Consider the following 72,089-nt stretch of genomic DNA (forward strand, 5'->3'; position numbering starts at 1 on the left):
CGATATCATAACTGCAATCAGGGTAGCCGAGTGGTTAGAGCGTTGGACTAGTAACCGGAAGGTTGCAAGTTCAAATCCCCGAGCTGACAAGGTACAAATCTGTCGTTCTGCCCCTGAACAGGCAGTTAACCCACTGTTCCTAGGCTGTCATTGAAAATAAGAATTTGTTCTTAACTGACTTGCCTAGTAAAATAAAAATAAAACAATGGTCGCGGATCATTTTAGAAAGAGAGGGTCCAGATTGTCTAGTCCAGCTGATTTGTACGGGTCCAGGTTTTGCAGCTCTTTCAGAACATCAGCTATCTGGATTTGGGTGAAGGAGCCGTCTTCATCAACCTGGCCAAGGATTTCGACTCTGTCAATCACCTTATTCTTATCGGCAGACTCAATAGCCTTGGATTCTCAAATGACTGCCTCGCCTAGTTCACCAACTACTTATCAGACAGAGTTCAGTGTGTCAAATCGGAGGGCCTGTTGTCCGGACCTCTGGCAGTCTCTATGGGGGTGCCACAGGGTTCAATTCTTGGGCCGACTCTTCTCTGTATACATCAAGGATGTCGCTCTTGCTCCGGGTGATTCCCTGATCCACTTCTATGCAGATGAGACCATTCTGTATAAATCTGGCCCTTCTTTGGACACTGTGTTAACTAACCTCCAAATGACCTTCAATGTCATACAACACTTCATCTATGACCTGCAACTGCTCTTAAATGCTAGTAAAACCAAATGCATACTTTTCAACCGTTCGCTGCCCGCACCCGCCCGCTCGACTAGCATCACTACTCTGGACGGTTCTGACTTAGAATATGTGGACAACTATAAATACCTAGGAGTCTGGCTAGACTGTAAACTCTCCTTCCAGACTCATATTAAACATCTCCAATCGGCTTCCTATTTCGCACCAAAGGCACACTTAACCAGCTAGGCTACCACAGCATTCTGTAGTGATACACCATCCCATCTGGTTTGCGCTTAGTGAGACTATCATTTGTTTTTCAACAGGACAATGACCCAACACACCTCCAGGCTGTGTAAGGGCTATTTGATGGAGTGCTGCATCAGATGACCTGGCCTCCACAATCACCTGACCTCAACCCAATTGAGATGGTTTGGGATGAGTTGGACCGCAGAGTGAAGGAAAAGCTGCCAACAAGTGCTCAGCATATGTGGGAAGTTCTTCAAGACTGTTGGAAAAGCATTCCAGGTGAAGCTGGTTGAGAGAATGCCAAGAGTGTGCAGAGCTGTCATCAAGGCAAAGGGTGGCAACTTTGAATAATCTAAAATATAACATGTATTTTGATTTGTTTAACACTTTGTTTACTAAAATGATTCCATATGTGTTATTTCATAGTTTTGATGTCCCACTATTATTCTACAATGTAGAAAATAGTAAAAATAAAGAAAAACCCTTGAATGAGTAGGTGTGTCCAAACTTTGAATTGGTACTATATATATATATATATATATATATATATATATATACACACATATATACAGTATATATTGTTTTTCTTTATTTTACCTTAACCCTGACATCCCTCCCATGATTGGAGTAAACTAATGGACTGTCATCTCAGATTTTCAAAATATGCTTTTCAACCATAGGAAAACAATCATTTGTGTAACAGTAGCTAGCTAGCGTAGCATTTAGCGTTAGCATTAGCGTTAGCATTAGCGTTAGCATTAGCGTTAGCATTTAGCAGGCAACTATCACAAAAACAAGTAAAGCCTTCAAATAAAATAACTTACCTTTGAAGAACTTCTGATGTTTTCAATGAGGAGACTCTTTAGATAGCAGATGCTCCGTTTTTCCAAAAAGATTCTTTGTGTATTAGAAATAGCTCCGTTTTGTACATCACATTTGGCTACCAAAAAAAAAAAAAAAAAAAAAAAAAAACGCTCAAAACGCGAACTTTTTTCCAAATTAACTCCATAATATCGACTGAAACATGGCAAACGTGGTTTAGAATCAATCCTCAAGGTGTTTTTCCACATATCTCTTCAATGATATATCCTTCGTGGAAGCCTGGTTTCTCCTTGCTCTCAAATGGAAAAATAATTGCACCTGGCTTTACGCTCCAATTTCGACGCAGGGACACCAGGCGGACACTTGGAAAATGTAGTCTCTTATGGTCAATCTTCCAATGATATGCCTACAAATACGTCACAATGCTGCTAACACTTTGGGGGAACGACAGAAAGTGTAGGCTCATTCCTTGCGCAATCACAGCCATATAAGGAGACAATGGAAAACAGAGCTTCAGAAATTCTGATCATTTCCTGGTTGATGCATCATCTTGGTTTCGCCTGTAGAATGAGTTCTGGGGCACTTACAGACAATATCTTTGCAGATTCTGAAACTTCAGAGTGTTTTCTTTCAAAAACTGTCAAGAATATGCATAGTCGAGCATCTTTTCGTGACAAAATATCGCGCTTAAAACGGGAACGTTTTTTATCCAAAAATGAAATAGCGCCCCTAGAGATCAAAGAGGTTAACCCTGACATCCCTCCCATGATTGGAGTAAACTAATGGACTCTTAGGCTTCTACTTCCAGCTTAAACATACCATATAGATTTTATGGACACAGTATATTTTACAATGCTATCTTTTGTTTGTTTTTAGTCCCATCATTCAGCTCCCTTCAACCCCTCCCATCTATCTCTGAACGCCATCCAGTTTTGATTTATTTTTGACATACTGTATATATTTTCAACTGTGCTGTGATGTTTCACAAAAGTTCTGAACCTTCTCATAGATTCTACATATTGTAAATTAAAAATAAGAGTATTATTAAGTCACCCAGCAGTGCTATTTGCAGAGTTAGCTCCAGGTAGATGTTGCAATTCTTCAGCCATTCCTGAACCTGCGACCAGTTACATATATAGATTGTACCAAAACAAATGATCTAATGATTATGTCTCTTTGCAGCAAAATCTGTAGCGCTGGGATGGTTGTATTCCACATATATATATATAGCGTTCTATTGGTTGCAAGAATATGTATAATTATTGTATAATTATTTAATTTGAAAAGTTCTGTTTTGAATCCATGTGCCATGGAATTGGTACATTGAATATCTCTTCACTCTCAACTATTTTGCGTCTATATGACACAAGTGTCCTTTTTTCGTCCTTAAATGAAACTGGTATATGTTTTTATCATAATTTTCTTTAGCCAATGTTGGTCTTTCTCCCCCTTTCACGTTCCTTTTCCATTTTTGCGGTAATGCTGCAATTAGTTGGTTGTAATTTTGAGTAGAGCAGACATTTCCATATATTTTTGTTAGTTACATGTGTGACACCTCCACCAGTCCTATTTATGATATCATGACCACCTCAAGCTCTAAACCCTCAGCGGTAGTAATCACACCAGTGGGGAGAGGGGCATTCTTCTTAACAAACTACATGACCCTTGCTTTGTTGTAGAGCATTTATCACAAAATCCGGGAGGGGCCAGCTGAGTATTACTTTATCATCTGCATATAAATGGATGAGAGAGCTTCCTACTGCCTGAGCTATGTTGTTGATGTAAAATGAGAAGCGCGTGGGGCCTAGGATTGAGCCTTGGGGTACTCCCTTGGTGACAGGCAGCGGCTGAGACAGCAGATGTTCTCACTTTATACACTGCAGTCTTTGAGAGAGGTAGTTAGCAAACCAGGCCAAAGTCCCCTCAGAGACACCAATACTACTTAGCAGGGCCACAAGAATGAAATGGTCTAACGTAACAAAAGCTTTAGCCAAGTCAATAAAAAGAGCAGCACAACATTGCTTAGAATCAAGGGCAATGGTGGCAATATTTAGGACCTTTAAGGTTGCAGTGACACATCCATAACCTTAGGGTAAACCAGATTGCATACCATAGAATACTATAGACACCAAGAAAGCCAGTCAGTTGATTATTGCCAAGTTTTTCCAACACTTTTGATAAACAGGGCAAAATAGAAATTAGCCTATAACAGTTAGGATCACCCTTTAAATAAAGGACGCACCTTGTCTGCCTTCCAAGCACTGGGAACCTCCCCAGGGGGATATACAGGTTAAAAAATGTCAGAGATAGGCATGGCAATAATAGGGGCAGCAACCTCAAGAAGAAAGGGTCTAAACCATCTGACCCAGATGTTTTTTTGGGGGGTAAAGTTTAAGGAGCTCCTTTAGCACCTCGGACTCAGTGACCGCCTGCAGGTAGAAACTTTGTAGCAGAGCAGGGGAAAAAGAGGGAGGTGCATCAACATTAAGGGACATGGGCAGCTGTGAGGAGGAGGGTAAATTCTCCAGGTCTTTAACTGTTTTCCAGAATTTCTGAAGCAGTGCTTAAAGCATCAGACATGTTCAGTACATACAGTTGATTTAATTAAAACACATAGGGTGTCTATATGGAAAAAATACACAAAAAAAAGACTACTATTGTTAGACCAATATTTTTTTCTTGTCAGGGACAGCCGTAGTAGAAATGCAGGAAATTAGCTTTAGCTGCCCCCCAAAAATTGTGAGGGAGGACCCCCTGCCAGGTTATGTCCCCCCACTTCTAAAACCAAAGTTGCGCCACTGGATTTTTACAAAACCGGACAGCAATCTCTATCCAGTGAAGTCCACAAAGCATATTGCATATACAGTAACATAGTTACATGACCATTAAACAACTATTGATTTAAAACCACAGAGAGAGTTACCACAAGTCGCAAAGAAAACAGGAGCTGCCTCCACTATTACAGCACCACTTGAACTTCAACATTTGAACATCATCAAATCACCTCTGCTTAGTCTAATAGTGACAACCAAAACAATTTAGTCCAAATATGATGTGGCTGTCCATGATTCTGATTTCTGTGTGTACGTGTGTGTGTGCATTCGTGCAAGTAGAAAAACATGTTGACTCACCCTACTTGTAGAGAAACGTCAATGTCATCCTCCTCTCTTTCATGTTGACGAAATGGCCTATCACTCTGTCATACAGTACACGCTTTTTTTTAGTTGCCCTATGCTACCTGGCTAAAATGCTTGCTTGCCTAACTTCCATTCATGGGCAACATTAGCTAGTTAACATTAGCCTTCTACATCTAGCTACATATTGAACTTCCATCCTCTCAGGCCAGGGGCACAACAATGTATGAATTAATGGTTGGATCAGAATTGTCGTTGCTTCCCTTGACAATTTTTTTTGGTGCGCCAGGACCATTCACAGTTGAGCTCGCTTAGTTTAGCTCAACGCTGATTGGCAAATTTTGTATACTTTTCTTGTCAAGGGAGGCCAGATGCTCGTTGGCTTCCCTTGCCTTCAATGCTACGGGCAGCAACAATGTCTTACTTGTTTGGACCAGACATCATCAGATAGATAGCATACACACAGTGTAAAGGTTCTGTAACAACAGATGCTGGGAGACGAGAAGCAAGTACAGGGTGTGGATTTAACAATAACTAGACATGAAACAAAACAAGAACAGTGTCTAGACAGGAGAAACATAACATCAATGCTGACTCGGAAATTAAACTGAGGAAGTGATAGATATAGGGGAGGTAAATGACATGATGGAGTCCAGGTAAGTCACATAATTAAGTGCAGGTGCGTGTAACGATGGTGGCAGGTGTGCGTAATGATGGGTGAACTGAACTGGTGAACAGGCTCTTGCTAATTGAAGGAACATTTTGAAACACTTAGAGATTAAATGATTGGTAAACATTTTTGGGAAGCCTGGCTTAAAATAAAATGCTATGGTAGTGCTAAACAAGAATACAGACGAGAAATACACAATCTGTTATTTACACGAGAAACTCAAATGGCTACAATATCTACAGTCGTGGCCAAAAGGTTTGAGAATGACACAAATATTAATTTCCACAAAGTTTGCTGCTTCAGTGTCTTTAGATATTTTTGTCAGATGTTACTATGGAATACTGAAGTATAATTACAAGCATTTCATAAGTGTCAAAGGCTTTTATTGACAAATACATGAATTTGATGCAAAGTGTTAATATTTGCAGTGTTGACCCCTCTTATTCAAGACCTCTGCAATCCGCCCTGGCATGCTGTCAATTAACTTCTGGGCCACATCCTGACTGATGGCAGCCCAGTCTTGCAAAGTGAATGCTTGGAGTGTGACAGAATTGGTGTTTTTTGTTTGTCCACCCGCCTCTTGAGGCAAGTTCTCAATGGGATTAAGGTCTAGGAAGTTTCCAGGCCATGGACCCAAAATATCGATGTTTTGTTCCCCGAGCCACTTAGTTATCACTTTTGCCTCATGGCAAGGTGCTCCATCATGCTGGAAAAGGCATTGTTCGTCACCAAACAGTTCCTGAATGGTTGGGAGAAGTTGCTCTCGGAGGATGTGTTGGTTACATTATTTATTCATGGCTGTGTTCTAGGCAAAATTTGAGTGAGCCCACTCCCTTGGCTGAGAAGCAACCACACACATGAATGCTCTCAAGGTGCTTTACTGTTGGCATGACACAGGACTGATGGTAGCGCTCACCTTGTCTTCTCCAGACAAGGTTTTTCCAGAAGCCACAAACAATCGGAAAGGGGATTCATCAGAGAAAATGACTTTACCCCAGTCCTCAGGAGTCCAATCCCTGTACCCTTTGCAGAATATAAGCCTGTCCCTGATGTTTTTCCTAGAAAGAAGTGGCTTCTTTGATGCCCTTCTTGACACCAGGCCATCCTCCAAAAGTCTTCGCCTCACTGTGTGTGCAGATGCACTTACCTGCCTGCTGCCATTCCTGAGCAAGCTCTGTACTGGTGGTGCCCCAATCCCGCAGCTGAATCAACTTTAGGAGACGTTCCTGGCGCTTGCTGGACTTTCTTGGGCTCCCTGAAGCCTTCTTCACAACAATTGAACCGCTCTCCTTGAAGTTCTTGATGATCCGATAAATGGTTGATTTAGGTGCAATCTTACTGGCAGCAATATCCTTGCCTGTGAAGCCCTTTTTGTGCAAAGCAATGATGACGGCACATGTTTCCTTGCAGGTTACCATGATTGACAGAGGAAGAACAATGATTCCAAGCATCACCCTCCTTTTGAAGTTTCCACTCTGTTATTCAAACTCAATCAGCATGACAGAGTGATCTCCAGCCTTGTCCTCGTCAACACTCACATCTGTGTTAACGAGAGAATCACTGACATGATGTCAGCTGGTCCTTTTGTGGCAGGGATGAAATGCAGTGGAAATTTTGGGGGGGGGGGATTCAGTTCATTTGCATGACAAAGAGGGACTTTGAAATTAATTGCTGTTCATCTGATCACTCTTCATAACATTCTGGAGTATATGCAAATGGCCATCATACAAGCTGAGGCAGCAAACTGTGAAAATAAATGTGTCGTTCTCAAAACTTTTGGCCATGACTGTACTTGCTAATGTCACACCATCCTTCACTTTGGCTCCCCCTCCTGTCCAGCCAGGCGTTCGGCGTCGTTGGCCTTCTATGTAGCTGCTGCTGAACCTGATACTGGCAAACACCCTTCCCTCATCAACCCCGGATTTATCTCGTTATCATTACACACACCTGGTTCCAATCCCACTCTATCACTGTATAGATACTCCCTCTGTCATTTGTCTTTGTCGGCCATTGTAAATGTTGCTTGAGAGGAATCTCCTAGTTCTTTATTATTTTGCACTTTGGGCTTCGTCCCGCCTTTATATATATATACATATATATATATATATATATATATATATATATATATATATATATATATATATATATATAGTGCTTTAATAAACTCAGTAGTTCTAAACCTGCGACTGCCTACTCCTCTCTACACATGTGCCAGCTAGGTTACTTGCTACTTGTCGATGAGAGTTTGCATGGAGAACTGTGTTTTTTCCCACCCTGCGCTTTGAGTGACAAAGTCAAAGCTTGTGTAGTTCTGTATTATAGCCACATTAGCGGCGAATTAGCATTTCATTTTTAGGGGATAATTACAGGCAAATATTGATAAGTTACCTTGTCCGAGAGAGATTTGCGCAATTATCAAACAGATCTTATATGAAGTAGTTCTAAAATCCCCTATGGAAAAATGAATGGTGGAAAACGATTGGAACAATTTCCGGATTTTACCGCTAGGTTTCATGAGTATTACGACTCATACTGTGATACTCAATTCACCAAGCATGGACTGATTCACTCACCCGTGAGGAGAACCATCCTACTGCAGTTTGAATTGGCCCTGCCATTATAATTTAGACATTGGGACCACATATTGTACGCATTTGCCTGTTGTCGTTTCTGAATTTTTGTCTTACAGTCTAATGCATTTTATAGTTGAAGAACACCCACTACAGATACATGTGCTTGTTTGAGCATTGTCTCTCACTTGTCTCCCATGATCTATTCACTAAGTCCTGCAGTTTGAACTAGCCCTGCCGTTCTATTTTGGACATTGAGACCCCAAATGCTTTTGTCTGTTGTCTTTTTCTTCTTCTTTTGAAGAGCGTTGGGCCAGTAACTTAAAGTTTGCTTGTTTGAATCCGGAGCCGACTAGTTTAAAAAATCTGTTGATGTATCCTTGAGGAAGGCCCTTAACGCTAGTTCTTCAACCCTAGTTTCTTCTGTAAGTCGCTCTGGATAAGAGCGTCTGCTAAATGACAAATGTACTGTAGATACTCCAAATATTGCCTGAAACACCTTTGCTATTTGTCTCTGTACTCAATAAACGGTGAAACTATTTGTGATGGTGTTTTTTATTCGTACATACAGTACATTCAGGAAACGTACATTCTGGAAAAAATGTCTCACACTGTCATAGTTTGTAGAATAATGAAGGCAGGATTTTGGCACCTAACTTTTAGAAGGTTTGGTAGGAAAGGGAATCGTTTAAACCACCTAAATATACTCACATTCACTGAACATTTTGTATTTGAAGCTCAAACATTCATTTCCCAACTGCTGTTTCCATAATCCTGCAGGCTCTATCATTCTCATACCTTATTTTCCAATGCATCCAACATTATGCATGTCCCCCATGGTATTGGGCAGCTGCTCTTTCATAACCAGAGTTTGATTTCTAAACCAGATTAGTTATCTTATTGCAGAGCACATTATACAACTGTTTTTAGAAAAACATTGTATTACAAGGTATGTCATATGTGTGGGCTATGTATTGGCTAATATGCATCTGCAGCTTTTAAACCTCTCCATTCTAGCACACGTGACACACACACACACATCTTTCCATCTGCATGTTTTTATTGGGTTTCTATGAAAAGTATATGATTGAATGTTTCTTTGAGCCTGCAGCTAGCGGATTTAAATGAGACGTATAATCATGCCGAAACATGAGTCGACATTTGAATTCACTGACAGAGGTAGCTAACGAAACACAAGCTGATATTTACAGAAGCTGGCTAGGCTAGTCTGTGACATTGGCTAGCTTTCAATAAATTGGGTAAATGGTCAATGGAGTTACCTCTTCATGTGATCAAGACAATTCGTATTGCATGATTTAAAGTGATATTTATTTAAATGTATTTGCATATTTAAAGTGAACTCGAAAACAGATATTTATCTAATTTCAGACTGCTATCTAGCCAGCTGTATCTGTTCCTCTTCGTCAGAGTGCAGCTGGGTGTTTTCATGAGGCTGTGTTTATATCGCAGATAGAAGCAGGCCATAGGCTGCCTTCATCATACCCACGAGGGGTATGTACTGGAGTTTGATTGGTTTCAAGTTTAGTAGTTCGGCAAATTTGCCTGAACAGCCGAGTGTTAAAATGCAATTTTAAAAAAAAGATGTGCAAGAATTGAAGGTGCCAACAAATTTTATACTAAGAATGTTTTACTGTCACATACAAAAAAATTGCTACTCCCTCGATGGGGAACGATCAACTTCACGTTTTAAGGCTTCGGCCCACCATCTATAGTTTAATGTATAAAAATGCGGAGTTGGCCATTATTTTTGGCTACCATGGGTAGGAGAAGAGATCTCAATGACTTTGAAAGGGGGCTCTCAAAGGGGCATCGAGGGTTTAAAGTGTGTGTGTGTTTATGTCTCAGTTGCCAGATCTCAACCAAATTGAACACTTATGGGAGATTCTGAAGCAGCGTTTTCCACCACCATCACCAAAACATCAAATTATGGAACTTCTCATGGAAGAATTGTGTCGCATCCCTCCAATATAGTTCCAGACACTTGTAGAATCTATGCCAAGGCGCATTGAAGCTGTTCTAGCCCATGATGGCTCAAGGCCCTATTAAGACACTTTATGCTGGTGTTTCCTTTATTTTGGCAGTTACCCGTAGTGTAGATTTACTGTATCAATATTGATACAATATTGGTTTACCCCAAAGGGGGGCAGTATAGTACGTAAAGCAACGAGGATGTATTCAAGACTTTGGGGTTTTCAGTCTTCATCCCTTAGCATAAGTGACTCATCAACAATACAGGCCAACTGGCCTTATAGTCTCAATCGTAATTGTCGTCAGATACATATGTGGACGATGTAATGTTGTCAGTCAGTTTCTTCAGTCAATGAGAGTACTCGCTGTGAGTAGGGCTAAGGCATCGACATTGAGGGCATTTAATGATCACAGACATTATGCTCTCTGTGATACTGTTTCTCAGCTTCAGTGGCGTGGATTCCCTATCGATGGATGGCCATTTCAAAATCAAAAGTGTGGCCTGTCAGTCACTTTCTGGCTTGACACATTTCCAAATATATATTTTGGAGTAATCGAGGCCTCCCTTTGAATGTTCCCTCTGGCCCCTACTGGTCTACCTCTCAGATCTGTAGCCATGAGAGAGAGAGACTGTTGTGCTCCAGAGATGGAAACCATGGATCAGTGTAGTCTCTGGGGGGAAGTCTCAGTGGGTTCATCTTAGGAGAGCTGGATGGAAGCCGCGAGCTCCACTGGATTTGGGGAGAGGCTTTGAATGGAGGACAGCAATGGGTAATTGGTAATAACAGTGTAAACCCTAATGTAGTGCACCGCTGTTGGAGTTGCTGCTGTGACTGAGCCTGTGACTAGCAGTGCAGTGGCCTCATGTGGCCACAACCCCCTGGTCACCCCCACTGATAGGGGGATGGGGGCGGCAGTGGCTCAGAAAAGCCCCCGGTCGCTTGCTTCAGTCTATGGGAACTAACCATGGCTCCGGGGCCTATTTTTTCAGTGAATGATGAAAATGACAACAGGAAGGATTCCCATCTCTATTATTTGCAGGGGGTTGGTTTGGCAAGCAGGGCCTAATAGGGGTGACAGGTACAGTACAAACAAGGAAAAGTGAGCAAGCACAGACGTGGCGATGAGGTTTCACACACATAGAGACTGTGTCCTAAAAGCTAAGCAAAAGTAATGAGATCAAGTGTTTATGATCCTGGAAAAGCGAGGGCACCTATGTACTCTTGAGACTTACCATCAATTTCTCTCCCTGGAAAGGACGGAGGGAGGGAGAGAGAAAAAAGAGAGTTGGAGCTTGAATGTGACGGAGAGCTCAGTCCCATGGAGCCGGAGTTGAGAATTTATGGTCAGGAAGAGGGATGAAAGTGTAATTTACAATCTAAACTCTACCGTTCCCCTGCCCCCCCCTCTTGTAATGAGAAACGGCTGTTTTTGTTGCACTGGTAGATTAGACCAGAGTAGACCCATCCCCCTGGCTATGACACATCATTAGTTTTTATTTCTGTCCCTGCTTTTACAGCCCCTGCCCAGGCGCCAGCATTTGGCCCAGCGCTCGGAGACTGCCGCCCCACTTGCGCCAGCTGGGCCATTCCCGTTCCACCTCCCAAGATGGTCTCCCGTCACTCCCAGCGGCATGCGGAAGCTGACTTCCCATACTGTTGCTCCAAACCGCCATCACTGGATGAACCGTAATTCCCCAACCTGCCCCACATTTCAAGCTGTTTTCCCATGCGTCAATGGAAGAAATACAGTGCTGTCTCCATATGGCCATTCACAGCCATTTTATACAGCTATGTTAACGGTCCAGCGTTGAATGTACCACCAACACAGCCCAGCATGATTATACTTTATATCAGTTTTGGGCAAGTTTGGGGCCACAAAAAAAATCCACACATGCAGTCAGAGCTGGCCCTAGCCTTTTGGGGGCCCGAAGTGAAATGTTGTTAGGGATCTCCCTCTTGACAGCGGAACTTTTTTTTCCTGCAATTTTACACATTTTGCCCGGGCCGTAGAGAAAATGTTGCAGTTTTTAAGCAAGTTTGCTGCAATGCTACAAATGTAGCCATAAGGTGGGAAAGATTTAGCAATTTTACAACCGATTTCATGCAATTCTACTCATTTTGCCATGGGGCGGAGAGATAAAATGTGCAATTTTACAGCAAATTTCCTACGATTGTACACATTTTGCCATACGGTGGAGAGAAATGTTTGCAATCCTTAATATATCTGAGTGAAAGTGACTAAGAAAATCAGTGGGGGCCCCCAATCGGTAATTCCACCATGATTATTACAAGTTTAGATTGCTGTCTAGACTAACTTACAAATCCAAAACATTTTAGCTGACATAGACTAATTGAGTGACTGTCAGTGACTGACATAACAAGAGAGAAAATGCTGATGCACAACCACATTTTGGAATTGCACCTTGTGTATTCTACTATTCTAACTCTCAACAGTAAGTTGAGACTCGACTTGATTTCCCCTAAAACATTTTGGGAAATTGATCCCCAGGCCGTGGGCTGCCAGTTGCCCATCCCTGCCGTTGCTCTACTCTTATTGTGACACTGAATGAGATCAACCTTATAATGTTGACATAATAGAGCGGTTGGAGAGATTGACTGAGGGGACTGCGCAACGTTGTCAGATTTATGTCATTTTAATTTGGGCTTGTGCATTGTGGTTCAGTTTTTATGGAGACATCACATGAGATTTGTGCACTTCCTACAGCGATGACAAACATATGCCGTGAATGTTGAGTTCCTCAGGTGCCGTCATTATACATTTAAAGAGCCTGTGAAAGGCCGGCTTAATGTGTGTGTCAATTATTATGGTGACCGTATACTTACTGGTATAGTACACAAATACAGATCATATACAGGCCAACTACTGTACGTGTGACAAGTGAAAACCATTGAGAGACCACGGGAGGAAAAAGGGAATGGAAACATGGATATGGAAAGACCACAGTAATATTTGATTGCACAGGAAGAGACTGACTACCGTAAAATATACAATGATCATGCTTAGTGTGTCTGCCATGTTTACTGCATCTGCATTTTATTCAAGCTTTCACAGAAGTAATAAGATATACCAATGATATACTGATGTTGACATTTTCAGTACCACTATCCACAATACGAACGCATATTTAACGTATACCTTCTCACGAAGCTAATATATATTTTTTGGTGTAAAGCAAATAGACCCAGGGAAAGCTAAACAAAACGTGACAGCGATTGCTCAAAGATTAGTGTCAAATGGTACAAAAACTTTTGTCGCTCTTGTCGTATCAGGCTGACAAGTAGCTGTATAATGCAATGATTCTTTCCACTGACAGAGGTGTATATAGTACAGAACACAGATATGTCGGACCCTGTTGCAAACATACATGATTACTGAGCAGCTGTCGAGGGTTTACATGTAACCAGAGCCATATGATTATGGAAATATTGATGCGTTGATATATAACTGTGCCTTTACAATGGTCTCTCTCATCGTCTATATCAAATTTCCCATTCTACCAGATTGATACGTACACACACACACATTAAGCTTACGTGCAGAAACACATGCAATGTACCCACACCCACACAAGTATACATAGGCTTGTGTGACCACTACTTCACAAAAACATTTTGCTGAAATTTTGTAAACATACAAACAGGCACGAATGCACACACAGACACACGCAGACATACACTCACAACACACATACACAACGCACCCAGTTTTCAAATCTAAACTTTTTATGCTGAAGATACCAAAACATTATTCTACTTGAAATTAAGAACTAAGCTATTAAGTGGGTAACCTTTGTCTAACACCAGATCAGGATTTGAACTAAAGCCGTCTAAACTTTCTCTATATTGTTGCTGGTTTGTTTTGGAGCGGATTCCCCTTCAAACCAAAAAAATTATTAAAATATGTTTTCCTTCAAAACCACACATTTGTTCCAGTGCCTTTCTTTTGTTTCATCAAAAAATATAATTAAAATAAAGAATCTTAATACTGTTCATTTTCTTTATATCACTTACAACAACATTTCCTTAGAAATATCTACTTGCTACCGTTCACAAAACATGAGTCAAGTCAACAATGAAAAATAGATTTTGAAAAGCACATCAGGGATTCTAATGGACTGAAGAGATCCTTGATCATTGTGAAGCCTCCATCTTGAAATGCTCATATTCATATTCAGTGTCTTCCACTGTTCAGCCACTGGGATCTCCATCTGCCAACTCTAAGATAAACCTGGGAGCGGTGAAATTAAACATGTTGACCCTACTGCAAGGCTTACAGTGGAACCCTCCACAGTGCACATTCCCCCTCTTCCCTCCAAGTCCTGTTCCTCATGTATTGCAGCAATCCTCCAGTTCTCTTACAGCATCTTCTAGAATGCATAGCAGCATTAATCCTTTTATTCATCAGTTTGATATTGTCACCTCAGTCCACTGTCTGTCTCTTAATAATGGCCAATGCAGGTGGGTGTTGCCTAGTTTTTTGTCCCTCCTTGTCCCCACCAAGACCCAGCGTGACTAAAGCCTAGGCTACAGTGCTAGGGGTAAGGCTGGGCGTGGTGGTGGCCTGGTTTTGGCCCTTTTTCCTCCTGCCGCCTCCCTTGCCACCCTCTCTGCCTCCTTTCCCGCCCTCTTTGCCACCCTCTCTGCTTCCTTCTTTTCCTCCCTCTTTGCCCCCCTTCTTGCCACCCTCTTTGCCACCCTCTTTGCCACCCTCTTTGCCCTCGTGGCCATGGCCTCGGACGTTTTCTTTGTCTTGCCTCCTCTGCGGGTCTCGTCGCTCGCCCTTATTCTTATTCCCATCTGGATAGAGAGAGGAAAATAACAGATTGAAATGCATTATTACATGGACTACGACACCAAAATAACAGGGTAGTTGGGCTCAGCTTTTATAAACAGGGCTTTGATGGCTTTGGTGTGTGTTTTAAGTACAGTAGAGTCAGAATTTGCTTGGTAGACCTTGACATTAGCCCATTAGCCCATATTCGCAACATGTTTCTCAGTGGCATTGTGTGGATACCCCGGTTTCTAGCTTCCTAACAGGCCCTTTTAATACTGGCTAATTGCCGCTAAGCCCCAGACATGCAGCTCAGGATCCAGAGCCTTTCATAAATGCCACCATGACGCAACACAGTGCTGCATTGGGCTGACAGGAAACACACAGCAGTGCCATAACGACAGGCCGGAAAACAGTAATCAAGCCTTTGTGAGGAGTGTGGCCACGACTCCGAGCCGGACACGTCGTAACACTCGCAGAGACAACGGCTGATGGAACATAATAGTTCATGTAAACAGTTGGGAACCGGTCGAGGTGAGCTCCTTTCTTAACGTCTGCCTTCCCTCTCCACTCTACCTCCCCCCGCATCCTCGTCATTCCCCTCCTCTTCCTCTCACTCTCGCTGTAGGCTGTTGTCTGGACTTCCACCTGTCACACAGTTTAAGTGCATAATTGCTCCCTAAATACAAACATCCATTAAGAGTAGTTTTCCAGGAACTCGGGAAGGATTAAACAGAGGAATTAAAGTAAATCAACACTGTTGAAGTGGGGTGCAAGAGTCCTTCATGTCCTGTACATGCAGCTATAGATTGTTCAACATACGAGCACTCATTGACATCCTCTTGACATTGTTGATGTAAATTGCGCTGTGCCACTACACCACTAAGCCACAATGAGGTTGACACGTCGGAGCTCTCATGACAGCGTGTGTGTCTGTGTGTGTGTGTGCGTGTGTGTGTGGCTTGCTCGTGTGTTCGCGCGGGTGTAAACAACCTTTCACGCACATAAACGGGAATGGATGTTTGTGTCAGGTGTCAGACAGTGGTTGTTTATACTGGGCTGATGAGTACTCCCACGATGAGAGGAAACTAGGAAGTTAGGCTGAGGAATGTTTGCTATGAACTTGTGTGTTGAGTCTCCATGTTCCCTAGAAACAGAGACTCAAAACACTCACTAAGGGGGCTGGAGAGCATTCGCTAAGGCTAACTGTTTGACAACAGGAGGCTCATGGAGCATTCTTGTTCGTTTGCTTTAATAATATAATATAATATTTAAGCAATAAGGCCCGGAAGGGGTGTGTTATACAGCCAATATACCACGGCTAAGGGCAGTTCTTATGCACAACGCAACGCAGAGTGCCCTGTCTACAGCCCTTAGCCTTGGTATTTTGGCGATATACCACAAACCCTTATTGCTATTATAAACTGGTTATCAACGTAATTATAGCAGTCAAAATACATGTTTTGTCATACCTGTGGTATACGGTCTGATATACCATGGCTGTCAGCCAATCAGCAATTAGGGATTGAACCACCCAGTTAATAATTAAGCAATAAGGCACATGGGTGTGTGGTATATGGCCAATATACTGTACCATGGCTAAGGGCTGTTCTTATGCACAACGCAATGCGTCAAGCCCTGAATGCTGATTGGCTGACAGCCATGGTATATCAGAACATATACCACGGGTATGACAAAACAGTTATTTTTACTGCTCTAATTACGCTGGCAACCAGTTTATAATAGCAATAAGGCACGTCGGGAGTTTGTGATATATGGCCAATATACCATGGCTAAGGGTTGTGTCCAGGCACTCAGTGATGCGTTGTGCGTAAGAACAGCCCTTAGCCGTGGTATATTGGACATATACAACACCTCCTCGTGTCTTATTGCTTAATTATATAACTGTTGTAATAGGCCTACGTCTATTTCCTCCATTCTGCACCACGTGCTCCTTTTAGCTTGTTTTCTATATAATTTCTTTGTTATTTGAGTGTATTTGAAAGTACGCAAAGACAAAAAGCCTTGTTATTACTCAAATTTGCTCCATAGACATGTATCTCAGTATAAACCAATGAAAATCTCTATTTGGCAGTAAACCTGCAAACATTTACGTATTTAATGGCACATATTTTGAATAAAGAGACCCCTGAAACTAAATGAGTTTCAATAAGCATTCCTATCATTTATTTAACGAGGACCTGGCAGGAGCACAGGTGTGCAGTATCTTTCCCTTTGTTTGGTAGAAAACAGGCAGAGGCAGACCCAATACAGTAGTCCACTAACTAGAAGTAGTTGATGTAACTTTTCTTGAGACACGAGGGGCCAAAGTCATTAAAGCATCTGTCACTGTAGGGCCCTATTGGCCAGTTGGCTCCTGACATTGGGGGCTGTGTCACATTTCTTAGGGGAGTGTTGACAAGACTTGATTTCTAGCTTTGTAAAGTATGCATGTGTTGCCTGCCTTGAGTAAATAAACAATTTCTGGGGGATTCATTTCTCCCACTAATGAAAACAAAATGGAGACCATTTGAATTTGGAAGACATTTGTTTCTGTTTAGAGTAATATGCTTTAGTTAGTGAACCTGGGGAGTTACAGTAAGGGCCATTTGTTGAGTGTGCACAGCAGGACCTGGGCTGATTCTCTCACTGTGTAAGGACTTAATTAGTCCCCTGACAAGCCCGCTAATGGATCGAGGGGGACTCCATCAATTTATGACAGCCATGATTGCAGCTCCACTCCATCCAAGCTAAACAACTGTGGCCTGACAAAGGCAATCACGCATTTAGCAAATTCTGTTTTCATGTGGGCCCATTTGTAAAAAGCTACAGGAAGAAAAAGGGAGAGCTTGGCCAAATCGACACAAAGCGTGAGATCTGCAGACCAGTAAATCACTTGTGTTATACAAGCACTGCCCCCTGTGTTTTTTTACAGCGGCCCCGTCGGCCAAGTCTTGCAGATGGATTCGCGGCCTCGCTAATTTAGCACATGGCAAGTTTTTTTAAGCACATGAAAAAGGGCTTAGACAAGGTCATGATAACCAGCGCTTATGAGTTAATTCACACGAGAAGAAAATGTATTTGTTACGTGCCTTGACAGGAGATCCTTACTCATTTTCACAACGGTGTATTCTGACACCAGAATAAGGAAAATAAGTTGAAGCTAATGGCTATCATCTCTCAAAGTCAAACTGTCAACATTTCACAAATGGAGTCACATCCTACGTCTCAATCTCCTTCAAGATGCGGGTGACTCCTGAGTCCTGACACACTACACTCTGTTGTTCCAACACGGCATCCCGTTCCCTCATTTTCCCTCCTTTCACAACACTCGCTAAGTTTAGAAATTTGGCATCCGGCACTACACATTTATGGGTCAGTTTATAATATTTCACCGTTAATTATTCTTCTCAATCCGTGGTGGAAATTCTTTCCAGGATGCAGGCGTCATGCAGTGTAAATTTGCCTCTCATTTATCAAACAGTGCTGTCCTGGTCCTGTCCAGTGTGAAGCAAGTCCACTCCTCCCTGAAGAATTACAAGCAAGAGCTCGTATATATCCTCCCTCGAAGGATTTCTACATCTAATGTTGTATAATGTTGTTTCTGTGTGCATTTTTACGTATTCCATCTGTTACATATTTCATAACTGACATGATTCTTCATTGATTCTTTACAATGGGTAAACTCACATTCGTTGAAAGCTGTTACTCAAAATAGTAGCAGCCCTGAAATCCAATAAGCGTACCACCCGCTCATAAAGTTTGAGAATATTGCTTGTTTACTGCACACTAAGTCCCTGTAAAGAAATGGAAGCTTCCAACTTTGATTCAACATGTACATGAATTAGCTGCCAAATAAAAGATTCACATGGATTAAAACCAGGAATTACAGTGGGAAAATTAGGAGATAGAAACTGTGGCCAAATGGGCCCACCGTTGTCAGCCATACAAAACAACTCCTTTCACTTCAAATCAACATTAACAAATCCACTCCAAACCTTTCTCTACCTTTTTATTGGGTCGATCACAAAGCTAAGTATCCCAGCCATGCTGTTCAATAAAGGTTTGACTGGTCCGTTTTATTTTATAAGGCAGAGTTCATTAAAACCTACTGACCGGGCCTCCCAAGTGGCACAGCGGTCTAAGGCACTGCATTGCAGAGCTAGAGGCGTCACTACAGACCCAGGTTCCTTGGTTCCCTGGCTGTGCCACAACCGGCCGTGGCTGGGAGTCCCACAGGACGGCACACAATTAGTCCAGCGTCGTCCGGGTTGGGGAAGGGTTTGGCCAGGGGAGCTTTACTTGTCTCATCAAGCTCTAGTGACTCCTTGTGGCGGGCCGGGTTCCTGCAGGCTGACTCCCATCGCCAGTTGAATGGTGTTTCCTCCGACACATTGGTGAGGCTCGCTTCTGGGCTAAGCTGGTGGGTGTTTAGGAGCGCGGTTAGGCGGGTCATGTTTCGGAGGACGCATAACCACTTCGGCTCTCCCGAGACCATTGAGTAGTTGCAGCGATGAGACAAGATCGAAATTGGGGAGAAAAAGGGGGGTAAAATACAAAAATAATAAAAATAAAAACACTTACTGACCAAAGGAGAGGCCTTTTGGTTTCTCAACTACTTGAATAAACTCCATCTTATAATACCAACTACAACTAGAAATGTGTTATGGGCCAAAGAACAACAACGGAGTAGTACTAATTACAGCATGATTAAGCTGTTATCAAATTGAGTGTTACCGGGCAGATTGCTAGCTTAGCAACATTAGCCAGCTCTGAAACAAGACGGCAGATGAATGATAAGAACCGTGTAAAACTCGCGCCTCGCAGAGCTTCAAAACAAACAGTCCAACTCCAGCTCTTATCGTCATCCAACACTGCAGTGCACTGCATGGCACCCTCCCATCTGTCTTGCCTGTTTGGCTCTTTTGGAATGTTTGTTTACATGGTTCTCAGTCAGAGACTCCGTGTCCTTACTGAACAATCACCTTTGAGGTGCCAGGTCATGGTCATACAGGGGTTTGGTGTTGTGTATTGCCTTGGACATTTATAATATTGCAGAGAAAAAAAAATCTTATTTAGTACAGGGAGTTTATGACTTCATCAGAAAAGATGCTGATCACAATATTATTGACTCTGTAGTTGTGTTGAACTGTTGCTTCTACACCTGCATTGCTTGCTGTTTGGGGTTTTAGGCTGGGTTTCTGTACAGCACTTTGAGATATCAGCTGATGTACGAAGGGCTATATAAATACATTTGATTTGATTTGATGTTGTTTTGTCATCTTTCCTCTACTGTCTCATTCCTGTCTTTTATCCATCCATATATTTATTGTCGGTTTCACTCTATTTCCTCTCGTTGCCACTCTCCTAATGTAGGTATGTGTTAGTGCTCACCTCCTTTCCCACATGGTGCCTTCTGCACTGTGCACTTCTGTCTCTCAGTCTGTGGAGCACAGGGCCGGGGGGAGGACGCAGAGACCGTGTCAGGGCTGGGGGCCTGAAGAAGCTCTTGCACTCTGGTCTGTGTGCCTTTCTTAAAGCCACACGTCTTGTTCTTCTTCATACAGGGACCCCATGGGCTCCATTCGCCCAGTTCACATTCTACAGACGGGATAGAAAAGAGGACAGAAGTTAAATACAGTTTTAGATGCACACACATAGAACACACATGCAACAAGCTCAAATTGAAACCCATTAAGTTTTAGATTTCAACAGGTCTTGCATGTTCACAGTGAGAAAGTAATGCAGAGGAACTTATCCAGCCCAAACAGACATCACTCATTTGGCCTTGTCAAGTGCAAAGCCTCTATCTTACCAAGTCTGTCCAGTTTATCTAGAGACCTCAACTGTTTTACCGCTAGTGACATAATGTTGAGCTTAAGTCATGACTCGATCTGTCAAGAGCTGGTTTACATTGTAGGGGAAATGTCAAACTTTTTCTGGGAAAATATTTTGACTTTTTTGTTTTTGGGGGGTGGGTGGGGGTGAAGCAAGCAAGCCTGATACTGCCAAAAACAATAACAAGGAAATTAGAGATTATATAACAAGAGCGGCTGGAATGAGCACTTTCTGTAAGGTAAGGGAGCAGGGGCAATGACAGAATGTCAACCTGGGGGTTGACATTCTGAGAAGTCAAGTGGCCTGGAGCAGCCAGCTAGCACTAGACTTGCAGAGTAATGCCATTAGTGCGATATTTGCTTACTTGTGACAGAAATAATTTCAAAAGAAATCAATAAAATGATCCTGCCGGCCTCCCTCCGAAGTTCAGCTGGCTCGCTGGGGATTGAGAAACAGCAGAAAGAGAAAGAAGAAAAAAGGAACAGAGGAGAAAGAGAGCTCAACAGAACACAGCTTCTCCACGTCACTGAAGTCTCGAACTGAACTCTCATATGGCAGGCGATATTCATCCGACAGGCAGAACATACTTGGCTGCTGATAGCTGAAGGGCATTTAGTATACCATGTGTGATGTGTTAGGGTGAACTGGGTATGTTACGGGATCAAATATGTAGCCCACACCTGAGAAACATTCAAGACTTTGTGACAGGCTCTCACCACAAAAACTCATCATACTCAACTTCATATGCTTAATGCTCAATGTATGGGTAGTGTGGGACTTACAGTAATATTATCTTATTCAAAAGCTAATATGTGTCAAAAGGCTATGTGCCCTTAAACTCATTGTTCATAATCCAGTTCAGTGTCAGCTGTGAGTGAAGCTGTGGCAGGGGGTGAAAGGAAGAGAGGTCAGAGGTGAGAGGTCACTCACCTACGCACTCCATGGTCCCGTTGGTGGTGCTGAGGCCTTCAGGGCAGCTGGGGTAACATCGCCCTCTGTGTGAATATAAGCCCTCCTTACATTTTGTGCAAAAATTTCGATTGAAACACTCCTCACAGTTCTCTATTTTACATTCTGAAAGGAAAAGGGGAGATAAAAACATGAGTCAAAGAGAGGAGAGAATGAGGAAAATCAAATCACACTTAGTTTAGTTCATATTCATTGTGTTAACATAGTATACACATACACTTTGCATTAACTGACAGCATAACACAACACTGTTCATTGTTCTGGATTCAAGCCTCCGCGTTAATACAGAATGATACAGTATTACCATACAAAAACAGCAAAGTATGTTTAAAAAATGCGAAGCCTTCCTACTGCACTAAGGGATCCTCTTCTCCTCGGGGGAGGACAAGAATGTAGCCTGATTTGTATTTACTATGAGAGATTTATTAGTGATAAAACAATGGGGAGAGACTCTTCGGGGGGATTTTGCATGAATAACACCCATGTCTTAAAAGCATATGCATACCACGGCTATATTTTTTGGAAAGCGGGTGGCCGGGTGCGGGCCAAGAGTAGAGAGCATGTCAGCGGATTTCCACGCACCTTTGCCTCGTTAAAAACACAGCTTCTCCAGTCAAACAAGCAACTACTTTAAATTGAGGGTAATTATGGGCGCGGGAGAATGAAAAACAGACACCTTAGAGGACTACCAAGAGCCCCCCCCTTTCTCATCCCAACCCTTCTCCTAGCCCCCTTATTTCACGACCATCATTATCTTATTCTGAAATAATAACATTTTCTCTGCCAAAACCAGAGTGTGGAGACAGAGGCACGCTAAGCGAAGGTCACAGATGTAATCCTTACATCTCTGGGTTGGAATATCGGTGAGTATCCAGTCACAAAACACTAGACACCTTTCCCATAAACAACTAAAATAAAGAATGTCTAGTCGGCTGGAGTCTTGTCAGGAGTTCGAAACGAGCCAAAGGGAAGAATCCTCGTTGGGATTTTAATGCCCTAACCTCAATTATTACTTTAAGCTCTTGACAGCTAAATTTGACGTTACTGATGTTCGGAGCAAATACTTTGACAAATGTAGCCCTAATGTAAAATACATGTGGCTAACAAGACATCTTGGGGATTTCGATATGTCCGAAATTGAAGCGGCTGACTGGATAATAACAGCAGGTTAGCCACGGAGAGGCTTGAGGAGGAGGTTGAGGAGACTAACCAGCATGCTCAGCGGCCTTTCGGGATGCAGTGGACAACATTGAAACAATAAAGACTGAGGTTAAGTTAATTTCAAGTGACAGTAAAACATGAACAAAAATGTGGGGTAGAGTGAGCCAGAACTTTTGTTGTTTTTATCCAAATTGGACTATTTTCCAAAACCGTCTTCCTGAGTACCTAGCAGACAGACATGCTCTGAGGTTATGGCCCTGTGTTTATGTTCACATATTGTACATGTACAAAGTTTGTCAGGCTATTTCAAATAAATATCTTGAAGCAAAGGCCAATATGTTCAGGTGGATCCTCATTATGTATCTTGTAATGTGATTTCAGGTAGCCACATGTGTAAACAACGCTATGTGGGATAATAACTCTTTGTTTAATTGAACAGGCCCCTATATCGGTCCATGTTGCTGGTATGAGGAGTATCACACATACTAGCCCCCCTTATTCCAACCTTATTCCAACCTGCTGATTGACAGTAAGCTTCTCTGCTGCGAAGGCATCTGGACAGTTACAACTCGTCCAGGAGGAGCTGTGTAAATCTGTATGCTATCTCACCTTCCTCTCAATGTAAGAGCTATAAAATACCAGGGTTAAAGAGTAGGGAAACACTGTTTAAAAGAAAGCAATAAGCTTCTTATAACTCAGTATGTACAGTACCAGTCAAAAGTTTGAACACACCAACTCATTCCAGGGTTTTTCTTCATTTTTACTATTTTCTACATTGTAGAATACTAGTGAAGACATCAATACTATGAAATAACACATATGGAATAATATGATAACCAAAAAAGGGTTAAACAAATCAAAATATATTTTATATTTGAGATTCTTCAGAATAGCCAACCTTTGTCTTGATGACAGCTTTGCACACTCTTGGCATTCTCTCAACCAGCTTCACCTGGAATGCTTTTCCAACAGTCTTGAAGGACTTCCCACACATGCTGAGCACTTGTCATCTGCTTTTCCTTCACTCTGTGGTCCAACTCATCCCAAACCATCTCAATTGGGTTGAGGTCGGGTGATTGTGGAGGCCAGGTCATCGGATGCAGCACTCCATCACTCTCTTTCTTGGTCATATAGCCCTTACACAGCCTGGAGAAGTGTTGGGTCATTGTCCTGTTGAAACACAAATGATAGTCCCACTAAGCACAAACCAGATGGGATTGTGTATCGCTGCAGAATGCTGTTCCAGCAATGCTGGTTAAGTGTGCTGTGAATTCTAAATAAATCACAGACAGTGTCACCAGAAAAGCACCCCCACACCATCACACCTCCTCCTCCATGCTTCACGGTGGTAACCACACATGCAGAGATCATCCGTTCACCTACTCTGCTTCTCACAAAGACACGGCGGTTGTTACCAAAAATCTCAAATTTGGACTCATCAGACCAAAGGACAGATTTCCACCAGTCTAATGTCAATTGCTTGTGTTTCTTGGGCCAAGCAAGTCTCTTCTTCTTATTGGTGTCCATTAGCAGTGGTTTCTTTGCTGCAATTCGACCATGAAGGCCTGATTCACACAGTCTCCTCTGAACAGTTGATGTTCAGATGTGTCTGTTACTTGAACTCTATGAAGCATTTATTTGGGCTGCAATTTCTGATGCTGGTAACTCTAATGAACTTAACCTCTGCAGCAGAGGTAACTCTGGGTATTCCATTCCTGTGGCGGTCCTCATGAGAGCCAGTTTCATCATAGGGCTTGATGGTTTTTGCGACTGTACTTGAAGAAACTTTAAAAGTTCTGGAAATGTTCTGTATTGACTGACCTTCATGTCTTAAAGTAATGATGGACTGTCATTTCTCTTTGCTTACTTGAGCTGTTCTTGCCATAATATGGACTTGGTCTTTTACCAAATAGGGCTATCTTCTGTATACCACCCCTACCTTGTCACAACACAACTGATTGGCTCAAATGAATTAAGAAGGAAAGAAAAATTCCACAAATTAACTTTTAACAAGGCACACCTGTTAATTGAAATGCATTCCAGGTGACTACCTCATGAAGCTGGTTACGAGAATGCCAAGAGTGTGCAAAGCTGTCATCAAGGCAAAGGGTGGCTAATTTGAAGAATCTCAAATATAAAATATATTCTGAATTGTTTAACCCTTTTTTGGTTACAACATGATTGCATGTGTGTTTTTTCATAGTTTTGATGTCTTCACTATTATTCTACAATGTAGAAAATAGTAAAAATAAAGGAAAACCCTGGAATGAGTAGGTGTGTCCAAACTTTTGACTGGAGAACCACAAGACACTACTGTCTGTTTCGAGACTACTAGTAAATCTTGGTAATGTTCTTAAAAAAATAAAAAATTTTGCAACAGAAAACTAAAAGGAGTGTTTCTTATTTGTCCAGGTATTCCCTCCCATTTTCTATCAGATTTCTTCAGTTTGGTGACAAATGTGACATGATTCTGTTTTCAAAGACATGTACCTTATGACTTGAGGGAGAAAAACTAAAGGGAAATACCCCTGAACCATTTCAGTTCCATATTTGTATTGCGTCATGAGTTCAGCTTTTAGGAAGTTTGTTTGTAATAGAAAAAACTAAACATTACAGACATCTGGTATTAAATGATGTTGCAACAACCTATCTAACAAAACAACAACTTGCATACACCAAACAGCCTGCGTGTTCTTCCTGTAACAAAATATAATGACTACAAGCTGCCTTGCGCTCTAATTGCCTATCATCATACGCACTTTCCTCAAAAATAAGAAGTTGATCTAATTTGCCATTGGAGAGGCAAGTTTAGTTGTATGATTCACAAGGGAACATGCAAAATGAATAACTCAGTTGTGTCCAGAAAATATACATTTACTTAAAAAACATGGATGTTTTGATACATAAATGTTAAAACACAACGGGTATGGACTGTGAACTGGCATGAACCCCTGGCTCGCGAGACAAATATAAAAAACATAGACATCCTTGAAAAAACAGACAAACAGCAGTGCATCAGAAATGTTTTTGTTTTGAGTTTCTTCCATTCCTGTTTTCCACCCACAAGTAAGAGAAAACAGACCACGAGTCGGGCCCTTGGCACCCCTGGTTCAGAAAAAAGGTGTTTGTGCCACCAGAACCAACATGGAGGAGTAATGTAAACATTACACATGTATACCAAACCTATTCCACCCTACTTCACCCCACACCCCTTAAAGGAGGGCTGGACCTACTTATTTGTTCTCATTTTTTTGCTTGCTCATTAAGAAATGCAGCTGCCATGACTGAAGCCAAATGAGAGTTGTCTTATGGGTGTGGTATAATGTGGGTGTGTATTCGCATGTGGGAAGCGTTACTACACTTACTCTGCCAAAACAGTACACAGTTACAGTCACTCACTCTTCTAGATAACTTGAAACAGTCTAACCAGGTCTTTTGTGTCTGGAATTAGGCAAGGCTAGCTAGTGCTAGTCAACTTCTTTGGCCAATTAGCTTCAGGTGTACGACCGTTGAAAAAAAGGTTTGACAGGCTAGTTAGGGATCATCAATAAATTACACAATGTAAATGGAAATATTTTCATGTTTTAGTTCTCATTAAATGCTTTCAATATTTGTATATGAATTTCTACAATTTATAGTCAGTTTAAGGGTTTTTAAGTCATTGACATTTGGAGCTATTGAAATGTTAAAATATTGTCCCATGTATATTGTGTAATTTACTGATAGGGATATCCAAAGTCAAACCAAATTTACCATGGGAATTACACCTTAATTCCATGACTTACATTTTCTTCCTTAATCATCTTCCAAATCTCTGTATTGGACGAGACTGACTTTATGATTCCACTTTGTAGTCAATTTTGACAATAGAAGGTCTTGTTTTGATTCAGTTGGTCTTTAAAGGTATACTCGGCAAAATTATGTTACCACGTGCAGCAGCACAGATATTGAGACGAGCGAGATGCAGGACTCCGCTCTCGCACAGTCACACACAGTATCTGCCCATATGCACAGGTTCACTTTCACGCTGTTCACAAAAACCGCGGAGGTTGAGCCTCACGATTCAACGCTCTTAGTTGTCGTGGAAATTGCCCCAATTTGCTGTTTACTTTCTGTATCTGTGTCCTACCGATGAGTTTAGCTTTAAACTGTCTGAATATTACTGCAACAGAACAATAATGTTCCTGCCATGTCTCAGTTCAAGGCCCATCTCTAGCTTGACAGATGCTTTTTGCTGATCTTTATGAGTGTGTTGTTGTGTTGCATGTCATTGCTGTGGCTGTGGTCATGTGGTGAAGACAGCTCCTTCCACACATTGGCACAGCAGTTCAAAGTGGAAATTACACCTCACTTACCACTGGACCGCATTAGTGCCCATTGTGTGTTTACCATTATGGTGACACATTGTGATGATATGAATGTGGTACTGGGGAATATCTTGAACATCATTGGATGTGGGTTTTTTTTTGTACAACACTGAAAAATGTCAATACAAATATAGGAAACCTTCTTACTGGGGCTTTCCTGGTCAGTTCACATCATAGTCACGAAAAACGTGTCGCCCTATTTAGGACACAATGCATTTAAAAAACGAACAATGAAGTCCAAGAATCCAAACTCACGGATGCATCTGTTGGTATCGGGAGTCCGCATGCCGAAGTATCCCTGTGGGCACGAGGCGAGGCACACGCCTATCTGGCGGATGTCGTTGCGCTCCAGGAGAATGAAGAGTTTGGGCTTACATTTTATACAGCCATTGTATTCGGAACATCGCTCACAGCCATTTGAGCAAGATGGTGGCCCCTCAGTGCTAACTGTGGAAATATATGGGGAAAGAGAGAAAGAGAGGGAGAAAGAGAACAGTCATTAAAAACCAGCATATAAGGTCCAGTTACCACAAAGTGAATAAGTATTTATCTGTTGGAGACAAACACTACATTCAACACTGGCAATATCAGTGAGGACATGGCCCTTGTCTATTTTTGCACCACATAGCCATAAACCTGGCAGTAGTTCATGTTGCAGATAATCTAACCAGGGGCCATGCCAAACATCTTTGTTTGAACAGTTTTCTCACTGTTTACTTGAAACTGCTCGCCGGAGATCCTAAACAGATTTTGGTTAGAGAAGTCCGAGTGTTTCGGACTGACATCCTGCGATGATCGATTCCACATCATGCCATGACATCACACAGCAGGGGCCCCCCTGAGGTCAACGAAAAGTGACTCAGCCATCGGGATCTCGCCAATTACATGAGTGTGCCGGCCAAAAAGGGAAATGCGCACAAGTGCGTTAAGTCTCTTCCCAAGAGCCGAACGTCTTTTGGTGTTTTAACCATCCGCCCATGAAGCTGAATATAACAATCTAAGAATTGTACTAAGCCACAAAACTCTGTCTCAAAGCACCCCATCTGCATTTGGCTCTCATCCACATATAATCCCATGATCATACTTCATATCTTCATATCCCTATTCCCTCATCTTCCAAAAAGGCTAGAACTCTGAGACTCTGCTCTGCTGCAGCCAGTAATTTAAATGATTGCTCAGAAAGCGTGTCAATATGCACATCCTGTTTCTAGGGGCCATTTGGTGCCAAAATGGCGGTCATCCCGGGTTGATTTACAGGCCTATGTGGTATCAGCATCTAAATATATACACACTCACACTGCAATCAATCTGCCATCCCTGTCTCCCAGAGATAAGTTGGGATGGTAAAAGCTTTAAAAATGTTCTCCCCGCAAATCAATTACGCCATGGCTGAGTCATGGTGACCTCGCATGGGGATGCAGCCAAAGTAGCTGTCACACAGCCAGACTCTTAACACTTTAATAATGATAAAAAAAAGTAATAATCACACTGTGCAAAAGTTAACCAGAGGTGGGGGGGTGTAAGGTGTTTTCGGACAGTATGTTGAGACAGTTTTTGATGAGGTGTTGTCGAACCAGGAAAGACCGGCACAGAACATACAGAGATGATGTGATGAAAATATGTTCTGTAAATTCAATGCAGATATGTCCATTTCTAATTTCTAATCTATGAACAGCTTCAGTCCTAACATATAAAGCCTGTTGCGCATGGCAAAGTTAGAGCACCTGTTTCCCTGAACCTAACTCCAGCAAGATGAATAACACTAAATCATACACATCAACAACATGATTATCTACCTGCCAGCCAACAGCAGCGGGTAACATAGTCTGTGGGTTAAACCAACTGAAAGTTCCTTGCCGTGTCAATCTCACTTTGTGTCTCAGTCTCTATAGAGGGTGTTCTAGTACATTTTAAATAACCAGGAAAATAAACTTTTTTAAATCACTTCAAAATTCAGGGGGAACACTGTTCACCAAAGATAAGCCTCTTAAATGATAATTGACACATCTTGCCTTTCTTGCTATCTTGCCTTTTACGGTACAGTAAAACACACTTTGCTCATCAGAAATACGTATTTATTGTGCAATTGAAAAGACATGACAAGTCTAACAAGACACATCTGATAATGCCTTTCCTCTGGACATCTATAGCCATGTCGAAGCCAAGCTTTATTTACCAAACGCCAAGCTAAATACAATTCTGGCCTCTGACTGCTTGGATGTTTTTGTGAGGTGGGGGTGTAGGGGGGGGGGGGGGGGGGGGGGGGGGGGGGGGGGGGGGCAAAGGCTGGTATCCTCTAAAAGCTCTTCTGAGGGAAAAGGTATTATATTAAAACCAGTGGTAATGCCTTGCACTGAGATTCACCCCGCTCTGAGGGCAGACACTGAGGCTGAGAGTAAGCTCTGTATTTGTGGGTGCATGAGGTCAGAAAAGTGTTTATAAAACTGCTTGAAAACCAAACAATGGAACATGGTCCAACAACCATGAGCTGAAGTGTCCGAGAGTTGTTCCTCTCAGTGCCTCAGAGGCAGACATGGAGAGAACTGTGGTGCTGAAGCTCTAGCCGTAAAACCCAGGGTGAATCCGCCTAAAACCCGACTATAAACATTCTTAATACCCATAAAAGCTCAACATAAATCAAGAGAGGCGTAAATCATAAATAGAGGAAGAAAAGAGGGTCATTCAAAGACAGCTGAGGCTACCATAATCCATCTTGGCAAAACAAATAATGAGGATGAAGAAAAAATAAACAACATGTAATCTTTACTGCGGCCGTTAAATGTTTATAAGAAATGTACCACTGTGGCTCTCGGTGTCTGCATGGAAACCAGAGAAAGAGAGAGAGTGAAAGAGGGGAAGGGATTTGAGGATTTGGTAACTCACTCCGTCTCTGCCTCTGTCCCTTTGAGAGCTTGAGGCCGCTGTCGCTGTGACCCATGGATCCGAGAAAGACCATCGCCAGAGCCACCAGTCCCAGCTGCATAGTCCCTGGTGCTGACCGGCCAAGCGGGGTCCCCCCTGCAGGCAGACGGATAAGGCGGGGGGCCCCTTCCACTCTGTGACAGGTGGATCACTCTGCTGCTGTTGCTGCTCCTCCCTGCTGCTTCCCTCCCTCCGCTGCTGCTGTCCGCTGGGTCTCTCTCTCTCACTCGCTCTCTCTCTCTGTCTCTCACTGTCTCTATCTCTCTCTAAGGGCTGCTGTGTCCACAACTCCCTTCAGCGGAGGATTATGCTGCTGCGGCTGCAAATCCAAGCATGCCCGGGGCACAAGCCATAATGGTGGTGTGGGGGGGGGTCGGTTGACGATGTAATGGAGGAGCGATGCGTGGAGTATGAGAGGAGAGGAGAGGTGGAAAAAGGAGGAGAGGAGAGTGTGGCACTCCTGTTGGTTCAACCCATGAAGACTCGGCGGGGCTAGCAGGGGAACAGGCAGCCTGTTGGAGGATCGCCAAGGAGCGTTTGGTGTGAATGAGCACCCGAGCCCAGGAGCATGTGTCTTATTAAAGATGCTCTGAGGAGGCGTGGGAGGAGGGACAGGAGTGGGGCTGCTAAAAAAAGCTGGAGACTCCTACATGTGACAACGCATCTGTCTGTGCCAGGACCTGCTAGAGAGACAGAGACAGAGACAGAGACAGAGACAGAGACAGAGACAGAGACAGAGACAGAGACAGACAGACAGACAGACAGACAGACAGACAGACAGACACAGACAGACAGACAGACATACACAGACAGACAGACAGACAGACAGACAGACAGACAGACAGACAGACAGACAGACAGACAGAGGAAAAGGGGAGTTGGGAAGGGGTGTGTGTGATGGGGAGAGAGAAATAATGAGACATGAGCTCTAAAACACCAAGCCATTAAGTTAGCATGTCAAGAGAAAATCCACCTCTTGGCCAAGACTGAAACAGATACAAAGTTTTGTAACAAGAACGGAAATTATATCAATTCCAACCATGTCAACCAACAGTGAACCAATGATAAGTACTGGAATTCAAAAACAGTAACTTGATTCCTCCGTTCTTTAAACTGCTTTGAGGGAAAATGTATTGAAACATTTCCAAAATACACAGTATTATATCTGATAAGTAAAAGACTTGTTTAAGGCAATCAGCGTCCATTTGTCTTTTGACCTGAAATCAAAGCATAAGATAATGCACTTTCATTCCAGATTTAAATGGACCGCAGTCATTTCCAAACTTTGAAATCGATGCAGATTCATTCAAAGTATTAGCAGCTATGGCACAAAGAAACAAAATACCCCAAATAGTTTTGGGTCGTTTGCTACACTTCCAGTTGCCTTTGGAGAACAGAGTTGATTTGAAAAATATGTTTGCTCCATTCTTAAAGTAAAATAATGAAAAAACACATAATAGTCCTTCTACAAACACTTGGAATGAACAAGTGGTGCAGAGATCTTCTCAGATAGTGTCAAGCTATATTTACAGCTCTTGCATATACGGAAAACATAAGGCATAGCTTGTCTGGCACAGTACAAACAGGGTCTCCTACCCCAAGGGTGAAACAGCAAAACAGGGCCATATTTGGCTGTTGTACTTATTGTGGCTTGTGAATCATACAGAGTAAGCCTACAAAGACATTTTGAGTTCTTAAAGCCCCTAAAAAACTGCCACTAAATAAAGCAACTTCTCATTCAGAAAACAGCCTATGTGGCATAGACATGAGTCACAGACATTTATTCTACTGTCATAATGTACTACAAAGTGTAAATAGGATCGTTTTGGTCATAGTCAGTCTCGACCAAAACATAGTTTTTTTGTGTGTTTTTTAAACTTGTGTCTGTGACTGCATCACAATGGAAATTAAAGTTGGATTTGTTTCAATCCTGGTCACATGCCGTCAGCTGGCAGCACAATCATCAATTCGGAGTGCAGCTAGCTGCATGGTTGACTTTGGATATCCCTATGGGGCTAGTTAGGGACAATAGGGTAAATTACAAAGTGTACATAGGACAAAATGTAAAAATTCCAATTGCTCCAAATTCCAATGACTTAAAAATTAATATACAAATAATGAAAGCATTTAATGAAAAAACCAAAAAGGTGTGCAACATGAAAATATTGTCTCATTTACATTGTGTAATTTATTGTAATTTATTGACGGTCCCTAAATAGCCTCAGCGATAGGCTATCCAAAGTCAAGCCAACTTTGCCACAGTTTCACACCAGCCAACTGAAGCTAATTGTCAAAATAATTGAGCTATCTCTTCCCACCTGCAAACAAACACGAGACATGCACATCAATCCACACCACAAAACCAACTTCAGTCATGGCCGCTAGCATTTCTTAATGAACCAAATCGAAAACGAGGCCAAATCAGGAAGTGCAGACACCATTTAACGTTCTATAATGACCTATAATATCCCTACAATACACTATAATGTCCCTAAAACGCACTATAGTGTCCCTAAAGAAAGTTTGAATCAAACCTGCAAGAATCCCAGCTAGATCTTACATTACTCCCACAACCCCGCCAGGCAGTTTAGCCTCCAATTCTGACCCTAATCTCAAGTGGCTGTGCAAAGAATCCAGATAAATTAAAACACAGAGTGTAATCCGTAATTTTTTTATTACCTTTATTTAACTATGCAAGTCAGTTAAGAACAAATTCTTATTTTCAATGACAGCCTAGGAACAGTGGGTTAACTGCCTGTTCAGGGGTAGAACGACAGATTTGTACTTTGTCAGCTCAGGGGTTTGAACTTGCAACCTCCCGGTTACTAGTCCAACGCTCTAACCACTAGGCTACCCTGCCTTAATAAACTAAGGAGGACTGGAATGAAAAATGACAAACCATACATCCACGTGGCATTAATGCAACTGGGTCCTGGACTTCCTGACGGGCCGCCCCCAGGTGGTGAGGGTAGGAAACAACATCTCCACACCCCTGATCCTCAACACTGGGGCCCCACAAGGGTGCGTTCTCAGCCCTTTCCTGTACTCCCTGCTCACCCATGACTGCGTGCCCAGGCACGCCTCCAACTCAATCATCAAGTTTGCAGACGACATTACAGTGGTAGGCTTGATTACCAACAACGAGACGGCCTACAGGGAGGAGGTGAGGGCCCTCGGAGTGTGGTGTCGGGAAAGTAACCTCACACCCAATGTCAACAAAACAAAGGAGCCTCCTAACCACATTGACGGGACAGTAGTGGAGAAGGCGGAAAGTTTTATGTTCCTTGACGTACACATCACGGACAAACTGAAATGGTCCACCCACACAGACAGTGTGGTGAAGAAGGCGCAGCAGCGCCTCTTCAACCTCAGGAGGCTGATGAAATTCAGCTTGTCACCAAAAACACTCACAACCTTTTACAGATGCACAATCGAGAGCATCCTGTCGGGCTGTATCACCGCCTGGTACGGCAACTTCTCCACCCACAACCGTAAGGCTCTCCAGAGGGTAGTTAGGCCTGCACAACGCATCACCGGGGGAAAACTACCTGCCCTCCAGGACACCTACACCACCCGATGTCACAGGAACGCAAAAAAGATCATCAAGGACAACAACCACCCGAGCCACTGCCTGTTCACCCCACTATCATCTAGAAGGCGAGATCGTGTACAGGTGCATCAAACCTGGGACCGAGAGACTGAAAAACAGCTTCTATTTCAATGCCATCAGACTGCTAAACAGCCATCACTAACAGTGAGTGGCTGCTGACAACAAACTGACTCATCTCGAGCCACTTTAATAATAAAAATTAGATGTAATAAATGTATCACTAGCCACTTTAAACAATGACACTTTATATAATGTTTACATACCCTACATTACTCATCTCATATGTATATACTGTACGCTATACCATCTACTGCATCTTGCCTATGTCGTTCGGCCATCGCTCATCCATATATTTTTATGTACATATTCTTATTCATTCCTTTACACTTGTGTGTGTATAAGGTAGTTGTTGTGAAATTGTTAGATTACTTGTTAGATATTACTGCACGGTCGGATCTAGAAGCACAAGCACTTCGCTACACTCGCATGAACATCTGCTAACCACCTGTATGTGACAAATAACATTGGATTTGATTTGAACTACACGGCAGAACATGAATCCAGATTGATAGCCAGTGTGGCTGAGATCGACCAGACAGCCCCTCCCCAGTGAACCCATTTGTGTAAAAATGTCTTGCTATTGTAAAACAATATTAATGTGAGCAGGGACAGTATTTAATTAAGGGGTCTCGTCCATCATGATGAATAAGAGTGTCTCTCCGAGGGGAGTCTCTGAGATTAAGGGCCGCTGACTGAGTCCCTCTGTTGCGGCGAGTTAGTATGTGAAGAAGTCACACACACACACACACACACAAACACACACATTCATGCTATACACACACACACATCACAACTGCTGCTACCAGACCCTTATTATGATTGCTATATACTGCACAATTTAAATACTTGCTCCCCAATATTGGACTGTAAATTGTGCCTTCTTGTAATTATACTTATGCTAAAATATGTATTATATTCTACTGAGCCATTTACTTTATGTTCATATTCTCATATTTTATTAGTTCTTATTGATGTTGCATTTTCGAGAAGGAACCTGCAAGTAAGGATTTCGTTGGATGGCGTATACCATGTGTATCCTGTACATACGACTAACAAAACGTCAAACTTCAAACACACACACAGTAAAGAAGCTGAAACAGAACAACAACAGGCACACACACTAACACACCACAACAGCACACAGTATGAAGGCAATTGCGCATACTGTGGTCCACATGCATACGGACAAACAGTTTGACACCCTAAATCCTCCTTTAGGCAGACCAGCCTTGCCAAGCCATGTCAAAGATCTCAGTTAACCAGCTTAAGGATTTAAAAATTGTTTTAAATGATCTCCAAAAACACCCGCACACCCACCCGCACCCGAGCTTTCTCCTCTGCTGCTGCCCGGGTTTATTTGCCTTTTGAGGTGAACATTAGAGACATTTCTTCAACACCTACCCCTATATTTACCGTCAAGAGCCAAAAACGATAAGGGTTGTTAATTGAGAATGATGCTTGGAGAGCAAGGGGGACATGTCCTGGACCAGGGGAATGAACAACCTAGAACAACACGTCCAGACCAGGGCTGAGCCATTTAAGAGATGTTTCACACCACACTCCACCTACAACGCTTTACTACCTGCCAATGAAGCACACTCTGTCCCATCCATCCGTATCCTACCTTTATATTACGGTGTGGCCACTGATACTCAGATAGAGAGAGAAGGGGTGCTAGAGAGGAGAGAGAGAGATAACGAGAGAGAGTGCAGCGTGTGAGAGAGCGAGAGAGATATGAGGACGAAAGATGGTTGAAAATGCGTAGAGTGATAAGACAGTAAAACAGATGAAGAGCAAGATGGACACAAAACACACAACATGACAACATGAGAGTCATCCTTCCACATTGACAGCTGACCTGTCCTCTGGATATGAGGAACATCTCACTGAGCTACTCTGGGGCCACAGTGCCATTTCTTGACAGTTTTCTATGTGCTCTGTCTCGGTTTCCTCATCCATTAAACAGACACAAGCACTGTGTCCCCTTCTTCACAGCCGGCTCCATTCATCTGAATGGAACTGAACTCCCTCATCAAATAGTCAGGAGATTCAATTGCCCTGCTTTGTAAGTCCTTTTGATGAATCAATTATTAAATCAGGCAGGCTCCAGTGAAAGGGAACTCCCGCCCTCTGGGAATTTGTCGAAACTGACAAAGTGCCACTACACAGAGCTCAGAGTCAGAAACCTAGCCTACCGATGAACCTGTCAAAATAACGTAATTTAGATCTCAGATGCCTAATTCACTGGCTGATGTGGTAGGAGCAGTACAAGAAAATGTGCGCTCAGTAAAGCAGTAATGGAGTGACACTGTACCATACTCTATTGCATAATGTAAATTAAGTTAATTCAAAGACATTCAAGAGACCAAAAGTACATTCAAATAGTCCTGATTATTATGGTTAGCCAAAACCAATGTTCTGATTGTGACTCCCAGAACACTGTACATTTTGGGGTCCTAAAAGCAGACACATACTTATGCTCAGTGTTTAACTTGGACTGAATTAGGTTCAGGAACTCAGCAATACTTTTGAGCTAATAATATTATTCTGTAACAGGTGCAAGAACTCAAGCAATAGAAAATCAGAGGTGCCGGTACTAAGTTCCGGTGATCTCCTGCCTAAATCAAGCACGGCTTATACTGTAGAATCATTAAGCCAAAACAGCCATCTCCACTGTCAACTTCTATGTAAATAAAACTCCCTAAAAACTGCACCTAAATCCAACAATATTTTAAAAAGCTGTCTTTAGCTCTCTATCATATGTTTCCATTTTAAAGCTGCAATATGTAACTCTTTGGGCTACCCAACCAAATTCACATAGAAATATGAGTTCTAGCTATCATTCTCATTAAAAGCAAGTCTAAGAAGCGGTGGAACTGTTCTATGTGCGCCATTTCTATGCTTCCTGTTCTTAAGTTTCGCTTATGCATCTTTTACTTCAGATAGCTGAAAATACAATATTTTTGGTTACGGAAAATAGATTTCACAGCGGTTTAGATGGTACAATGATTCTGTACACTTGCTTGTTTTGTCACATTAACTGAAATTAGGTGAACTATTAGAATTTTAGCAACAAGGAAATGGCAGAGAGATTTCTACATAGTGCACCTTTAAACTCAGAACACTAGACACTACTTTATGAGGGAAAGATAACTCTGGCAGTTGCAATCAGCAGCAAGTGTGAGTGAGACAATGAAAAAGAGCTGAGCAGTAAACAGGCAATAAACACAACCTTTGTTAAAGCACTGAATAAAGTAAGAGTACACACAAGCGTTTCGTTCCACTCCCAAATTTCAGGCCCTGTCCGCCCCACAAGCTGCCTTTGCCTTCCTCTGCTTCCACACAGACACAGGGAAACACCTAAAAACTGTGGCAGCCTACAGAGCCTGCTCTGGTGCTACTTATGGACTCCAACACACCTCCTATTTTTGTAATATAATGAAATTACTGCTAGGTGGTGCCTGCCACATAGGCACCAAATGGAGAGATTGGCTCCAGTGTAAGGGCTTTTAACTGAGCCTTTTTTATTTTCTTTGGATTCAGATCCAGATTATTTGGTTCAACAACTGCAGGCAGCGAAGAAACAGGGAGGTTATGTGCACTTTCACCCAGGCATACAGTACATCAATGTTTGATTTACTTTTATTTTATTATACTCCCATCTCTGCCTCCGAGCTGTAAGCTCCAGTCGCATTAGCCAAACCCGCCCACAGGTCGATGGTAGGGGAGACAAACACAATGGCCAGCTGCCTCGAGACAACAGTCCAGCATAAACAGAGAGAGAGAGAGAGAGAGAGAGAGAGAGAGAGAGAGAGAGAGAGAGAGAGAGAGAGAGAGAGAGAGAGAGAGAGTCCACTGTTTGCTAATGATCTGGTGCTTCTGTCCCCAACTAAGCGGGGCCGCAGCAGCACCTAGAACCTCTACACAAATTCTGTCAGACCTGGCCCCTGACAGTAAATCTCAGCAAGATAAAAATAATGGTGTTCCAAAAAAGGTCCACTTGCCAGGACAACAAATACACATTCCATCTAGACAACGTTGCCCTAGAACACACAAAAAAATATACTTACCTTGATCTAAACATCAGCACCACAGGTAACTTCCACAAACATGTGAACGATCTGAAACACCAGGCAAGAAGGGCCTTCTACACCACACCATCAAAACTAACATAACATTTGAATTAGGCCAATACCCGCTAATTATCAAAATCCAGAAAAGAGCTGTTACATTCTACAACCACCTAAAAGGAAGCGATTCCCAAACCTTCCATAACAAAGCCATCACCTACAGAGAGATGAACCTAGAGAAGTGTCTCCCAAGCAAGCTGGTACTGTTCACAAACACAAACAGACCCCACAGAGCCCCAGGACAGCAACACAATTAGACCCAACCGAACCATGAAAAATAAAACATTATAATTACTTGACACATTTGAAAGAATTGACCAAAAAGCAAAGCAAACTGGAATGCTATTTGGACCTAAACAGAGAGTACAAAGTGGCAGAATAGCTGACCACTGTGACTGACCCAAAATTGAGGAAAGCATTGACTATGTACAGACTCAGTGAGCATAGCCTTGCTATTGAGAGAAACTGCCATTGGCAGACCTGGCATTCAAGAGAAGACATGCAATGTGCACACTGCCCACAAAATGAGGTGGAAACTTCCTAACCTCCTGTCAAATGTATGGCCATATTAGAGACACATACAGTGCCTTCGGAAAGTATTCAGACGCCTTGACTTTATCAGAATTTTGTTACATTACAGCCTTATTCTAAAATTGATTTAAAAAACAATTTCCTCAGCAATCTACCCATAATGCCCCATAATGACAAAGTGAAACAGGTTTTTAGCAAATTTATTAAAAACAAAAAACAGAAATATGTTACTTACGTAAGTATTCAGACACTTTGCTATGAGACTCGAAATTGAGCTCAGGTGCATCCTGTTTCCATTTATCATACTTGAGATGTTTATACAACTTGAAGTCCACCTGTGGTAAATTCAATTGATTGGACATGATTTGGAAAGGCACACACCTCTCTATATAAGGTCCCACAGTTGACAGTGTATGTCAGAGCAAAAACCAAGCCATGAGGTCGAAGGAATAGTCCGTAGAGCTCTGAGACAGAATTGAAAGAGTTACACGTGGGATAAACAAGAGTACAGTCAATAACACAATAGAAAAATCTATATACAGTGTGTGCAAATGGAGTAAGGAGGTAAGGAAATAAATAGGCCATAGTAGCGAAGTAATTACAATTTAGAAAATTAACACTGGAGTGATAGATGTGCAGATGATGTGCAAGTAGAAATACTTGTGTGCAAAAGAGCAACAAAAAAAGTTAATAAAAACAATATGAGGATGAAGTAGGTAGTTGTATGGGCTATTTACAGATGAGCTGTGTACAGGTGCTTAAAGTTAGTGAGGGAGATATAAGTCTCCAACTTCAGCGATATTTGCAATTGGTTAAAGTCATTGGCAGCAGAGAACTGGAAGGAAAGGAGGCCAAGGTAGGTGTTGGCTTTGGGGATGACCAGTGAGATATACCTGCTGGAGCGTGTGCTACGGGTGTGGGTTGATATGGTGACCAGTGAGCTGAGATAAGGTGGAGCTTTACCTAGCAAAGACTTATAGATGACCTGGAGCCAGTGTGTTTGGCGATGAATATCTAGCAAGGGAGCATAGAGGTCACAGTGGTGGGTGGTATGTGGGGCTTTGGTGACAAAACGTGGAAATTATATGTTTACTTGCTTTGGCAATGTAAACATATGTTTCCCATGCCAGAAAATCGCTTTGAAATTAATTTAGAGAGTGAGTGAGTGAGTGAGTGAGTGAGTGAGTGAGTGAGTGAGTGAGTGAGTGAGTGAATGAGTGTGGAGAGTAGTTAGAAAGTAAGAGAGGGAGAGAAGCAATGATAGTGAGGATATACAGTTGAAGTCGGAAGTTTACGTACACCTTAGCCAAATACATTTAAACTCAGTTTTTCACAATTCTTGACATTTAATCCTAGTAAAAATGCCCTGTCTTAGGTCAGTTAGGATAACCACTTTATTTTAAGAATGTTAAATGTCAGAATAATAGTAGAGAGAATTATTTATTTAAGCTTTTATTTATTTAATCCCAGTGGGTCAGAAGTTTACATACACTCAATTAGTATTTGGTAGCATTGCCTTGAAATTGTTTAACTTGCGTCAAACATTTTGGGTAGCCTTCCACAAGCTTCCCAAAATAAATTGGGTGAATTTTGGCCAATTCCTCCTGACAGAGCTGGTGTAACTGAGTCAGGTTTGTAAGGCCTCCTTGCTCGCACACACTTTTTCAGTTCTGCCCACACATTTTCTGTAGGATTGAGGTCAGGGCTTTGTGATGGCCACTCCAATACCTTGACTTTGTTGTCCTTAAGCCATTTTGCTTCAACTTTGGAAGTATGCTTGGGGTCATTGTTTATTTGGAAGACCTATTTGTGACCAAGCTTTAACTTCCTGACTGATGTCTTGAGATGTTGCTTCAATATATTCATATAATTTTCCTCCCTCATGATGCCATCTATTTTGTGAAGTGCACCAGTCCCTCCTGCAGCAAAGCACCCCCACAACATGATGCTGCCACCCCCGTGCTTCACAGTTGGGATGGTGTTCTTCGGCTTGCCAGCATCCCCCTTTTTCCTCCAAACATAATGATGGGCATTATGGCCAAACAGTTCTATTTTTGTTTCATCAGATCAGAGGACATTTCTCCAAAAAATACGATCTTTGTCCTCATGTGCAGTTGCAAACCGTAGTCTGGCTTTTTTATGGCAGTTTTGGAGCAGTGGCTTCTTCCTAGCTGAGCGGCCTTTCAGGTTATGTCAATATAGGACTCGTTTTACTGTGGATATAGATACTTTTGTACCTGTTTCCTCCAGCATCTTCGCAAGGTCCTTTGCTGTTGTTTTTGGAATGATTTGCCCTTTTCGCACCAAAGTATGTTAATCTCTAGTCGACAGAACGCGTCTCCTTCCTGAGCGGCATGACGGCTGCGTGGTCCCATGGTATTTATACTTGCGTACTATTGTTTGTACAGATGAACATGGTACCTTCAGGTGTTTAAAAATTGGCAGCAAGACTTGTGGAGGTCTTGGCTGATTTCTTTTGATTTTCCCATGATGTCAAGCAAAGAGGAACTGAGTTTGAAGGTAGGCCTTGAAATACATCCACAGGTACACCTCCAATTACCTCAAATGATGTCAATTAGCCTATCAGAAGCTTCTAAAGCCATGACATAATTTTCTGGAATTTTCCAAGCTATTTAAAGGCACAGTCAATTTAGTGTATGTAAACTTCTAACCCACTGTAATTGTGATAGAGTGAATTATAAGTGAAATAATCTGTCTGTACACAATTGTTGGAAAAATTGCTTGTGTCATGCACAAAGTAGATGTCTTAACTGACTTGCCAAAACTATAATTTGTTAACAATACATTTTTGGAGTGGTTGAAAAACGAGTTTTAATGACTCCAACCTAAGTGTATGTAACATTCTGACTTCAACTGTAGGTGGTAGGAAAGCTTTATCAGTAGTCACTCTCCTTCATGTTCTAGACCCGAAAGACTGCTTAGCACCATCAACACTCTCTAATCTAAAGCAGCAGGTAGTAGTAGCACCATGCAGGGCATCTGCATGTGCACGTGTGCTGAAAAACACCTGGCTCTGCCACTGGAATGCTTCAGGAGCCTCCACAGCCCATTTGGGTAATCACTTCCTGTACAGGGAAAGCTGGGTAAAATGTGCTACAGATGTTGACTATAACACTACAGGACTGCCTGCTCTGTACAGTACAGTAGATCTCTCTCCTTCCTTCCTTCCTTACTTCCTCCTCCAACTCCTTGTCTGGTAGCTCCCACTGAGATCTACAAGGAGGAGAATTCCTCTGTGTTACCAGCACCACCCTGCCCTTTCAAACGCACTCATATTCCATGGGGCGCCAGCAGTCAGGGTTAGCTGCACTGTGTGTCTGCATGCTGCACATGCTAGCACACCATGCTGACTTTCAGCTGCCTACAATGGTCTTCTGAGGAGAAAATAAAATCTATTGGAGATCTCCACCTGCCCCAGTCCACTCCAGCATCTCTCTCTACCATAATCTCAGTCTCCAATTGTCTGTCTCCCACCTTTCCTATCACTCTCTCTTTGAAGCGGAACTCAAGGGGTCAGTGTTTATGTAAGACTGGTGGAGAAGCAGACAGAGACAGACAGATACAGAAAAACGGAGAGAAAGAAAGAGAGGGAGAATGAGGAGAGCAAGAAGGAGAGAGGGAGATAAAAGAGGCCAGTGCTGTTTTAATTAACTGCCAAATTGCTGCTGCCACATGTGGAGTGCCAAATTAAATGCTCAATTTCTGCGCACTCTATTCCCTAAATATGCTTGAATAGCGACCAGCAGAACCAAAAGCATGCCTCCATACAATCAGGGCACCCCTAATGGATACAAACGGAGGCATTTAGGATGTCTCAAATTTCAGATTTCTTTCCAGAAAAAGTGAGAAATCTATTTTATTAAACATCATGAGGTTCCTCATGCACATAGGTTACTGAAAATTAGATGATTCCTCTTTCGAAAATGCATTTTTGAGTGTTAATAACAGAAAATATATTGTTCAGACAAACACTATTTTTCCTTACACCTGACCTGGTTCTACATAATAACGGCAAACAAAATAAAACAAGATCAAATTCAATGTCACTGACATTTAAAAAGTTGAATACTAAAATGATTGCCATAATGAAAAAAAACATCATAATAATAACACTTCAAAAATACTTTCATTTTGACATTTAAATGAGGGTTGTTTATTAGAGGAAGGCCTGATTATTCATCATTAATTAAAAGCTAATTAAGCCATAGCAAGCTAATAGGCTAGCCTAATAAATATGTAATTTAGATGATGATATAATTTATTTCCCATATTACTTAGAGATCCCATAATATTTCCCATAATTACAGAGATCTAAACTATTCCAAAATGCATTATCAGTATCCAGTCATACAGAATACACAGCGGAATAACATATTGGAATATTCCACCTACCTGTGCATTGCGAACCTCTTATGGTGAGATCCAGTGAGGTGTCGGGTCTCAATTTCCTATTTTATAAGGGAAAATTCGTAACTTGTTTGGTTTCAAAGAACTCCTCCTACATGACACTTCCACATGAGATGGGAAAGAGATCCATCATCATTATAGAGAGACAAATCATTCCCTTTGTTGTATTTTATCAGTTGGCAATTTATGTTGCCATCAAACATTTGGACTCTCCATGTGCATTATTTATGGCAATTCAAAAATCTGCAACTCATTTCAAATAAAATGAGAAAGTAATCTTTCAAATGCAATCCACTGAAAAATGTTTGTATGTATTTTGCTATTTCTTTCAGTCAGCGCAGTTATTTATAAGAAGGCTCTTGATAGTAAGTCACTCTCTTAATGCAATTTCCACATAAATCCACTTTTAAGCGTCGGAAACCTTCCAACTCAGACAAGTCACTCATAATCCTGGGTTATTTGCGTCCAACCCCATCTATTGCCGGAGTCTCCGCATGCATGAAGTTGAGTTGGCCCCACCCCTCAAACTCACAGACTGCGAGACGAAAAACCAGAGGTGGAACTCAGTTGGAGTGTACTGTTTGTTAATGTCATCAAATCTTGGAAAATCCCATTAGTGCTAATCTGTGTTGTAATGAAGCACGAAAAAAATAGCCGTAACGTTCGGCCATCAAGCTTTGCCCAGCTGGATTGGTTTACGTTTAAAGTGAGACATTTAAATTAGGCATATTCCGACAACCGATTGGATACAATCTTATTTTACGGGCCAAACGAATTTTATAACGATAATATTTTCATCCCTAAAAATATAATATATTTTGACTTTACTTTTAAATACATAGTCCTTAGTGGCTGTGCACATGCCTAGTCATTTTTACTGACAACTAGACCTACACTAATAAGACTATTGAATCAATTTGATAATTTATATATCTCCTAGACGTCTGTTTTCTGCCAGCGCGTCAAGGTGCAGTTTTGGCGCAGGGTAAGAACGGTGCAAAACATGCAAAAGAAATGTAGACTATGCCCAAATCGAAATCACCATTCAAATGTTGAGTTAGCTGTTCGTTTATTTTTTCTAATGTTATTTTTTTAGACTTGGCCATATTTGTGGTTTCTTTTTTAGAATTGGCCATATTTGTGGTAGGCTAATATTAACTGCCAATTTGAATTGTTAAATGAAATAGTATTGACTTGAGGTAACAACGTTTGGTTACTAGCTAGGCTATGCCATTACCATGCTATCATCCTAGAGTACATACTGGATGAATTTGAGGGGCAACGTTTTCTACTCATAGCCAAAGGCTATACAGGATACAAAAGTTGTAATTTACCAAAAGTGCTACCTTTCTCTTATTATCTAGGATAGTAGCCAAAATATATCGTCCATGGTAGTTGTGCATCTGTCATTTTATTTGCAGTGGCTGATAACACTTAACTGTCCTTGACAGGTGCTTGCCACGAGAACTGGGCGTTTTGGCGCCATGTGCGAACAAGGTGAAAAATGCCAAGCTAATCTAAGTATGTTTGATTCTTTTGAAGTGTCCAGTTTTGCTAAAGTAATATTGATTGCCAACAGTGTTGGAAAAAGTACCCAATTGTCATACGTGAGTAAAAGTAAAGATACCTTAATAGAAAATGACTCTAGTAAAAGTGAAAGTCACCCAGTATAATACTACTTGAGTAAAAGTCTAAAAGTATTAGGTTTTTAAATATACTTAAGTATCAAAAGTAAATGTAATTGCCAACATATACTTAACTATCAAACGTAAAAGTATAAATCATTTCACATTCCTTATATTAAGCAAACCAGATGGCACGATATTCTTGTTTTATTTCATTTAAGGATAGCCAGGGGCACACTCCAACACTCAGACGTTATTTACATACTAAGCGTTTGTGTCTGCCAGATCAGAGGTAGTAGGGATGACCAGGGACCTTCTCTTGATAAGTGTGTGAATTTGACAAATGTCTTGTCTTGAAATGTAACAAGTACTTTTGGGTGTCAGGAAAAATGTATGGAGTAAAAAGTACATTATTTTCTTTAGGAATGTAGTGGAGTAAAAGTAAAAGTAGTCAAACATATAAATAGTAAAGTAAAGTACAGACACCACAAAAAAACGACTTAAGTAGTACCTTAAAGTATTTTTACGTAAGTACTTTACACCACTGATTGCCAATCATTATTTTAAAATAACTGTCCTTGTCTTCAGGTAGAAAAGAAAGGCAATGAGAAGGATGGAAGAAACTGTTACATGGGCATGACTCGGACATACAGTATGACTTCGAAGAGCAAGGTTAGTTCATTTGTCTCAATTGATAGCCTGTCTGTGATTAGGAGTCCCATAGTGCGGCACACAATTGGCACAGCGTCGTCCGGGTTTGGCCGGTTCAGGCCATCATTGTAAATAAGAATTTGTTCTTAACTGACTTGCCTAGTTAAATAAATAAGTAAAATAAAATACAATTCAAATGATCTGCCCTCTATAATATGGTGTAAAAGTACTACCTTTTCTAATGTTCAATAACTTATTTAAAACCACCTGTTTTGCATAAGATTATAGAACTGTGACAGAAGGGGCATTATTAAATGTAGGCTATGCTGTGTAGACTAGTAGGGAAAGTGGTCCTGGAGTCATGGCAAGTTGTTGAATGAGCCATTGAGTTCCCAAAATGTTGCACTTATTGCCATGAACAATAATCTATCCAGTCAGAGAGCAAAATAAACACAATTTCAACAGAAAAGTTGCAAATATTATATCTACCTCTAAAACCCTGGGACTTTTTAAACTAATATGGTGTACTTCGGTCATGTATCTCTTAACGCTCCCCACATATTTCCTTCCTACCACCTCTCCATTTAACAGAGGGGCAAGGTTGAGAGTGCGTGCTATTCACTAATAAGGAACAGGAAAGTTTTCTAATGAGTTTTGGCCCACCAATCAACCTAAAAGAGATTATGTATTATTTACACCAGAACTGGCCTCATATAAACCAATCTTGCATGACATGGAATGATCATGTTTAAAGTGTTGTTTAGTAATAGGAAACTCATAGTTCCATCAATCTCTCTCACTCTCTCTCTTTCCCAATGATGAATAATAGTTAGCACACTTGTTTCTCTTGCTTAAGTGTTGCAGAATGTTTAGATACCCATCAAATCAATCAGAGTATTTGTCCCAATAGATTAAGAGGATGAGAGTGAGAGAAGATAGAGAGAAATGACAAGCGAAGAAGAAATGACAAGCTTAATAAGCTTCGGCACTGACAGTATACATTGTGTAGAAAACATTAAGAACACCTTCCAAATATTTAGTTGCCCCCCCCCCTACCCCATGTTGACTCCAATGCTTCCCACAGTTGTGTCAAGTTGGCTGGATGTCCTTTGGGTGGTGGACCATTCTTGATAAACATGGGTAACTGTTGAGCGTGAAAAACTCACTCTGGCACTTACTGTACTACGTTCACGTATACCACGTTCAAAGGCACTTAAATATTTTGTCTTGCCCATTCACCCTCTGAATGGCACATACACAATCCATGTCTCAATTGTCTCAAGGCTTAAACAATCTTCTTTAACCTGTCTCCTCCCCTTCATCTACAACAGTGGTTCCCAAACGTTTTATAGACCCGTATCCCTTCAAACATTTAACCTCCAGCTGCGTACCCCCACTAGCACCAGGGTCAGCGCACTCTCAAATGTTGTTTTTTGCCATCATTGTAAGCTTGCCACACACACACACAATACAATACATTTATTAAACCTAAGAATGAGTGTGAGTTTTTGTCACAACCCGGCTCGTGGGAAGTGACAAAGAGCTTTTATAGGACCAGGGCACAAATAACAATATAATAATAATCAAGACTTTTGCTCTTTATTTAGCCATCTTACATATAAAACCTTATTTGTTCATCAAAAATTGTGAATAACTCTTCACTCTCACATAGGTAAGTGGTTGCAAAGGGCATCAGTGTCTTAACAACATGATTTTCCAAGGCAAGAAACTCTGAGTGCAGCCCTATCCAAAATTCTAGCAGTGTTTTCTGATTAAATTACATTTTCACATGACCACTTCTTGCAATTTCGATGAGGCTCTCTTGTTCAGATATCAGTAAGTGGACTGGAGGCAGGGCATGAAAGGGATACCGAATCTAGTTGTTTGTGTCGTCTGTTTTGTGAAAGTACCTGCATAATTGCGCACCCAGCTCACTCAGGTGCTTCGCTATATCCCATTTGACATTGTCCGTAAGCTTGAGTTCATTTGCACACAAAAAATCATACAATGATGGAAAGACCTTTGTGTTGTCCTTGTTAATGCAGACAGAGAAGAGATCCAACTTCTTAATCATAGCCTCAATTTTGTCCCGCACATTGAATATAGTTGCGGAGAGTCCCTGTAATCCATGATTCAGATCATTCAAGCGAGAAAAAACATCACACGGTTAGGCCAGTCGTGTGAGAAACTCTTCATCATGCAAGCGGTCTGACAAGTGAAAATGATGGTCAGTAAAGAAAACTTAAAGCTCGTCTCTCAATTAAAAAAAAAAAAACGGGTCAATACTTTGCCCCTTAATAACCAGCGCACTTCTGCATGTTGTAAAAACGATACATGGTCGCTGCCCATATCATTGTATAATGCAGAAAATACACGAGAGTTAGGGGCCTTGCTTTAACAAAGTTAACGATTTTCACTGTAGTGTTCAAAACGTCTTTCAAGCTGTCAGCCATTCCCTTGGCAGCAAGAGCCTCTTGGTGGATGCTGCAGTGTATCCAAGTGGCGTCGGGAGCAACTGCTTGCGCGCGCGTTACCACTCCACTATGTCTCCCTGTCATGGCTTTTGCGCCATCAGTACAGATACCAACACATCTTGATCACCAATGTCCATTTGATGTCACAAAGCTGTCCAGTACTTTAAAATATCCTCTCATGTTGTCCTGGTTTCCAGTGGTTTGCAAAAGAGGATGTCTTCCTTATTTGACCCCCCATAAAAGTAACAGACGTATACCAGGAGCTGTGCCAGGCCCGCCACGTCTGTTGACTCATCCAGCTGTAACTCATAGAATTCACTGGCTTGTATGCGAAGCTGTAATTTTTTCAAAACATCTCCTGCATGTCACTGATGCGTCGTGAAACAATGTTTTTTGATGAATGCATTGTCTGTATAGTTTTTTTTGTCCTTTTCCCCAGCATTGTCCCAGCCATATACGCGGCAGAAGGAAGAATGAAGTCCTCCACAATAGTATGGGTCTTGCCTGTCCTAGCCACTTGGTAGCTCACCATATAAGACACTTCTAGCTCCTTCTTATTAATGGTATCTGCGGCTTTTATACATGTCTTCTACTCGAAAGTTATCTTTATTCTCTCTCAAAAACTCCCATGGATTATTTTTCAAATTGTCATGTTTTGTTTCTACATTTCTGCGCAAGAGTGAAGGTGAAGGCGAGAGAGTAATGGTTCCTGTGATTGGATGTTAATTATTTGACTAGGCTACCTGTATTTGACATTGTGTTGTTATTTCACTGAACACTAGATGGTTATATTTTATTTTGGGCAGTGAAACGAGGCTACTGTGGCGGAAAAAAAACTCACCCAAATGTAATAGCCCTGTTGGAAAATATAAATGTACTGTTTGAAAAATGATTTTATATATATATATATATATATATATATATATATATATTTTAAATGTGAATCACATTTATGTTGCGCGTACCACAGTTTGGGAATACCTGATACAGTGATTGAAGTACATTTGACAGGTAAGATCAATAAGGGATCATAGCTTTCGCCTGGATTCACCTGGTCAGTCTATGTCATGGAAAGAGAAGGTATTCTTAATGTTTTGTACACTCAGTGTATGTTAAATTAACATCAATCTCAACACAGTTTCCATTTCCTCATAATCCAACAGGGGGCCATAAACAGCAATTCCTGGAGATTCTTCAGAGCAGTGATCCTTGTAAACTGTGAATTTTGGGCTAGAGGTTCCCCGTCTCCTCTAGCTCAAACCACAATATGTGAGACAACTTACAGTTTATAAATCGCGTTGCACTTTACTAAACTCTTAGTAAAAACTCCAAACTTGTAACACTTGTAACACAGCCAGTCTTACATTCAAAACCTTTCATTGTGTATTCATTTTGTTTGTAGACGTCTTTCACCACACAACCATTGATCCAAAATGTAAGTGACCATTGATCCAAAATATACTGTGAAATATAATGAGTACATTGGTTAATCGCCAAAACACAACATAATCATATCTTCTCAATCTAGTTATTTTAACAACCAGTTAATCCAATAGCAACAATTGTAAGATACATTTCAAAATTGCCCTTTGAATGTTGTATGCTACAGTACTGTAAATTACAGTACATTACACTGTTTTCACATTTGGCAATAGACCTACACTACCCATTAAAATGGACCCTGGAGGAGGGTGGTACGCTCATAGGGAATGTCTTGAGCATTTGGCATTAGGTTCTCATCGAAATTGCGGTAAATATCCTCATTGTTCATGCACCTGGGGAAAAACCTTTTGGCATGGCGAATCCAAGCCTAACATAGGTCTGGATTGAAATCATTTCATGCCTCATCGATGGCCTGTAGGAGGGTGGTCTGCTCATGGGGATGGTAATCATACATTTTCCACCTGTTTTTTAATCAATCAATACAATCAATTAAATGTATTTATAAAGCCCTTTTTACATCAGCAGTTGTCACCAAGTGTTTATACAGAAACCGAGCTTAAAACCCCAGAGAGCAAGCAATCGGATGTAGAATCGTGTATTGTAATTTACAGTATTGTATTGCTCTTATGTGTCGTAGTGGTCCTGTATGTGGCTCAGTTCATAAGAGCATGTCACTAGCAACACCAGAGTTGCGGGTTCGATTCCCACTGGGGTCATATACCAAAATGTGTGGACTGTTGTCACTTTGGATAAATGTCTCTGCTCCATAAATGGTATATATTACGGTATTACTGTATTGGCCAATGCAATTTTAGTCAAACATGTTTACTGTATATAGGGGATGCATTTCTCACTTGTTTTGGACGTTCTCAATTATTTGCGTATCGGTATTGTATTCTATTGATATTGTATTACTGCACTGTAGGAGCAAGAAAGAAAAGCATTTAGCTGCACCTGTTTTAACATTTGCTAATCTGTGTACGCAACCAATACACTTTGATTTGATTTGTTACATACAGTACATCTCTGATCTTGTTAATATCAAATGTTAAAAGAATGTACTGTTAAGTAAAATCATAATAGTCATCATCATAGTAGTACATTGGAGTATATATCATTTTTTATGTTTCTACTTTACAGGCATACATTTTCATTATGTAGTTCTCCAAATCTGTAGTAGACAAACAAGTTTACATGCAAAATATACAATTCAGTAATAATTTGTACTGTCGCCAAACCCACTGGCTCCAGGTCATCTACAAGTCTTTGCTAGGTAAAGCCCCGCCTTATCTCAGTTCAATGGTCACCATAGCAGCACCCACCCGTAGCACGCGCTCCAGCAGGTATATTTAACTTGTCACCCCCAAAGCCAATTCCTCCTTTGGCCGCCTTTCCTTCCAGTTCTCTGCTGCCAATGACTGGAACGAACTGCAAAAATCACTAAAGCTGGAGACTCATATCTCCCTCACTAACTTTAAGCACCAGCTGTCAGAGCAGCTCACAGATCACTGCACCTGTACATAGCCTATCTGTAAATATCCCATCCAACTACCTCATCCCCATACTGTATTTATTTATTTATCTTGCTCCTTTGCACCTCAGTATCTCTACTTGCACATTCATCTTCTGCACATCTATCACTCCAGTGTTTAATTGCTATATTGTAATTACTTCGCCACCATGGCCTATTTATTGCCTTACCTCCCTTTGTCATGTATTGTCATATTATGTCTTGTTCCTGTTCTTTCTCTTCACTCCGTCTCCCTCTGCTGGTCGTATTAGGTTACCTTCTCTTCCTCTCCTTCCCCCAGCTGTTCCTCATCTTCTCTAACTACCTCGTTCACCCTTTTCCCACCTGTTCCCTTTTTCCCTCTGATTAGGTCTCTATTTCTCTCTCTGTTCCTGCTTCTGTCTTTGTCAGATTCTCGTTTGAGTTTCTCATGCCAGAACCAAACTATCGTCTCGTTTGCTTCACCCTTGTCCTGTCGGAATCTGCCTGTTCATCTGATGCTACGTGTGATCAGGTACCTCTGTCCTCTACGACCCGCGCCTACCCAGAGAGACCAGCAGTCTGTCGCCGCTAACCCAGCTATTCTCCTCTGCTGCTAAGAAGGGGACTCTAACCCAGCTATTCTCCTCTACAGCTAAGAAGGGGGACTCTTCTGTGAATATCAGAAGGACTTTATGATTCATTTGTCGCCCTCTCTGCGGGTTGTCTATTTTGCCATTATATACATTTGAAGAGGATCTATGTCTTCCCTGTGTTTTGACATTAAAGGACTCTGTTTTTGTTAAACCGCTTTTGGGTCCTCACTCACGTGCATAACACCCTTGTCTTACCTCATTTGCACACACTGTATATACACTTTTTCTACTGTATCATTGACTGTATGTTTGTTTATTCCATGTGTAACTCTGTGTTGGTGTATGTGTCAAACTGCTTTGCTTTATCTTGGTCAGGTCGCAGTTGTAAATGAGAACTTGTTCTCAACTAGCCTACCTGGACAAATAAAGGTGAAATTTTAAGCAAAAAAAAGAAATAAGCATGGAGAGATCCCAACAAGGGGAGCAGTCTTTGAAGAAGGCGAACAGAGGTTATTTAACTTCTTACAAGGCAATTCCAACTCATACAACAGTGCTTGAAAAACGGTCTCAGTTCAAAAATATGATTTATCCTTTAATACCGTTTTGTATAAGAACTGCACACAGTAATGACTCTTGCAGAAGCAAGCCTGAAGAAAATGTAATTTTCTCCTCTAGTTTTCCTCAATGGACCAGGCTGTTCTTTTCAGTCAGTTATGAGTAAATTAATCATCTGTGATTGCTGAAATCCACCCCCCAGGTGTTTAATCCAATGCATTCTGAAAAAAGAGTGTAGCAACAGTGGCCATTATTATGTTGAGGAACATAAGGTTGTCCTACAGCATGAGTTTAATGGCATTCACAGTTTCTGCAAGATAGTAGTGACCCGTCATGTTGTCTGAGAGAAGACTGGAGTTCAAAAGCTGAACTGATGCCAAACAGAATAATTGCTTTATAACCAATAAAAGAGGCCTTGCACAAAACATTAAAGGTGCATTATGCACAAATCGCTTCGCCATTTCCTGGTCGCTTAACTTCTAATAGTTCACTTAATTTCAGTCAATGTGACAAAACAACCAATGTATAGTGTAAAGAATCATTGCACCATCTAAACCGCTGTGAAATATCTTTTCTATCATCAAAAATATATTTTCAGCTGTTTGAAGCTGATGTGAAATGAAATGAAAGGAAATTTAAGAACAGGAAGCCTAGAAACAGTGCACATTGAACAGATCTATCGCTTCTTAGACTTGCTTCCAAGGAAAACGACAGATCTATAATTCACATTTCTATGTGAATTTGGTCAGGTCGCCAGAAAAGTGACATATTTCAGCCTTAAACAGTAACAGCAACATTCTCCCCAAGGACAACTTTAATACAGTCATCTTCCCCACTAGCCATCTCTTTATTGATGTGTCCTGCGCATAATTTCAAGAGGGTAAACACAAAAGTAGATGGACAGGCAGATGGTAGTTTTGCAACATGTCAATGATATAGAAAGTACAGTAGAAAATACATTTGGGGTAATCAGTTTGAAATATCAAAAACAGTGAGCATAATCTAATATTCAAAGTGAGCTTTGTTTATTTGTGATTTGTGGCATGTGGTTTGAGTTTGAGGGAGCATCTATGCATGTTTATCCTCAGGCCTCTACTTGGCTTGTCTTCCTTCCCTCACTATATAAACCGTAACGAGCTGAGCTTTAGTTACCAGGGGGATTATCATGTGGTAGGGACAGTATGCACTGTGGTGGCGACCAATGATCGGCCATGTAGTAGATTGATTGTATGTACTGTCTGCCACACATTTGTTTGTGATTTATATGTTTTGGATGCAGACACTAGTTGAAGATGATGCAAGTCTGTTTGATTGATGGACTAGATATAATAATTACAGTAGCATGTCTTCACAACATGCTGGGCAATTTGTTGGGTTTATAACCCTTTTTATGATTTAAGTGTGATTTTGTTTTTGCTATAGTTTGGACTTGGTACTCAACTTAAGTTGCCTGTAACTACTCAGTTAGTGTATATAGACAGCATGGGGCACCCTCATGTTCTGTTTTACAGCATCATAGCCCAGCTTTATTGTTGTACTTTCTTTACAGTTGTTCTGTTAAACGTCTAAATTTGGAAAACGAGAACTCTGTACACATTCCAAAGCACAAGTTGGGGGCAAATTCTTATTAGGAGCCTTGGGATTTAAAAAAAAAGATTCTTCAATTTACATACATTTGGTCCTAAATGGCATGCCTATGGCTTTTTGGACCCTATTTACAAGTTGTTTGATTTGTCCTGTTTTTGTAATAGGTGATTCTATTATGAACAAAAGCATACATATTGACACTGTATAGCAGAGCCCTAGTAACAAACAACCATCTTGATCAGCTTCTAATCGTTTATTCGACATATTCAAAGCCAACTTTTCATTTTAATTGAATTTGGCACCTTCTATGTCAGATTGTAACATGTCAAAGATTAGAATAAGTTAATGCCGTCATTTGAACCCACCAACCCGGCTGTCTGTACATTCTTGATGTGACCACAGTGTTTTTCTTGAGCCTTACATTTGGTGACCACACAGTCTCTATAAGCCATGTACTTAAGATCTCAGTTGGAGCATCAGAAGGAACGTTACCACTTTCTAGTTAACACTGTTATTTTCACATTATACCAGAAAGAGAGAGAAAATAACAAGCAGCACAAACCATGTGTGATGGGGCCACTTTGACCGGAGATCCCTAAGCACTTTATAAGTCGCTGTTAACGACCGTAATGGTCATTTAGTCATACGCACATCCACTGCAATCCCTCTCGAAGTTGGAGTGCCACATCTCGCTCCGCCTGCCAAGAGACTTCCTGAGGGAGCCCTAAAACCGAGTCAGACAGTCTTTTTGGTGTCAAATATGAGATTTTTTTTATGCATGCAAATGTTACCAAATAGACTTTATGAAGGTCATAATTTCTGTCATTGTCTATCAGCCAACGGTAGTTAAGGTCGTCGTAATACCTCCAGGGTAGAGTGCAGCAGAGCCAGTTTAACGAGGGGCCTGGGGATTAATGATGTCTAATGATAGGTTTATGACTCCAAAATCGGACTGTTCGGAACAGCGGGACATGAATGTCAAAATAAAATATATCAATGTGCTTCAAATCCATCACACACAAAGGAATATAATGTCAACTTAAGTTGCCAAAGAGAGGAAAGAAATAAATTGTAAAAAATGTATGAAATAAAGCACAATCCCTGTTGTTCACCACGTAATAGCAAAAACATGCCTAGTTCCTAGCATGCAGAATATAAGAACAGCCTTTCTCAGACTACTGTGCTAACATAAGTACTTTAACATTTTGGGCATGTACAAAGCCTTGCTTGATCATGAGCACTTCAAAACTAATAGATGGGACTGGCTGGGAATAATTGTCGAATGTCATATAAAACACAGATACTGTAGATGGATAAATGTTCTACTGGCTGCAGTTAAGTTGACGTTTTTGCCCAAAAAACGGAAAACAGAGGGGGTTGGTTTTACATATTCTGTTCATATGAGATGTTGCTCAATAAGTCAGAACATCCCAAGTTTATGTTGGCTTAAATTGTATACAGCAGTTAACAATCTAGATGTAAGTCAATATAATTGGGAAGAAATTGTGATGTTTTTATTTGGGTGGCGGAAAAAAGTGTTTTTGGATAAAGTCTTAACTTAAATGCTATCTTCCAGAATGTCTCATTCTTGTCTGATTGAACTAATGAGTTCAGTGGAGTCTTTAAAAAAAATCTCAGTCAGGCACACTTACTACACTTGCAGCCACTTTAAATTTGCTCAAGGCCCTCTGAAATGAGTTATGTGCTTTTCCACTGCCGCATGCAATGAATACAGAGCTCTCATTCAATCAGACACAAACTGGGCTTTCAACTCCCCACCGGAGATGACATCACACTTACTGCTGCTGGAGTGTAGGGGGTTTGTATTGGCTGGGAAATATTTAAAACTGCGACAAAGACAGCTTGGTAGACAATGCACGAGGCAATTTATTGAGAACGGGGACCAATAAAGCATAAGTAATGCGAACATGCACGTCTCTTCAAAAGTCTAATCCAAGTTCACACTTCTTGCCAACCCTGTTCAATATCTTACTAGCTCATTCATTCACATGATGAGTGCATGCTTGACTGGATACATTATTTAACTCCTTCAGAGATGTAACCATTTTACCATAGTGGCTTGCCTTAGCCTACACTGTACCCTCCAATGTGGCACATGAGTTTGATGGTTTACCCACGTGTGATGTTATTCTGCATTTGGCTGGCGAAGTGTTAAATGTATGCGCTGCATGATTTTATGTCCCTTACAGTCTTCTTCCCAAGAGATCAACATAATTTTGTCAGTAATCAATTATTTGCTGATGTCTCCTATTTACAGAAAAAAACTACAGCTGAGGCTTACGGTGAAGCTAGCTAGCTATCTGCCCAGTCATCTGTGCAAAAATCTTCATGACCCCATGTTATCATATCCAGAGTGCACACAAACAGTATCTCAGTTGCCATGCTCACTTTGAATGACACAGATGCAGTACTGAACTGGCTGGATTAGACACTAATGGATGGCTTAACCTCTACACCACATATGTCAGAGTCAAGGCCCGCGGGCCACATCCGGCCCGCAAGAAGGTTTTTTACGGCCCCTGGGATGATCTTGATTTATTATTAGAACCGGCCCGCAGCAAGCCGGCAGCCCGCAGATCTTTTACACGCACCAATACAAACACGCGGACACACACGCGGACGCAACTGTCAAGGCCAGTTTTATTTTGGCAGAAGAGATCGCTAAATCAGCCCGGCCATTTACGGAGGGGGATTTCATCAAAAACTGCATGATTAAAGTTTGTGACGAAGTTTGCCCAGAAAAAAGGCAACTCTTTTTAAATGTGAGTCTGAGCAGAAACACCATTGCCGAGAGAGTAGACCAGTTGTCCATCAATCTAAAAGAGCAGCTTGTGAAAAAGGGAAAATATTTTATTGCATATTCCTTGGCTGTGGATGAGAGCACCGACATTTCTGACATTGCCCAGTTGTCAATTTTCATCCGCGGAGTGGACTCCAACCTAAGCGTGACAGAGGAGTTTTTGGCTTTACGTCCTATGCATGGCACAACTACGGGGCATGATTTGTATGAAGAGGTGTCAAGATGTGTAAATGAGATGGAGCTGCCTTGGGAAAAACTCGTGGGTTTGACAACCGACGGAGCACCTGCGATGTGTGGACACAGGAGCGGACTGGTGGCGAAGATACGGGAAAAGATGCAAGAGGAAAACGCGACAGGTGAGCTGACAGCTTATCATTGTATCATACACCAGGAAGCGTTGTGCGGTAAAGCCTTGAAAATGGAGCATGTAATGAGCATCATCACGCGCACAGTTAACTTTATCAGAGCCAAAGGTTTGAATCACCGCCAGTTCAAGGCATTTCTGACGGAGTTAGAAACGGAGCATGGTGATTTGCCTTATCACACAGAGGTGCGATGGCTAAGCCAGGGAAAGGTGCTTCAAAGATGTTTCGAGCTTCGTGAGGAGATTTGTCTGTTCTTGGACAGCAAAGGGAAAGACACAACACAACTCCGAGACGAAATGTTTCTGTGTGAAATGGCTTTTCTGTGTGACATTACGAGTCATCTGAATGCAATAAACTTGCAGCTGCAGGGTCGGGATCGTGTCATCTCTGATATGTACAGTACAGTGAAGGCATTTAAAACCAAACTGACTCTGTGGGAGACGCAGATGCGGAAAGAAAATTTGAGCCACTTTCCCAGCTGCCAGACCATGAAAGAGAAGCTCTCTACCAGTGCGTTCCCGAGCACACAGTTGGCTGATAAAATAGGTATGCTTGCCGCTGACTTTCGACGCCGATTTGCTGACTTTGAAGCACAAAAAAGCAGGTTGGAACTGCTCGGTAACCCATTTGCTGTTGACGTGGAAAGCTCACCACCAAACCTCCAAATGGAGTTGATTGACCTCCAATGCAATGATGCACTGAGGGCAAAATATGCGGCAGTGGGTGCTGCGGAGTTCGCCCGTTTCCTCCCCGGCACAATGCCCCAGCTGCGCATCCAGGCTGCTCAAACGTTGTCTATGTTTGGCAGCACATACCTGTGTGAACAACTGTTTTCTTTGATGAACCTGAACAAAACATCACACAGAAGTCGACTTACTGCTGAACACCTCCACTCAATTCTGAGGATTTCTTCAGCTCAGAGCCTTACCCCGAACATTGATTGCACTGGCATTGCCATGGGCTTTGTAGTAAATTTAGCCCACTTTTGCTAAAATAGAAAATATAGTCTACTGATGGTGCCTTGAATACCGGTTTCTTTCATTTAATGTTCATGTTATGGGGATATTTATATAAAGGAAATTTGTCTTTTGTGTCTGTTGAAAATTAAAGATTACTGACAGAGCCATAAGAAAATATTGCTTTATTTATCACATATTGTAATATATTTGTTAGGTTTTCAGTAGGTTCAATTAGCTATTTCAACGATAGGTGTGACTGTGAAAGGCAGATGCTGGCTATTGTGTGGATTGGTAAAAAAATATGTAAAAAAATAAGTCATGAGCATACAAACAATTGGGTTTCGGTGATGGATTTGTTTATACAGTGGGGAGAACAAGTATTTGATACACTGCCGATTTTGCAGGTTTTCCTACTTACAAAGCATGTAGAGGTCTGTAATTTTTATCATAGGTACACTTCAACTGTGAGAGACGGAATCTAAAACAAAAATGCAGAAAATCACATTGTATGATTTTAAAGTAATTCATTTGCATTTTATTGCATGACATACAGTGGGCAAAAACGTATTTAGTCAGCCACCAATTGTGCAAGTTATCCCACTTAAAAAGATGAGAGAGGCCAGAAAATCACATTGTAGGATTTTTTATGAATTTATTTGCAAATTATGGTGGAAAATAAGTATTTGGTCAATAACAAAAGTTTATCTCAATACTTTGTTATATACCCTTTGTTGGCAATGACAGAGGTCAAATATTTTCTGTAAGTCTTCTCAAGGTTTTCACACACTGTTGCTGGTATTTTGTCCCATTCCTCCATTGCAGATCACCTCTAGAGCAGTGATGTTTTGGGGCTGTTGCTGGGCAACACGGACTTTCAACTCCCTCCAAAGATTTTCTATGGGGTTGAGATCTGGAGACTGGCTAGGCCACTCCAGGACCTTGAAATGCTTCTTACGAAGCCAGTCATTTGTTGCCCGGGCGGTGTGTTTGGGATCATTGTCATGCTGAAAGACCCAGCCACGTTTCACCTTCAATGCCCTTGCTGACAGAAGGAGGTTTTCACTCAAAATCTCACGATACATGGCCCCATTCATTCTTTCCTTTACACGGATCAGTCGTCCTGGTCCCTTTGCAGAAAAACAGTCCCAAAGCATGATGTTTCCACCCCCATGCTACACAGTAGGTATGGTGTTCTTTGGATGCAACTCAGCAGTTTTAAACCAAAAAGTTATATTTTGGTTTCATCTAACCATATGACATTCTCCCAATCTTCTTCTGGATCATCCAAATGCTCTCTAGCAAACTTCAGATGGGCCTGGACATGTACTGGCTTAAGCAGGGGGACACGTCTGGCACTGCAGGATTTGAGTCCCTGGCGGCGTAGTGTGTTACTGATGGTAGGCTTTGTTACTTTGGTCCCAGTTCTCTGCAGGTCATTCACTAGGTCCCCCCGTGTGGTCCTGGGATTTTTGCTCACCGTTCTTGTAATCATTTTGACCCCACGGGGTGAGATCTTGCGTGGAGCCCCAGATCGAGGAAGATTATCAGTGGTCTTGTATGTCTTCCATTTCCTAATAATTGCTCCCACAGTTGATTTCTTCAAACCAAGCTGCTTACCTATTGCAGATTCAGTCTTCCCAGCCTGGTGCAGGTCTACAATTTTGTTTCTGGTGTCCTTTGACAGCTCTTTGGTCTTGGCCATAGTGGAGTTTGGAGTGTGACTGTTTGAGGTTGTGGACAGGTGTCTTTTATACTGATAACAAGTTCAAACAGGTGCGATTAATACAGGTAACGAGTGGAGAACAGAGGAGCCTCTTAAAGAAGAAGTTACAGGTCTGTGAGAGCCATAAATCTTGCTTGTTTGTAGGTGACCAAATATTTATTTTCCACCATAATTTGCAAACAAATTCATTTAAAATCCTACAATGTGATTTTCTGGATTTTTTCTGTCATAGTTGAGTGTAACTATGATGAAAATTACAGGCCTCTCTCATCTTTTTAAGTGGGAGAACTTGCACAATTGGTGACTGACTAAATACTTTTTTGCCCCACTGTAAGTATTTGATCACCTACCAACCAGTAAGAATTCCGGCTCTCACAGACCTGTTAGTTTTTCTTTAAGAATCTCTCCTGTTCTCCACTCATTACCTGTATTAACTGCACCTGTTTGAACTCGTTACCTGTATAAAAGACACCTGTCCACACACTCAGTCAAACAGACTCCAACCTCTCCACAATGGCCAAGACCAGAGAGCTGTGTAAGGACATTGGGGATAAAATTGTAGACCTGCACAAGGCTGGGATGGGCTACAGGACAATAGGCAAGCAGCTTGGTGAGAAGGCAACAACTGTTGGCGCAATTATTAGAAAATGGAAGAAGTTCAAGATGATGGTCAATCACCCTCGGTCTGGGGCTCCATGCAAGATCTCACCTCGTGGGGCATCAATGATCAAGAGGAAGGTGAGAGATCAGCCCAGAACTACACGGCAGGACCTGGTCAATGACCTGAAGAGAGCTGGGACCAAAGTCTCAAAGAAAACCATTAGTAACACACTACGCCGTAATGGATTAAAATCCTGCAGCGCATGCAAGGTCCCCCTGCTCAAGCCAGCGCATGTCCAGGCCCGTCTGAAGTTTGCCAATGACCATCTGGATGATCCAGAGGAGAAATAAGAGAAGATCATGTGGTCTGATGAGACAAAAATAGAGCTTTTTGGTCTAAACTCCACTCACCGTGTTTGGAGGAAGAAGAAGAAGGAGGGGTACAACCCCAAGAACACCATCCCAACCCGTGAAGCATGGAGGTGGAAACATCATTCTTTGGGGATGCTTTTCTGCAAAGGGGACAGGACGACTGCACCGTATTGAGGGGAGGATGGATGGGGCCATGTATGGCGAGATCTTGGCCAACAACCTCCTTCCCTCAGTAAGAGCATTGAAGATGGGTCGTGGCTGGGTCTTCCAGCATGACAACGACCGAAACACACAGCCAGGGCAACTAAGGAGTGGCTCCGTAAGAAACATCTCAAGGTCCTGGAGTGGCCTAGCCAGTCTACAGACCTGAAGCCAATAGAAAATATTTGGAGGGAGCTGAAAGTCCATATTGCCCAGCGACAGCCCCGAAACCTGAAGGATCTGGAGAAGGTCTGTATGGAGGAGTGGGCCAAAATCCCTGCTGCAGTGGGTGCAAACCTGGTCAAGAACTACAGGAAACGTATGATCTCTGTAATTGCAAACAAAGGTTTCTGTACCAAATATTAAGTTCTGCTTTTCTGATGTATCAAATACTTATGTCATGCAATAAAATACAAATTATTTACTTAAAAATCATACAATGTAATTTTCTGGATTTTTGTAGATTCCGTCTCTCACAGTTGAAATGTATCTATGATAAAAAATTACAGACCTCTACATGCTTTGTAAGTAGGAAATCCTGCAAAATCGGCAGTGTATCAAATACTTTTTCTCCCCACTGTACATGACTAGATAGATTTGATTAAACAAATATCGACATTGATCAGTGACTAGGGCAGAATGTCATTCACACTGCGCTTTCCAGCTGAGGTGTAATTTACCTTTAAAAGTATGTTTTTGTGAGCTGTTCTATAGCGCACCTCAGATTAAATCCCAGCCTAGGAGTCTTGAAGCAGACAGGTCCACTGTGAGTCAGAGATGCCAACACACTTCCTGCATATCTGATTTACCTAGAGATAGAAAGAGACACAGGCTACTGGTGTTTTAGGCGTAATAATGATTGAGATATCCATCTGATTGAATTTCTGAATGTCTCTCCAGTGAGTCCATAAAATGCATTTTTATTAGAGCTGAGCACTAGACCAGTTTGGCTCCAGTATCATTGGTTTATTTTTCCCCTTCTCGACCCCTAGGCTTTCTGTTGATCTTATCGATTACCCGTATAATAATCGGAGACATGTTTTTGTCTTTTTCTTCCTCCTAATCTTATCGAGTCCTAAAGTGTATGGCCTTCCTTCCTTCATTCCACAGCCCAATATCATATTTGGCCATGGGCAGAATGAAAGGAGGTGCAGGGCTATAAGTGAATAAAAAGGAGTGAAGGACACCATCTACAATGTTGGGGAGCATAAAAAAGACAAAACAAGCATTGTGTGACTGATGAACAATGAATCAGCTGGTCTGTATTTTGTCATGTTCTCTTTGTATGACAACTTTGCCAGAATATTATACATTGTTGAAATCGTAAAATTATGGGTTTGCAAAAAATAATACAATTATGGAATTCAGCCTTTATTATTTTGAAACAACAGTCTCGGGATAGCTTTTATGTCTGATTCTGACACATTGAAGAATAATTGTGTATGTGCTGACAGAGTGTATCCTGCTATAATCGATTGCAGAGAGGACATCCTCCATTCTGTGTGGAAGACTGCTTGCCGTTGATTCTGTGACCAGGGCCGAGGGCTCATATTCAAAAATATCTTAGAGTAAGAATACTGATCTAGGATCAGGTTCCACCCTGTCTATATAATCTTATTTATGTTGATCTAAAACTAAAAAGGATGCTATATCAGCACTTGAGACTCTTTGTGAGTACAGGCCCTGTCTCTTGACTGATTCTGCAGCCCTGAATGGGCTGATATCGTCCTGAATCGTGGCCCAAACAGGGTGCGATGCAGACACCCTAATCCTCCGGATCCACCCGCACGCACATTGTCTACAGTGGCGTTAGTAAATCAAACGAGGTCTGCAGCATTTGCAGAAAAGTTATTTTTTTCTTCTTCCCATAACCCCTCCCCCCGCCCCCAAAACAGGAACACTTCGGTCCATTGCCTAATTCATAGAACTAGGCAGACAAGAATCTGGTCACTGGAGAGTTTCACTTAGTAATGCTGGAGAGAGTTGGAGGGTGATGATTCAGGGGACTTAGTATTGATGGATCTCTTCCTCTTTCCCACGTCTAAGCCTTTATTATGGATGGTATATAGTGCACACCTTTGGCATGACATCAACAAATAATATTATGTTGACTCAACCCATATGTATTTCATCGGAAATCAACACTTCACACAAATGAATCAGTTCCTCAGACTTGCTGGGATTATGCTATGGTTTACTTTACTTTACTGACTTTATTGTCCCCATGGGGAATTTTTGTTGCAGTGTCATGTACATGTTTAAAGCGGCGTTTAAATAACAAAACAAATTGACAATACAACTTTCATAACAGTTACATACCAATAAAAAGAGACTAGCCTGCTGGCCTTACTGGGTCGATAGGAACATTAGCCCGAGCTATTTAGGAGGGATATCACACCTGGCACAAATGATTGTCTAGTTCTGTTTTTCCTGCCGAGGGGTGCCCTATAACTGGGCCCAGAGGAGAGAAGTTCAAAGTCTGGGTACAGGGGGTGGCTTGGGTCTAAAATGATTTTGTGAGCCTTGCGGAGGGACCTTAAAGATCTCATCCAGGCCTGTCTATTTGACTCCAAAGTACCTTACTTGCTGTGGTGATAATCCTTCTCAGCATATTTCTCTGGCTGACAGGGGAATTGCCAAACCAACAAACAATACAAAAAGTTCAAATACTCTCAATGAAAGATGTGTAAAACAGAGTCAGTATAGTACAATTAACATGAAAAGATCCCAGCTTTTTGAGAAACCCTCTGTTCACTCTTTTTGTAGATCAGGTCTGTAAATTTACTCCACTGATGCTTATTGTCCAAGAGGACACCCAGATATTTGTATTCTTCCTCTACAATCTCTAAGTTCTGACCTCTGATAGATGTTGCAGAGGTAGGTGTTGAATGCTTCCTGAAGTCTATGGACATCTCTTTGGTCTTATTGGTATTGAGTGTGATTCGTCACACCACTCTACAAAGTCATTTAGGATCGGGCCATGGTGTTCCTCGTCATCATGCAACAGACTGATCAAGGCAGTGTCACCAGCGAACTTAACGAGGTGTCTGTCAGGATGGTTTTTAACAAATACATTAGCATGATCTCAAGTATAAGGTTACATGACTTCCTTCAAAATGTGACTGATTCACAGATGATCACATTCTTTTGTGATAAGTCATAATCAGCTATTTAGATGGCATACATTGATCTCTAAGCTCCAATTCTCCCTGAAAATATGTAACGTACAAAATATCCCAGATAATCATTTTCCAAACATACAACCTGTCATTACGTTACTGCTGACCATATTTACTCAGTAAATTTGCGGTTGACCGTGTTGGGTTCAGACAGGAATTCCATGGAGCTTTTTACACACTTCTGACTTTCTGCTCTGCTCCATATGTTTTCACTACATTTCCTACCTCCCCGTGTTTCCTATCCAGCTGTTGGCTAATCTTGATTGTACACAGAATGTTCACAAATAAATTGAGATATTTTAGAAAGTGATGCTTTAAACATTGTTGGGATATAATTTATCAATATCTCCACAAATGCTTATATTGATCGTGGACAATATTGATCGTGAAGTTATTCATATTAGGTTGTAGATTGATTCCTTACGAAAGCCAGAACAAAATATCCTGATTTGGGGGATTTTCACAAAATTTGATCTATATAGAATAGTCCTTTTGAGGAAGGATTGTTATTTTTTACATTTGTATCTAAAAGCATAATTGATAAATTATTAATCAAAATTAAAATGTATTACATTTTGGCCTTACACAGGCCTCCTTCAAGACTCCATGATGTTTAATCTGAAGGTGCTACAAAGCAAACATTGGTGTCATATAGAGATTTACCGATTGCTCTGTAATGAGTAGTATGTTGATTTAAGGAACTTAAAAAAAATATATATATATGAATATAGAAAAACAAACATGAATATTGAAAATATACAATTTTAGAATTTTGACAAATGTTTCAATATTGTTGAACATAATATACTCTACGGGCATGTCAAAGTTCCAGAGTGGGATCTCTGCTAGTTTTCATGTTATGATTCCAATTTCTAAGTGAATGTGAAAATGGATTCAAAATGGTCACCCTCTGCTGGTGATTTGCAGGATATGCAACAATCCAAATAAAAGGAGGGCTGTGATTGGTTACATTGCTTCCTATGCCAACTTCTCTGTATAAAATGGGCCATAACTTTAAAACATGCTTGGCCTGTATGCTGTATATACTGTATACCGGGGTATTTTGAAGTACCGACGGAATGATTTTCAAGCTAGTGTCCGCTATGGGAATTTGCTAGAACTTTGTTAGCATAAAAAAAAAGAAATAGAATCCCCTTAGAATCCGGTAATAACGTATTCCCTGGAGTGGTATGGGAACTGTATGAAGGGATGGAAATCTGGATACCACTCAAACTTACTGTAGAGTATATTATATTTAACAATATAAAGAAGCATTTGCCAAATCCAAAATTTTATATTTTCAATTTTCATGTTTATATTTTTCAATATTTATAAATTAAAGTCCATAAAGTCCAACTTGAAATCAAAATACCACTCATATTACAGAGAAAGTGGTAATGCTTCATATGATACACATTTTTGCTTTGTAGTGTCTTCAGATTAAACATTATGGAGTCTTAAAGAGGCCTGGTTAAGGTCAACATTTCATAAATATGCCAACTTTGATGAATTATTTCTCACTTATGCTTTTAGATACAAATTGTAACGTCGTCATTGCATGAAGGATTGGACCAAAGCGCAGCGTGGTAAGTGTCCATGATTTTATTGGATCAACAAACACTCAAACAAAATAAACCAAGAGGGAAAACCAAAACAGTCCTGTCAGGTACAGAACACTAAACAGAAAACAACTACCTACAAAACACAGGTAGGAAAAGGCTACCTAAGCATGGTTCCCAATCAGAGACAACGATAGACAGCTGTCCCTGATTGAGAACCATACCCGGCCAAAACAAAGAAATACAAAACCTAGACAAATGAACATAGAATGCCCACCCAAATCACAACCTGACCAAACCAAAATAGAGACATAAAAAGCTCTCTAAGGTCAGGGCGTGACACAAATGTCAAATATGTCAACAATCATTCTTCCAAAGGACTATTCTACGGATTGCATTTTGTGAAAATCCCCCAATTCATGGTATTTTTTTAATGGTTTTCGTGAGGAATCACTCTGTAACCACCTGTGATGAGCACAGGCCCGCACAGTAATTTATCATCCCAATTTATTCATTTCTATCGAGAACACTCAAATAAAAGCTATCCTGTCATCTGAATAGATGTATGTGGAACACAAGAATGTTATGGGAAGCTTTTCTTTGAAACTCTTCCCACTGCTTCAAACTAACGATTGATCACACTGGAAACAATGTGCCCAGAACATTTGCAGCTGCCAACATGTGTTTGCCATATTGGTCCTCATAAGAACAGGCAGAATATCACCTTAATTTCATGCATCTGTGCCAGTAGTTTCGTCATAAGGATGTAGCAAGCGGACTGTCCTGTACCACCCACAGACAGAATTGTGCCAGAGACGCTAAATAGGTATGACATCTTCTACAGAGATCTACAGTCTCTCACAGGTAATCAATTCAATTCAATAGGTTTTGGCAAACGCCACCCTCTTCACTGCCAAAAAGCATGTGATCTATCTCTCGCACTAATCACCTGTGTTCTCTTTGTCTCATAAAATCCCCAGCATGGCAAAATGTCATCTTTGTGTTATTGTGATGTATTCTGTCACTCTTCTCCTTACAAGAGACAGACAAGACATGTATTGGGATAATCAACGAGGGGTTATGTGTTCTTTGGAAAATAATGAACGACCTTCCACGGAGTTGCATTATTAACAGAGAATGCATACAGCTCTGAGTTGATTATCCCTTTTATACCATGGCTATAATTTAACACATTTGCCGCAAGAAATGTGTTCATTTACTGGTAGAAATGTATTTAACATGCACTGAAGTTGCTAGCAAGTTTACTAGATAGCTACAGTAGTTGCTATGATATTCAAACAAACAGACTTGCCAGTTTGGCTAACCATACCATCAGTCGTAGCTTGCTATTATGAAATTCGAAATCAACAATGCCAATAATGTTTTCGATTTTGCTTTCAAACGCAGCTGAAACATAGAACATGTAAGGATGAACTATAGCCATTGAATTTTACAGTGCAAATATACCGTGCATTATAGGGAAATAATGCATGCTCTAGAATGCCCTTCAAGCCAATCAGAAACAAGTATTCAATGCCATGGTATAAGCTGAATTATAAACTGGGTGGTTTGAGCCCTGAATGCTGATTGGCGGACTGCCGTGGTATATCAGACCGTTTACCACGGGTATGACAAAACATTTATTTTTACTCCTCTGATCAAATCAAATCAAATGTATTTACATAGCCCTTCGTACATCAGCTGATATCTCAAAGTGCTGTACAGAAACCCAGCCTAAAACCCCAAACAGCAAGCAATGCAGGTGTTGAAGCACGTTGGCTAGGAAAAACTCCCATGAAAGGCCAAAATCTAGGAAGAAACCTAGAGAGGAACCAGGCTATGAGGGGTGGCCAGTCCTCTTCTGGCTGTGCCGGGTGGAGATTATAACAGAACATGGCCAAGATGTTCAAATGTTCACAAATGACCAGCAAATAAATGACCTCAAATAATAGGTCTGGGACAGGTAGAACGACCGGTGAACAGGTCAGGATTCCATAGCCGCAGGCAGAACAGTTGAAACTGGAGCAGCAGCACGGCCAGGTGGACTGGGGACAGCAAGGAGTCATCATGCCAGGTAGTCCTGAGGCATGGTCCTAGGGCTCAAGTCCTCCGAGAGAGCAAAAGAAAGAGAGAAAGAGAGAATTAGAGAGAGCATACTTAAATTCACACAGGACACCGGATAAGACAGGAGAAGTACTCCAGATATAACAAACTGACCCTAGCCCACCGACACATAAACTACTGCAGCATAAATACTGGAGGCTGAGACAGGAGGGGTCAGGAGACACTGTGGCCCCATCCGATGATACCCCCGGACAGGGCCAAACAGGAAGGATATAACCCCACCCACTTTGCCAAAGCACAGCACCCACACCACTAGAGGGATATCTTCAACCACCAACTTACCATCCTGAGACAAGGCCGAGTATAGCCCACAAAGATCTCCGCCACGGCACAACCCAGGGGGGGGGGGGGGGGGTTAACCCAGACAGGAAGATCACATCAGTGACTCTAATGACTTTGGTAACCAGTTTATAATAGCAATAAGGCATCACTGGGATATGTGGTATATGGCCAATATACCACGTCTAAGGGCTGTGTCCAGGAACACCGCGATGCGTCGTACATAAGAACAGCCCTTAGCCATGGTATATTGGCCATATACCACACTCCCTCGTGCCTTATTGCTTAATTACGTCAGGTAGCACTTAGTTGTCCTATTGTAACTGGTTTTAAGAATTACGGTATTTTCTGAAGACATGTCATCCCGGACTGTGCAAGAGATGACTCAAAGTACAGCAAAGTACACAGTATAGCATTTTACTCTTGAGGGCAGCTAGAGACGGGGAGTGATTTAAGATGCCCTTTTGAAAGTGAGGACAGTGAATGCTTTGTTATCTGATGTCTCGTAAAGAATAAATCCTCTGTTTTATAATGCAGTAGAACATCGTGGGATTTCTTTTAAATTCTTCTTGGTGTTTATGTTTGGAAATGTTGAGACATTTTCTGTTTTATTGCCCTACAATTTCAAATAGGTGAGCGAAATGCTCCAAGGTTTCAAAACTTAGGAAAACAATTTTGACTGAAAAACAATTTAGGTACAAATTCAATATTCTCCATACAAAGGGTTCTAAATACTTTTCAGCAAATTTAATTTACATACATTGTAATTGAGTTGAAGCTTAAGTGGTATTTTCGGATTCCAATGCCAAGGTTACAGCCCAGACCAGGTGAAAGACAGTGCAGTGCAGCAAAGAAATAAGCCATGATATTGGAGCAAGTGTCGGAGCCAGAAGGTATAAAAGGCTAGCAAGCATACGAGACAGAGAAGCCAAGCACTGCTGCAGGTTTTTCTGGTTCTGACGTGACAATTCACATGAAGGATTGTGGTTGAGGTTCTTTCCTTAAACGGTGTTGTTACATTCATAACATCAGGCTCTAAGTTAATTAATTAGTTTGTAAGATCGTTGGTCTTGACTCTCTTTTCTGACACATTCACATATTTAGTAAAGGAGGAAGATGTATGACCTCACATGGTATGAAGCACTGGTCATATAGTGTTTGCCCTCATTTCACTGCACCAGTGCCTCCATCGTGAGGGCAAAGGCATCCTAAGGTGAAGCCGGCCATGAAAACCAGTACCAAAAACCTGCAATAGTGCTTGGCAGAGGTACAAGCGGATGATCTATATTAGTTGGTGGAACATAAAAAAATACTTCTCAGGGGTTTTATGCCAATTTGATGAAGACTCAGACAACCATAACAGCAAGCCCTCATTGATCATAGACAGACACACGAATAGGGCTGGTGAACTAATAAGTTGGCCGCTGCCGAGATTTCAAGATGGTCTCATATTTCCAAATCCCGTTTAATTTTCAGATACCCTCCAGAAAAGCAGTGTAGTAAAACTTTCCAAAACTATATTTTATGAATTTGTTTATTGTACTGTATGTCTTGGCATGACTCGTCAAGATCCTACTAAAATGTTATGGTGCTTATGACATCCAATAATTATGACATCCATCTGAATATTGGATGTTGTCAGGTGTTTTATTTTCCCCAACATAGCGTCAGATAATTTTAACCATCCTATAAGAATGCAAGGAACTATCCCTCATTTGCATGTCATCTATGTCAGTACCAAAGCCATCAGAAGTGACTCAAATGGCGAGTTTGCTTTAACAATGGAAAACGTGAAGAAGAGACAGTGAGACAATGAACAGCGGCCACGGCCCCCCTTGAAATCTGATTGGCCACCCCAGTGCCCCCGCACCCAGGAATTCTGAGATCTGATAGGTCGTCTCTGAATATTTTGATACGCTTGACAAGATGTGCACCGACAGCAAGACGCTCCTCTGTCTTAGGCTATGTACAGTATCTGATGCTGTCTGGCCAAAAAGAGACATGATCAGATACATGGGCTACAGATACTAAGACGACATAGGGGTGCTGTTTGCCTTGCTCGGTTGCTTTCTCTGGTGAAGTAGATTCAACCTCTTGCAAATTGAAGGAAAGTTATGAAACACGGATTGACACGAATGAGAAATATTTGATACGTTTGTTCATTTTTTTAATTGGAAATTGTTTTGGCATCCATGAAGCCACTTAGTTGGCTGAATATCGTTACATTCAAATAGCGGGTGGAGAGTGCACTGTTTGGATTTTTGACTTATTTTGGAGTAGACGAATGTGCGCAGGTAACATATTTAAAGTGGACATATGTAACTTTTTGGGCGACCCAACCAAATTCACATGGAAATGTGTGTTATAGATCTATCATTCTACTTGACAGCAAGTTTAAGAAGTGGTAAAATCTGTTCTATTCTGTTCTTAAGTTTTGTTTTTGCATCTTTTACTTTTGGTTTTGTGCACCAGTTCAAACAGCTGAAACAACAATATTTTTGATATTGGAAAATATATTTCACAGTGGTTTAGATGGTGCAATGATTCTCTACACTATACTGTCTTATTTTGTCACATAAACTGAAATTAGGCAAACTATTAGTGTTTTAGCAACCAGGAGTGATTTCTGTATAGTGCAACTTTAACCTACTTTTTGAAGTGATCAGTTTGACAATCAGATGAAAACAATATGACTTGTGTTGTGTTCATGACAGGTTAAAGGTAATACATTTTTACAGATAAATTACATATCGTTATTATAAATGCCCTAAAAAAAATGATTCGAAGTCCCCCCCCCCCCCCCCCCCCCCCCCCCCCCCCCCGAACGCCGAACGTCACGGTATAATTCACATTTAGGGTGGCACTTTCAAATGAATTTACTGCTATATGCTAATATCCTTAGGCTTCTGGATTTGATTTATGATTTTAAAAGGGAAATGTACCAAACCTATGCTGAAGCATTAAATGCGTGGAACCATCATAATTACTGTATATTGAAAAAGATCCACCTTGCATCAGTTAAGGTAAAACATGTTATGGCACCCCTAAACTGCATCTGTGCCACACCTTGGCCACTCCATAAAACATTTTCTGGACACGCCACTGAAAATGAGCCCAAAAAGTAGATGAGTTAAGCCCATTGGACCATGTTGTAATGTCTGTGCAATGTCAACACTGACCCAGGTTAGTTGGACTTCCCCTCGTGCGTGGCTCTGTTTGAACTCTTCACCACACAGGAGATGTCTGAGAGAGGGCTTTTCAGAGGATCAGACTGGCAATCTTAACGCTTGTCAAGTGTGTCGGAAAACAGCTCTGGTCTGATAAATATTTATAGGGCTAAACCAATGTGGCATGGAATCTGAATGCCAGAGGGAGAAAAAATAGAGTAAAGCAGAAACGGTGAAAGACAAAATGTACCCCCGTAAGTTATTTTTTAAATGATTGTTTTAAAGGTGTATTCCCATGAGCAGAGTGTCCATATTAGGACTCAACTTCTATGAATGTGTTACTATGTCCTAATATGGACACCGTATACACCTGTCTTTGTCACAGTTACTGTAGCCCAAGGAAATGGCAGATACAGAATAACAGTGATGCAACCCTTGACATTTGAAACACTTAAGATACATTTTAGAATGATCGATTTGACCTTTTCATCAAGAGATTTGACCTTTTCATCAAGAGATTTGGTAAGACCTTTTGACTCATTTAAGCAAGACCCCCTACACTGAGATCCTAGTTAACTTTGCTAGTAGTCAGTATCCCGCAGAATCGATGTTCTCCAAATAGTTATTGCCTTTATACAATTTGTTTATGAACAGTTTATTCCCTCAACCAGTTTTTAATTCATGTACTGGCATTGGAATTGAACTAGAATTTACCCTGGCAAGCGACATCTCTCCACTATGTACCCTGATCTCATATATTGACTGTCTAGCATCTCCCTACTCTGATTCCCTCTAAGAGAGAAACACTGCTGGTGCTTTTATGTTCACATAAACTACACCCATGGCAATCACCCAAGGGTATAGTTCATGTCATCTGTATCTAAGCCATTTCATTATTACGGGATCCACGGCAAACTCAGCTATTAAGAGAAGACTGACTGAAAAAAAATAAAGAAACTCGATGGAGGAAGAGGTTGCGTAAATGGGGGGAGTGATAAAATAGCGCAAATGTGCAAAATTCATCACATCAGCATCGCTTTCAGATCTTATTAGATAATTAGGTCAACATGAGAAGGGATTTGAAATAGTCCATGTGAACCACATATTGCAGAAATAAATGTTTTTGATACTTCAAAAATAACCAATTCGTTTTTTCACTCTCATACTGTATTATGTTCCCTGTCATCAAGACAGGCAGTAACAAGACATTGTTCTATAAACATATTTTGATTGGCTATGATACATGGATAGTGCTGCTGTGATTAAGTTATGGACGACTTAACATTTCCAAAGTACCGTTATTACAACGGTGTGGTCTGCCAGCTTCAAACTAAAGTGGGAGTTGCAAACAACAGCGTATCCGTCCCTGGGAAATCATTTTGTAACTGCCCTCCATTTTA

General features: G+C 41.3%; 1 protein-coding gene across 1 annotated transcript; it reads right to left on the reverse strand.

Moving 5' to 3' along the window:
• Window positions 1-13,139: 13,139 nt before the first annotated feature.
• LOC139405928 (R-spondin 1) lies at window positions 13,140-30,844 on the reverse strand. Its single transcript, XM_071148380.1, has 5 exons — window positions 30,123-30,844; window positions 27,495-27,686; window positions 21,673-21,816; window positions 20,299-20,505; window positions 13,140-14,930 (listed from the first exon to the last, which is right to left on the reverse strand). Exons 1-5 carry the CDS (start codon window positions 30,220-30,222, stop codon window positions 14,653-14,655), a joined length of 921 nt encoding a protein of 306 aa, XP_071004481.1. The 5' UTR covers window positions 30,223-30,844; the 3' UTR covers window positions 13,140-14,652.
• Between the last annotated feature and the right edge of the window lie 41,245 nt (window positions 30,845-72,089).

The sequence above is a fragment of the Oncorhynchus clarkii genome, chromosome 3 (genome assembly GCF_045791955.1).
Source record: "Oncorhynchus clarkii lewisi isolate Uvic-CL-2024 chromosome 3, UVic_Ocla_1.0, whole genome shotgun sequence".
Classification (NCBI taxonomy): Eukaryota; Metazoa; Chordata; class Actinopteri; order Salmoniformes; family Salmonidae; genus Oncorhynchus; species Oncorhynchus clarkii.

Bases quoted from the DNA above. Each gene is read 5' to 3' on its own strand.
- LOC139405928 (XM_071148380.1), bottom strand. From the start codon at position 30,222: ATGCAGCTGGGACTGGTGGCTCTGGCGATGGTCTTTCTCGGATCCATG. The intron at 27,687-30,122 runs GTGAGTTACCAA...ATATTTCCACAG, and splicing joins GGGACAGAGGCAGAGACGGA to TTAGCACTGAGGGGCCACCA. The intron at 14,931-20,298 runs GTGAGCACTAAC...CTCTCTATCCAG, and splicing joins GGCACCATGTGGGAAAGGAG to ATGGGAATAAGAATAAGGGC.